Source organism: Gopherus flavomarginatus, chromosome 3 (genome assembly GCF_025201925.1).
Source record: "Gopherus flavomarginatus isolate rGopFla2 chromosome 3, rGopFla2.mat.asm, whole genome shotgun sequence".
In the NCBI taxonomy this organism is placed as follows: domain Eukaryota; kingdom Metazoa; phylum Chordata; order Testudines; family Testudinidae; genus Gopherus; species Gopherus flavomarginatus.
In genome coordinates, this window is record NC_066619.1 from 154303708 (window position 1) to 154366106 (window position 62399).

A 62399-nucleotide genomic window follows, 5' to 3' on the forward strand; every position below is an offset into this window, starting at 1 on the left:
ATCTTTGGTTTAGTGGCAAGAATCCCTCTTTAACAGGTGGTCAGTAACTCTATGTAATATATCTGTGTAGATGTATAGGTCCCTGTGATGAAGTATTTTACCATATACAAGTACACAAGCGCTTGCAAAGAGTCCTACTAGGGAACCAGGGGAGAGGCTGAGCAGTGACTTTCCCCTGCACCTGGCATGACTTATGGGCTTCTTTTCTCCTGGCTGCTAAGGAGAAGCCTGGGCATGTGGCTGATGTCCCAGAGGAGCTCCTGGCTCTCTCAGGGCTGTTCAGAAGGCAGTTGTACCCAGCAACCTCTTTACAAGCAGCTGCCTCTCCTTGCCTCTTGTCCCCACCTCTGCCTGCCTTGTACATACCCCCGGCACCTGGTGGAGTCTCAGCCCTGCCCTGGCAGCGATAGAATTTATGCTCCTCCCTACCCATTTAAGATGAATCCCTAAAAGTGGGAGATGGCTCCACTTCACTTTATTTTTCCTTTATGGTTCATCTAGCTTTAAACAGAGACCTATTGCCAGTATTTCATGCCTAATGTGCTCGAGTCAGCGTTGCACGCTCCTTGACAACTAAGTTCTAGCTGTTCCAGCCAGAGCTAGTTGCATTCCATTTGAAGTAGCTTTAGGTTATTTCAAAGCACTCTTCCCCGTCTGATGCTAATTTCCAGGGAATTGGAATGGCAACCTGCAGCTAAGGCATTAGAACTCTTGTGAGTATCAGCGATGGCTGCAGGCTGAATTTAGAATGTACCATTTTCTAAATAATACTTAATGACTTAAGAAAATGCTTTAACATTGGAGAAAGAGAAGGAGCAGGAATTTACTTGCTTCCACCTCACCGTATCCTTAACAGGCATTATGATTTAAAGAAGGAGGATAGATTAACTAATGAATCCTGACTCCTGGTCTGTATATTTTTACCAGGTATTTTCACAGTTGGCACCTTCCCTAGCCTTATTCCAAATACCTATTTTATCAAGCCCTTTATCTTATTGGATTGGTAACTGTATCATCTCGACTTTATGCCTGAATAAAAGCTTGTTAATCTAGCAGTATGCCACCATGGCTTTCCAAAGGAAAACAGAATAACTCAAAAAATGAGGAAGGGACAAGTTAATTGCTTGCTATAATGTCGATGAGCTAGCGAAAGTAGTCACAGAACTCCAAACTGAATTAAATGTATCATGCCACATTAACACAGACAATTCTTGAATTACATAGTTAACCAATTCTCTCCGCCACCTTACATTAATTGCTGGAGCATTCAGTTAAAAAACAAAAACAAAAACAAAAAAAACCCACACACACACACTGCACAGGCAAGCAAAAGGTAAAATGTTGGGAAGAACTAATTATTATAGCCAGGTTTAAAGGAAAATCCCTTAAAACTACCTGTGACAGGGCCCCTGGGATGCACCCTTGACTATGAGATTCTGAACCCACCAACCTGGGCTGTCTCTCACTTTGTGATACTGATGTCAAGCTATAGACCTCTGACAGGCACTGCACGTTCACAGAATCCACAGGCAAGGCCTCACCCAACTGTGTTACATGAATGATCTCCAACCATTCACGTACCATCAATAAGGAGGCTCCAGCCAATTCGCCCAAGCCTTGCACCACAGAACTGTGCTGTCTTGCACTGATCAGAAGCCTGGCCAGCCTAAACTCATTACCTTGTTCACCACTGAGACAAAAGGGCAGTGGATGTGCAACAGCCATTGTTAACCTGAGCTGAGATTTCCCAAGCACTTCAACCAAAACACCCTTTTAGGTAAAATATAAAAGAGATTTATTAACTACAGAAAGATAGATTGTAAGTGATTATAAGTGGTAGGCATAAAAGGTCAGAGATAGTTACCTTAAGAAAACAAAAATAAGCATGCTTTCTAAATCCTTTTAGTCTAAACAAGAGTTGAATTGAACAGCTTCGCTCACCCTGACAAATGGTACAGTATTAGAGTTCCTTTATACACAGACTGGGACTACCTTCCAGCCTGGGACCACCTTTTCCCAGGTCAAAGTCTTCATCTTCCAGACAAAGGTGTGACAGGGGAGATGCCAAGTTGCAATGTCACTTCCCCTCTGATATTTTCTTCCAGCTTCCGGTGATGTGAGGGTCAGGCAGTCCCCACTGCATACATGCTGTCTCTGAGATGGCCGTTGGGAGAGTAGATTCCCTTTTATGGGCCAACAGCACGTGTCTGGCTGGTCCTTTGTTGCAACTGAAAGGTTGGCTATGGGCACTTTCCAACCTCCGAATATATTTCAGCAGGGCCGACTTTAGGAACTGCGGGGCCCGATTCGAATACCCGGTGGTGGTCCAGATCTTCGGCGGCACTTTGGCAGCGAGGGGTCCTTCACTCACTCCGGACCCCCTGCCACCGAAATTCTGCTGAAGACCCGGAGTGAGTGAAGGACTCCCCGCCGCTGGAGTGCCGCCGAAGACCTGGACCACTGCTGGGTATGTAAAAAAAAAATTAAAAAATTAAAAAGGCACCTAAGGTGCAGGGCCCTCTTAGGCATGGGGCCCAATTCCAGGGAATCAGAGGAATATGCCTAAAGCCGGCCCTGTATTTCAGTAACAGATCTAGCAATACTTCATAACTTCAAATATAACAATAGCACTTACATTAATCTTCAACAGCTCAAGACTTTTAGGGCATGCATTGTACAAAACATATAATAATATCACAGTGGTGAATATGAAGGTTCCAGGGTACTACTTTGAGGTTCAGTGTGTCACACTACCCTATTAAGGGGGCTAGGAATGAGTCTGTGTTACCTTAAGGGAGGAGAAATGTAAGTAAGGTGATACTGAGAATTTGTCTTTCTTACAGCTCTGTAATGGCACAGCTGCACCACTGTAGTGCTTAGTGAAGATGTTACCTATGCCAACAGAAGAGCTTTTCTTGTTGGCATAGGTACTTCACCTCCCTGTACTCACCAGTAACTATGTTAATGGAAGAAGCCCTCCTGTCGACAAAGTGCTATCTACTCAGGGAATTAGTTAGGTTGGTGTAACTTCTTTACTCAGGTGTGTGGATTTTCCACATCTCTAGGCAATGCAGTTATACTTTGTAGTATAGACCAGGGCTAAGAGAGGAAGGATGATCTTGTGGTTAACGCTGACAGTCAGACTCAGGAGATCTAGGTTCAGTTTTGAGTTCTGCCACTCCACAGACTGCCTGTGAGCAAGTCACATAAATTTTCTGTGCCTGAAAACTGACTGATCCTTCCTTTGTCTATCTGGTCTATTTAAATTATAAACGCTTTGGAGTAAGGGCTCTCACTACCTATGTTTGTACAGCTCAGAGGGGCCTCGATTACAGTTGGCTACTGGAATATTATTTATGCTGAATGGTAACAATAGAACACTATATAGTCAACATTGTTGTTACAGTTCTGTTTGCTACACACTATTTTTTTCAATGGCACATAGTCATGTTATGTAGGGTGACCCATGTTTGAAATGAGTCATTTGCAAGAGATGTGGTGAAGAGGGGCATAGAGAAGAGGGGAAAGGAGGAAATTTTCCCTACGAACATTTTTTGAACACCTGCATTCAATGAAAGCAAATGTCCTCCCACTCCACACACAAACAAAACCCCACTTTCTCTAACAAATATGCTTTCACTACTTCTGCCTTCCTGCCAATGGGTGTGAGGAGGAAGGCATTTGTGATGAGGAGTTGAACTCTTCACAAGTCATGGGGTGGAGGGAGGCAGGGGAACAGAACTGGACAGACAATTGAATAGTGTGGGGGCAAAAATTACAGTTGATACAAAATTTCTCAAGATAGTTAAGTTCAAAGCTGACTGAGAAGAGTTACAAAAGGATCTTACAAAACTGGGTGACTGGGCAACAAAATGGCAAATAAAATTCAATGTCGACAAATGCAAAGCAATGAACTGTGAAAAACATAATCCCAACTAAAATGATGGGGTCCAAATTAGCTGTTACCACTCAAGAAAGATCCTGGAGCCATTGTGTTCCCTCAAAACATCTGCTCAATGTGCAGCAGCAGTAGTCAAAAAAGCAAACAGAACATTAGGAACCATTAGGAAAGGGATAGAGAAGATAGAAAATATAATACCACTATATAAATTCATGGCATGCCCGCATCTTGAATACTGCATGCAGTTCTGGTCATACCTTCTCAAAAGAGATACTAGCTTGGAAAAGGTACAGGTAAGAGTAACTAAAATGATTAGGAGGTATGGAACAGCTTTCATATGAGGAGGGATTAAAAAGACTGGAACTGTTCAGCTTAGAAAAGACACAACTAAGAGAGGATATGATAGAGGTCTACATAAATTATGAATGGTGTGGAGAAAGTGAATAAGGAACCGTTATTTACCCTTTTGCATAACAGTAGGGGTCATCCAATGAAAATAATAAGCAGGTTTAAAATGAACAAAACAAAAGTACTCCTTCACAAAACACACAGTCAACATGTGAAATTAGTTGCTAGTGGATGTTGAGAAGGCCAAAAGTATAACTGGTTTAAAAAAAATTAGGTAAATTCATGGAGGATCAGTCCATCAATGGCCATTAGTAAAGATGCTCAGGGACACAATCCCATGCTCTGGGTGTCCCTAAACTTCAAACTGCCAGAAGCTGTGACTGGACAACAGAGGATGGACTACTCTAAGTTGCCCTGTTTTGTTCATTCCTTCTGAACCATCTAGCACTGACCACTGTCAGAAGACAGGATTGTGGGTCTTGCCCACACGCTCAGGGTTTAACTGATCATGATATTTGGAGTCGGGAAGGAATTTTCTTCTAAGTCAGACTGGCACAGACCCTGGGGATTTTTTTTTTTTTTGCCTTCCTCAGAAGCATAGGGCAAGGTCACTTGCAGGTTTAAATTAGTGTAAATGGTGGATTCTCTGTAATTTGAGGTGTTTTAACCATGATTTGAGGATGTCAGTAATTCAGCCAGAGGGGTGTATTACAGGAGGGAGTGGGTGGGCAAGATTCTGTGGCCTGCAATGCACAGCAGGTCAGACTAGATGATCAAGATGGTCCCTTCAGGCCTTAAAGCCTGAGGATACTGGGCTAGATGGACCATTGGTCTGACCCAGTATTGCTGTTATGTTCTTAATTAAATGGGGGATGAGGGGAAGGCAAGTTGATTTTGAGGAAGGAAGTATTTTGAAGGGACACTGATATGTGGAAGGGGCCGATTTTGTGCTGGTGATTGATTGGGGGGCATTGATTGTGCTGTGGAGAAAGAGAATGGATTGTTGGAGAGAAGCAGTGTTGGGGAGCAGGGGGATTTGCTATGTGTGGAGAGGAACACCTGATGGCTATGGGAGAGTGGGATTGATGTACAGGGAGAGAGCTGCATAGTGGAAGTATTTAACTTGTGAGGGAGACATTCTCTTTCCTAAGAGTTACCAGTGGGTTTGCTTCAGCCTGGGAAGAAGGTACCTCATGGGAGGAGGAATGGGACAGAGGAGGAAAGAGCAACAGATTATGACTATGCAAATATTATGTAAATTAGATATTAGGCATTTGATGGGTGAGCATCAAGTCTCCCCTTGCCTTGCCTCATCTGGAGACAACTTCAAGTACGTATTGTGAAGCTGGTTATAAAGGGAAGGTTGTCCACTTAGCTGAACCCCAAATCGTTGAGGCTGTAAGGGGTGTGTTAAACTTTTACCTGCATTTCTGTGGCTTTTAGTTCCACCCTTACAATCATTTAAACAGCATTCTAAAGACAATTATAGAAAGGTAAGAACTGAGAGTCGTACAAAATTCCCCAGGCGATCTGAATCCAAATGTTACTTCTTTCCCATCTTCAAATTTCTACCCCTCCTGCCAACTAACTTCACTCTTAGATCTGTCATCATGGGTACCAGGTTAATTCTTTTTTATTTCCTGAGAAAGCATTAAAATGTATTGTGCCAAGATCTTATTAAAATGGATTATAATTAGCCCTGTAGTACTTCTTTTCACAGTTGGAGTACGAGTAATCCATAAGAGATGCCAAAACTCAGACATGAGGGTTTAAAAACCATCAACCCACCCCACCCCCAGCTAGACATTTTAGAATGGCCTTGGATGCTCTTTTTCTCAGCTGATGCACAATTCTTACATTTGTGCAATTGTTACAATGCAGATTAAACAGCAGCAGGGGGGATTTCCCATCACCTATAACTCCGTGGTTTTCTGGCAGCAGCTTGGTGACATAATGTAAATATTCCTGAAAAGAATAGACCACTTTTGAAAACTGAGCCCCACTTAAGGAAAATAAACCCAATGAAGTCCCTTCAGGCCTGCTCTGTGTTGTGAAAGGCCCATCCAAAATGAACAGTCACTGAGAATAGATTGTGTAGATGTTCATACTAGGTACTTTCTCTTCTTTCTTATGGGTGTTAATGAGGTGCAAAATTAGTTATTCTTTGGTATCTAACTCCATTGAAATGAATAGGGAAGTTCACCCCTTCCAAAGCTATTGTTTTTGGCTCTCTGAAAACTCAGGCAGACACCATTACATCATTTATGTGTTTTGAAGATACTGCCTCAGTACTTATGCACCAACCCAACAGCTGAGTTCAGCTATTTCCCTTACAGAGGGTCCCTATATCTGAACTTTGGGAGATCAGGGCCCAAGGCAATTTCTGTGGCAAGTTTGTGGTTTGCTGGAAATCCCTTTCTCTATCAGTCTGTCATATTTGTTGACCTTTAGGACACAGTGCGAAGCTTATCTATTATCCAAGCATTTTCTTGAATGTAGGAAAGAGTAAGGTGCATCTAGGAGAAAGATAAGGTTAGGCAGCAGAGCAATAGCGATTGCTACTTCAGACATTAGTTTGGCTTAAGCTTAATGTAAGGGTGCCTAGAGGCTATAAGGATGGGCACAGGATATATCAGTATAAACAAACGAGAGAGAAAATTGACTGGAGACTAGAATAGATTTAGGGAATGAAGGTGGTCGCTCTGTCACAAGGAAATACTGCATCACACAAAGAAAGATGGGACGTGTTAACGTTGTGGTCAGGTTTTTAAAGAGAGAAGTCATCTAAATAAACCAGTAAGTTAGGAGTAGATGAGAAAAGCAACTCAATACTGAAACAATTTACTGTCTTGAGTATTTCTGCTGGGAGTTCTTTCCGAGCAAGGCCTGCAGAACCTGCATGTGAGGGGGAAGGTTCTTGTTCCTTCTGCTAACTTATCATGGTGAGAGAAAAAAAGAAAAAAAATTCTGTATGTGAAGATTCTTTATGAGAGATCTTCTGCTAGCATGCTCATAACTGGGCTGCCCATCCACTCCTGCCTAAGTAGCCCCTAAGGTCACATCACCCTCCACTTGGTCCTATTTTGGAATCTACAGTGTACTTTGCCTGCCCTAGTCTTGCTTTTTGGCCTTTGGCATCTAGTCTGAGGCTTTTTTCCACACACACTACTAGTACTTCCATCCCATAGCTATACACTTCCCTTGATCTCTTTGGTGAATTATGCAATGTTTATTTGCTATTTGATCTTGGCTGATTGTGTCATAGTAACGGGGGACTGTTTGTGATGGATATCATGTGAACCCTCTTTAATAGAGTACACCCATATATCATGCTTGCTTCTTAGGTAATGCTATGCCCTCTGGAGCAATAAGCCTATTCAATAATACGCTATCTTCATTTTATACTGCGATTAGAGCAATTTAGCTCTGTTCATTGTAAGCTTGATGTTGTGCTGATTGCCAGAAAACACAAGTTTATTTCACAACTTCCACAACTACTTCCCCAAAAACATAAGCTTATCCATGATATTAAGGGCTTGTCTACATAAACATTTAGCTCCTGGTAAGCTGGGGTGTAGATCTACCCAGCACTAGGATGCCACACACTGTGTCCATGTGGACTCTGCTGCTGGGCAGTAACACTGCCCTAGTGTGCATTAACCTACTCCTCTTTTCAAGCAAGGTACATCAGAGTGCACTAGGGAACTGTTAGTGGGCAGCAGCAGGCTAGTGTGGGGTATATTTACACCCCAGCTGTGAGCCCATCGAATCTTATGAGTTAAGCAAAATTCACAGGATCAGTACTTCAGTTGTAAGCTCTTTGGGACAGGGACTGTCTTGCTGTTTGTTGTTTGTACAGAGCCTAGGACAACAAGGTCCTGGTTCAAAAATAGGTCTCTGTAATAATAATTCATAATAATAGTATTGAGAATTTGTGACATGCCAGTCCACAATCCAGACTAATGAGTAGCTGTGTCACACCTGCCTTGTGACCTGGGGTGCCCTTTACAATGCCTGGCTGCACTAGCCTTCAACCTGGCCGACTCACAAACCACCTCCAGCATGTAAGTCACTCCCAGCTACGTCTGTGAGCTGCTGCCAGACAGCCACACCTTGGCTTTTACCAGCCTTAAAGATTACCACAGGGTGACCCAAACACACTTTCAGATTTCCCCTCAGAAATATATGTCCTGTACTGCCCAGTCCTCTCCTGGACATTACAAATATATTGAGCCCGTTACTCCTCTAAAGGAATAACAGACACACAACTTGTTACCTCAAATGCACTTACCCAGACACTTCAACTTAAACACGCTGGATTAGCTAAAACAGTAAAACAGGTGTATTAACTACAAAGAGCGATTTTAAGTGAGAATAAGTAATAAGGTTTAAAAAGTCTGAAATGGTTAAAAGAAAAATAAAGATAAAATATTTACTAATGCCAAACAAACTATATTAGATAGAAGCAAAACTTCTCACTGCACATTTCCAGCAAGATTACTGACCAAACCTCCTCCCAAAGTCCAACAGCTCTGTCTTTTTGTCCTCTCAGGTGCAGAGAATGTGATGGGCAGGGATAGAGAAATGGTTGTCTGCCCCTTCTTTTTATAGTCTGTCCCCACCTTTCAGAAGCATTTCCAGTTGGGAGCAAGGTGACAGGCAGTCTAGTAAACAAAGGAAACTCTATGCAGTTTTGTTGCTAAAATGTAGATTTTTGTCCCTGACCCCTTCCTTACCAAAGAATGGACACTTAGCAGGTAATGGTCCCTCAGCCTTGTTGACACCTGACTGTGGCATCAGCTTGCCCTTTGTCTCTGAGAAACTGGTTTAGCCACTCCCCAGATTTTCCTGGGAAGCATATTTCAGTCATGATTTCAGCTTATGCTCATAACTTTATATTTAAATGTTGCTATGAGTATTTTGGCCATGATATTATATAGATCAGCAAGTTATGAGTTTTTAAATGACACCTCACAAGGCATATCTTGTACAAACATTATTACAGTAGGGTGTGAACACAAGGATATATTCTGTCCCTCTCCAACATGGTGCTGGTTGTGGCTTGGCCTTCTGTCCAGGTCACTATAGTCCTCCATTTCCAGCATATGAAAGTCCCACTGGATGATCTGTCTCAGGCAGTTTTCTGTTCCACTGCCCAGACTGTGCCACTTCCTCAGTGGCTGGTTTCAGTCCAAGGACCCTACAATCAGTGGCCAAGGTCTGCACCATCCCAAACCTTGCCACTGTTTCCCTGGCCTGCTTCCTACTTTGCCTCTATCAGACTCCTTCTCTACCCTCCTCTGGGTACATCCTTCCCTCTGGACCAGGATCCCACGGCTTCTATTCTCCCTTGGTTTCCTCCTTTCTCTCTCTAAGCCCATAGAGTGACTGCAGGCCTTCACACTGCAGCCCTTTCTTTTTCCCCTCTTTTCGTATTTTTTTTAAATGGTAAAGCAGACTTGACTGAACAGTCCAGTGGTTCTCAAACTGTGGGTCTGGACCCCCTTTTAATGGAGTTGCCAAGGCTGATGTTAGACTTACTGGGATCCAGGGCCAAAACCTGAGCCCAAGCATTGCTTAGGCTTTGGTTTCAGCCCTGGGCAGCAGGGTTCAGGTTACAGGCCCCCCCCCGGCCCGGGTCTGAAGCCCTTGGGCTTTGGCTCCTCCACCCAGGGTGGTGGTGCTCAGGCAGGCTCTTTGGTCCCCCCTCCTGGGGTCATGTATTAATTTTTGTTGTCAGAAGGGGGTCACGGCGCAATGACATTTGAGAACCCCCAGAATAGTCTATAGCCACTAACAACTATAGTTCCTCAATATTTAGCAGTTTATATCTTCTTGGTCTGCCCTGTCTCTTTCAGGTAATGTAACAGCACCTTTTTAATAATACTCCATCTCCCTGATATTTTTACTAAAAATTATATATTATATATACATATTTTTACATTAAGATGTTTGAATTCCTCAAAAAGCTTTTCTCTTTCTTCAAAGCCCTGACAGACCCATAACAGGAGATCAATTGTTTCTTCCACCTTATCTTTTAAATTTTTCTTTACTAGGGTTTTGAATTCCTGTTTACTCAAAGGTATTTCTATGTCAACCCTTCAATTTCTTACAGCATTTGGAGCTGTTTCGCCCACCATTTCATTCCATGTTATCCCAATACGGGCTGGGATTCAAGCTGATGCTGCATGTATCCCCATCTGTACTAACTCTGTTATTAGAAATATAATTTTGTTGATTAAATCACATCTATATAGTGAGACACCCTTTTTTATTGCCATAAGGCCAGAGATTGAATCTGAGAAAAAAAATGACCACTGCTGCTGGGCATACATCCCAGATCCAATTTAATGCTACCATTACTGCTACTAGTTCAGTTTTCATGACAGTCACATAGTCAGATAATTCTTTTAGATGTAGTAATTCCCAATTTCAGTATATAATATGCTGTCTCTACTCCTCCTCCTCCTATTTTTTCTTTTTTGACCCATCTGTATATCTTTGACCAAATCAACTCCACTTTTTAATCTATATACTGGTACACTTCATTTATTACCTACTATCTCTTTTTACCCTTAAGTTTATAAAACCTAAAACCACAGTACATCCGTAACTAAATTTTCCCATGACTAAAAGTTTTGACTTTGTTCAACTTTTCCTTGTCTTGCAATTCCTGCATCCACACTAACTCAAACGGTATAGAATCTTCACGTTTACCCCAACTACACAATAGATCACGATTCTCTTCAATTAATTGCCTTTTCTTCTGGTGGAAAACTTAATCTTGTTTTTCATCATTACTTACCCCTCAGAAAGTTTCTGCTTTCTCATTGTCAGAACTTCTAACTATGTTGTCAGTCCCAACAAGACCTGGGATATGGTTATCTTAGTCTGAACTGCACCTAGACAGGCTTATGTGTAGTGCTGGGGGAGGAGTCAGTGATGGGGTACATATAGGTACCAATGACATGGGGAAAGGAGTGTCCCCGGCGCCAGCGCTGGGAGGACAGGCGACGTGGTGTGGCCCCAGGGTCGCTCCACAGCCCCCAGCCTCTGGCACAAAGGGAACAGCAGGCAGAATGGGGCTGGGAGTGGAGCATGGGCTGGGGGATATCAGGCTGTTTGGGAAGACAAAGCCTTCCCATGCCTAGGATACCCGCCACCCATGATCTATCTCTTTTATACAGTTTTCACAGGAAAGCTCTCTCTCACATTTACCACATCTTGTTTGCCCTTCACAAACAGCAGCTTACATACCCATACCATTGACACTTATAACTAAAGCTAAGATTTTGTCATGGATATTTGTAGTAAGTCATGGACAGGCCATGGGCAGTAAAGAAAAAATCACAGAAGTTCGTGACCTATCCCTGACTTTTACTAAAAATATCCATGATAAAATGGGAACGGTCTGGGCAGCTGCACCCGTGGGGGCTCAGAGCTTCAGGGTCCTCTTGCCCTCCATGAGGGAGGGGAGCTGCCAGGGTTACCTTGCCCCCTCCCCGCGACGGCTGGGGAGCTTGGGGGCCTGCTGCCTCAGGCGGTGGGGGTACCTCACAGCTCCCTGCCACTGTGGAAGGCGGCGGGACCCTGCAGCTCTCAGCCGCTGGGGCTGAAATCAGAGGTAGCTGGAAGCCATGGATTCTGTGACTTCCATGACAAAATCACAGCCTTATTTATAACACCTTAAGGGAGACTATATGACCTGCTCCTGGATATCTGACACCCTACTGTTACTTTCTCAGGTGGAGCCTCTCCTTAAATGTAATCCGCACAGCTATTGATGGCCTGCTTGCTTTCTCCTCCTTCTTTACCAATTAGTTGCTCGCTTGCTCACTAACCCTTCAGATCTTTTCCTGTGCTTTTGGTTCTCTCATCACTGGTCAGCGCTAATGGCACTCCACATATTACCCTCTTTATTTCAGTCAAATACTTAAGTAGCTGGCAAGTTATTTTACCTTTCCCTAGCATTTTAGTTTTTAGCAACTTTATCAGCTTGCTCTTTGTTTCTACATTCAACTAAAAGATCTGCATCTTACAGCCTCCTAGCTCTTACCATATCCCCTATGCTTGTTTTAATCCAGTCAGCTACTTTGACAGGGTTATCTCCTAATCTTATTTCTCTGGCTAGGGATTTTACATCATCATCATTTTGGTGTATTTCCTTCCTCAGCTTTGGCTTTTTGCTGAGATCATCATCTGATCTTGCTCTTTCTCCGCCCACCTTTCTGTGTACACATTCTCCCCCTCTAATAGGCTCTTCTTCAGTTTCCACAATGACTTCATTTGGGGTCAGAAAAATCCCCTCTCACCCCTTGCCTAGACTCTCCTCCAGATGCAGCCTGTGACAGGGTTGATTAGCCCTCTCTCTCTACTCAGGCATTGTGTGCAGTAGGCACCCCATCACAGGGTGGAAGCTCTCAGAGGAGCATACAGCTACCACAAGAAATGGCACATTTCCCTTGGAGTCCACCTGAACAAAACTGGTATCAAACAACACTAAGGCCAGGTCTACGCTAAAAAGTTAGGTTGATCCAGCCATGTCACTCAGGGATGTGAAAAATCCACCCCCGAGCAACACAGTTAAGCGAATCTAACCCCCAGTGTACACAGGACTAGGTTGATGGAAGAACCCCTCTTGTCACTGTGGTATCTACACTGAAGAGCTACATCTGTCCTGCTGTAGCAGTAAAAAGCCAGGTCTACACTACAGACCTATATTGGTATAACTACATTGCTCAGGGGTGTGAAAAATCCACACCCTTGAGCAATATAGTTATACTGACTGAACCTCCTGTGTAGACAGTGCTATGTTGACAGGAAAGGGACTATAGACTCAGACTTTAAGGTCAAAAGGAACCATCATGATCATCTAGTCTGGCACCATGCACATTACAGGCTGCAGAACCTCACTCACCCACTCCTGAAATAGACCCCTAATCTCTGGCTGAGTTACTGAAGTCCTGAAATCATGATGTAATGACTTCAAGTTACAGAGAATCCACCATTTACTCTAGTTTAAATCTGCAAGTGACCCATGTCCCACACTGCAGAGGAAGGCAAAAAACCCCAGGGTCTGCCAATCTGACTTGGAGAAAAATTCCTTCCTGACCCCAAATATGGCGATCAGTTCGACCCTGAGCATGTGGGCAAGGCCACCAGCCAGACACCAGGAAAGAATTCTCTGTAATAACTCAGAGCCCTCCCCATCTAGTATCCCACCACCAGCCGTTGGAGTTATTTGCTGCTAGCAGTCACAGATCGCCTACATGCCATTGTAGGCAATCCCATCATACCATCCCCTCCATAAACTTATCAAGTTCCGTCTAGAAACCAGTTAGGTTTTTGCCCCCACTGCTCCCCTTGGAAGGCTGTTCCAGAAGCTCTCCTGTCTGGATAGTAGCATCTTCGCTAACGCTCTTCAGTGGTGCTGTGCTGCTGTAGCACTGTATGTGAAGACAAGCCCTAAGTGTAGACACAGCCTGAGATGGGCGCTATGGATCCCTTTTACCATCACTGAAATGCAGCTCCTGCGCAGCTGAAGGTGCTGTCCGGGGGAGAAGCCACAAGATTTAGTTCCTGGCCCTTGTGGGGATTAGATTCCAGAGCCTTTTACAAGGGTACTGCTGTTAACTCCAGTGCCGTGGCCACATTGTAACTCAGCTGTCTGCATTCCAGCTCTCTAAATTCTTCCCATTAAATCCCATAGAGAGCTCCTCTTCTAGCTCTACGTAGTTTTGTTAGATACTGCCAAACTGCTTAAGCATTTCACCCCACACGTAGCTGCATTTTAGTGGTGGGCAGAGCACTCCCTGCGTTACCTACAGCACTTTCAGCTTTCTGGAGGAGACGTGCTCGTATAAGGGCAGTTGATTCAGGCAGCCACAAGCCACACAGGGAATAGATAGTGTTCAGTGTCTGTTTATTTCATGATCAGACCCTAAAGAAGGTGTTAAGACAGTGCCCTCTGATCTCAGGGCTTCATTCAGAGGAGTGCTTTTGGCCTCCTCATCACAACAGAGCTCCCCAGGGACGATTTCAGAAGAAGTGCCTTGCAAAGTCCCTTTTACCAGCAGGTATTAAGTCACACACATCTCCACACCACCACAACCACCCTATTCTCAAGACCTGCGTATGAGTGTGTGCAGGCAGGTTGAAAATTAGGTCAGATAAGAGGATAGTCAAGCTATAAAGGGGTTTTGGAAAGGTGCTTCAGAGCTATAGGCTGCTTTTCTGCCTTCTGAATCAGCCTCTATGGTTGATTCCTGTTGGGAACATGGGAACAAGAGGGTCAAAGTATTTTATCTCTTCCCTGTGACCTAACCTCAAACATCCAGCTAAACAACTTCTCTATATTCCAACTAAAATTTTCTGCTTGTGTCACTTGGCACAGCTCTATTCAAGTCAGTAGTGCTATGCTAATTTACACTGGCAGAGAATTTGCACTTCTGGCTCTTGTCATAAACAGATAGTTAAGGGTTAATACCTCTTTTACCTGTAAAGGGTTAAGAAGCTCAGTAAACCTGGCTGACACCTGACCAGAGGACCAATAGGGGGACAAAATACTTTCAAATCTTGGTGGAGGGAAGTCTTTTGTTTGTGCTCTTTGTTTTGGGGGTTGTTCATTCTTGGGACTAAGAGGGACCAGACGTCAATCCAGGCTCTCCAAATCTTTCTGAATCAGTCTCTCATGTTTCAAACTTGTAAGTAATAGCCAGGTAAGGCGTGTTAGTCTTATTTTTGTCTTCTCAGCTTGTAAATGTTCCTTTTTGCTGAGAGGATTTTACCTCTGTTTGCTGTAACTTTGAACCTAAGGCTAGAGGGGGTTCCACTGGGCTATATGAATCTGATTACCCTGTAAAGTATTTTCCATCCTGATTTTACAGAGATGATTTTTTACCTTTATTTCTTTAATTAAAAGCTTTTTAAGAACCTGAGTGATTTCTCCTTATTTTAAGATCCAAGAGGATTGGATCTGGACTCACCAGGGATTGGTGGGGGGAAAGAAAGGGGAATGGTTAATTTCTCCTTGTTTTAAGATCCAAGGGGTTTGGATCTGTGTTCACCAGGGAATTAGTGAAGTCCCTCAAGGCAACCCAGGGAGGGGAAAGTTTTGGTGGGGACAGAGAGTGCCCCAGACACTGGAATTCTGGATGGTGTCAGTGTACCAGATCTAAGCTAGTAGTTAAACTTATAAGTGTCCATGCAGGTCCTCACATCTATACCCTAAAGTTCAGAGTGGGGAAGGAACCTTCACGGCTCTAATTGGTGCTTTGAAATTCTACAACATCAAACTAAGGACTGGCACAATTCCGATGTCCTAATCACTGTCTATGGCACTCCTTGCAGCCCTCAAGACCCATTGCATTCAAGCAGCCATTCAACACTGTTGTCTTTACTCTGATAGAGTTGTTTACTGTTGCTTGATTTACACTGGCCCTCCAAGCACAACAAAGAGATCCATCTACTTAAGTGATTCAATCAGCTGTGCTTCATTCTAAGCCTTCAAACAGGGATCCAGAGACTCCTTGGCAAACACAATGTAGTGGGAAGGGAGCGGGTGAACTCAAAATGCTTCTGGGAAGGCAAGCAAGTCACCAAATAGGCAGACAACTGTGCACACCCAGAACACACCTGGTGTGCTGAGTGATATCCCCTCCCAGCAATTTCTGGTGGGAGGTTAGTGTCCAACCCAGGTGCCTATGATTATTGTTTTGGGCTGGTCCAAATATTTTTCTCTTGTCATTCAGCACCATGGCCAGAGCATAAAGAAGAGAAGAAAGAGACACGTACAGGATTGCACAGACCTGAGAAGACAGAAAGGTGTCCATCTGTAACTGTACTGTAAACCCTTGGTTTTCAAATTGGGGGTATGACCAGGTTATCAGGAGGACCTGAGGAGTTAATTTTTTCTTGTTTCTTCAAAATAATGTAGATAAAGTAAGAATTCCTCTCACTAACAGAGTCGCCCATGTCAGCTCATGCTGCTGCTACCAGGCTGGAAGAACAAGAAGGATGAAGAAACACCTGCCCGGCTCATGTCCCAACCAGGGGATGCTTGCAGGCCAAGGAGTAGCGAGTTGGTCTAGCTGGGATGGGCTCTTGGACCCCAGGCATCTGCAAAATTGTTTCTTAGAACAGGGCCACCCATGGGAATAGAGTCTCTCAAGGGATGCACAGCAAAAAGAAAAAAAACATTTGGGAACCTCTACTGTAGAGTATTTGGATGGATTCCCTCGCCTCCTTCCTTGAACAGAAGACTTAGCAAATAAGGGTCCTATCCAACACCTATTAAAAAGTCAATGGAAAGATATCAATGGAAGTTGGATGGGGCTACATACTACATCAATCCAAGGTCAGAGTCAAGCTGGTTTGGGTGATGGTCATTGAGAATGTTTCTGTTTGATAGTCTGTGTGCAGGGATCAAGTGTTAAGATTAGTGCCAAAATAGTTTCTGTAACCTTAGCTTGCACTTTCCACGCTTTTATATATTTTGAGTTTTTAAGGTGTTTAATATCTCCTCTTGAATTGCACATAGCAACCACCACCATTTAATAAAGATTATTTCATTTCCTAGGATTTTTAAAAGGATACTTTATTCTGAATGCTACTAAAAGTTGTCTTCAAGTGTAAATTGGATGTAATAGGCCCTATACAATCTATAGGCTCTGTATATACAATAGCCCTGCTGCATTTTACAAACATTTGCCAACAAATCCATTTAAAAACAAGCATTGCAATGTAAATAGACAACTATTTGTCAATTCCAGTACATTGATTCTGTATTTTTAGTGCTGTAAGTTTGGTGAGAACATGCTACATTATTCATCTATAACAAAGTGATCGAATCTCTGCTTTAAAGTGCAAGTCTCACCCCAGCCTTAATGATGCACTCCTGTGATGCCTCCATAACGTAGCAAGGAAAGTTGACTGTGGGATTAATTAAACAAAAAATAATAATCAGCATTTAGGTTGAATCAGAAAAGTCATTTTGTGCTTGTGCTCATGCATGCCCATTTTAAAGCCACTGACTGCTGAAAAACGATCCTTCCCCATAGTGTGGTGTTCCCTTTCTAATCCCGCCTACTCACATTTCCTTTTAGAAATCTTTAAGCCCTTACATATTAGCTAATCCTGGTGACAACTACTATAGCCATGCTATAATTTACAGATACAAGAGATACAAATATATTACTGGATAAAATTTTCATAGCTGATACTACTGTATGACCCTCCCTAACTTTACTCCTGCACGTGCACACACACACACACCTGGGAATATGAGTCCTTGCTGTTCACACTTATCTCAAGTACCCATCAGTTTAGGAGAATGAATTTTGCAGCTGTAAACAAGGAGGCAATGTAACCTCCAGCAAGTTCTCCACCAACCACAGCATGGGAACTGCTGCTCTCATATATTGCTGGAATCATGCCATGTTCTCAACACAGCATAAGTCTGTGCATCAGCTCTTCCAAATCAAATCTCTCAATGTTAGTCAGCAATGGCTGTTGCCATCTAAGAGGCAGACTGTTTTGCATAGGATAGTCATGATGCTATCCATTTTTCCTTAACAGGAACTCACCTTTGGTATGCAGTTAAAATCAAGCACCAAAATATAGGGCTATTACTAAACATAAGGCATTACTAAACTTGATGCACTGTTATCTGAATTGTATTATTCTATAACATACATGAGGACAAGTCCAAAGTATGCAACCCATATCGCATTTACATTCTTTATACTTCCACTCGCTGCCATCTATAAATCCACACAGCTCTAGGCTAGCCAGCAACCAATGTACATGGGGGAAGATTTTTTGTATGGACCAGGCCTCCTGCTGACACAGGGAGGTATAAATTTTAGCAATAAAAATCTAATCCTGCCAAGCCTAATGTTGATTTCACTATATGCACACAAACCAATGAAAAACTATTTCCATCAACAATAATCAAAATATACAGATAAGCAGTATTTTCCTTTGCCTAAGAACTTAGAGTTTGATTTAATGATATTTGCTCGGTATTTTTTTGACACATGATGTTGACAATGTGTTTTAATTGTTATCAAGCTTTATCAGTGGAATCTCAGTGTGGTTAAATAATTATGTGACTCGCCTTATGGTCTGACCCCACCTATATTTTCCCACAACTGTGAAAAGTTAAAATCAATAAAAATTAAAAAATGCTTAAAGCCTATAATTTTGCATATCAGTGAAATTTTAAATGAGGATTTTTAAAAATGCTTAAAAACAAACATCAAGATTATAAAAAAAATTGAATTTGCCAAGCCCATATACAAATTTCATAGTACTTCACCTGCAAGATCTGCTGCACTGTTTGGGGTCAGGGGAGCAGAGGTGGGGTGGGGGAGAGAAGCAGGCAGCATTCTCAGTACCACCTTCTATGCATGGAGATCAACTTTAATTTGCTCTAGGAGCTCCACAGAAGCCCTGCCAGTTGAGGATGTGCTAAATCAATCCACATCCTAGTTAATGTTTTAATTTAGCCTCTTTAGTCAGGTGAGGGGATCTTAACCTGTCACCCCATTGTCCCACTAAACATATTATAATTAAATTCTCTTCCCATATTAATACTAAGCTATTTACACTGGAAGTTAAACATGCCCACTTCATCTACAACATTGTGGAAGACAAAGAGATGTGGGTGGGTGTAGCCAAAGCTACTCCTTTGGGGAGGAAAGGAAGGGATGTAGAGGGGAAAATGAGGAAATAAGTTAATGAGGAAATAAGAATTAGTGCTTATTCTACTAAATTGCATTTGTAAAGAAAGGAAAAAAAAATACTGCTTGTTCCAAGGATCGCCCTCAGCATGAGAGGTGGCTGGTAAATTGCTGGCAGCTTGCTTTTAAAGGCAACAAGAGCAACAACTTACCCCATTTAATAATTCAGCTTCAGAAGCACAATTTACTAACCCTCAGGCTATCAGTAGCACCTTATGGCTTTTTTAAGGCTTTGCATGGACATGAATGTGATGCTTCAACTGCTCAGAGTCAGGAATTTTTAATTAAACTGGAAATTCCACAACTATCTTAAGATGAAAGGTCCAGTTAGAACCTCTTCCAAGTGCCAAGGGAAAAATAGGTACAATAATGTTCTGGCCAGCTTTTTCAGTGCAATGCATGTGAGGCAGTGGATGTGGTATATGGCTGTGCATGCATGCAATGCAGTGAACATGGGATATGATAGTGCATGAGGTGCAATGGCTTATTTCCACATTAATGTAGCAAATGAAGTAGTGACACTTGCCTCATTCTTGTGCATGCTTGTCTTTCAGAAATGGCTTTAAAATCTGTTAAGTAAAAAGGCCAATTTTTTTTTACCAATTCATTTTGCAATTTGATTTCACATCCCTGAAATTTAAATTTTTCACAATATCGTTGGCATAATGAACATTCTTGGCAGTGACATATGCAAAAAAGCCTCTTGTATAAAAAGCCACATTCAGGGATAGTTTAAAAAAAAAAAGCTGGAGGAGGTGCCAGTCACTGCTGCTTTCCCTGTGAAGCTACATATTCTAGTTGATTCAGTATAGGGGTGGGAGATAATTCTATTCCTATCTCTAGCTGGACAGACCTTAATACTTTGTACTTATATAGCGCTTCACAAACATGTAACTATTCCTTATAACATCCCACTGTAGGTAACTACTATCAACTCCTTTTTTAACTGATGGTCAGAGATGTGATGACAACTCCAAGGTCAAAAAAGTCACTCTCACAACCAGGGTTACTGCCAAAGAACAAGATTTCCCAAGATTATTAGTGATTTAGGATGTCCAATTTGAGGCACTTGAGGAACCTGATTTTCAGAAAGTGCTGAGCACTTCCAGCCCCCTGTGAAAATCAGGTCCCTTTCAGGTGTCTCACTTGGGCACCTTAAGGCTGAGGTAACCAAAAATCACATCATTTAAAAAAAAATCTTGATCAAGACCACGACTGCTAGATCTCTACTGTTATTTGAAGAACTAGTTTTCTACAGTAATTCCTCAGTGTTGCTGTTGCAAACTGTACTGTTTTCAGCTATTACCCTAGAATATTGTAGTGCCTTTCATAAGGACTAACCGCTGGACCACAGCGCCACCCGGTGGCCTCATTCTAGGTCAAAATTTTCAAGAGTGGCTACTAATTCTGGGTACCTCCATTTTGGGTTCCTACCTTGCAACACCTGGGCCTGATGGTCAGAGCTGCAGAGCTGCTCCAGCTTCCACTGACTTCCATCAGAGCTGCAGGTACTCAGCACCTCTGACAATGATGCCCCAGGCATATCACAGTTCAACACCCCAAAATGGAGGCACCCAGGATTAGTAGCCATTTTTGAAAGTTTAGTTCATAGTCTCTCTTTTGTAGAGTCGCAAGAATTCTGTCCCTGGCACAGACGCAAGAGAGAACTACCACGGCTTTCCCATGGGCTCCATCTTTAAGCCCTCATCAAATGTAAGATTAATGTCATGTTCAGATCCTACCAACCAAAACTAGTGAAGTGTGGCTGCTCCTACAGAGGGCACCATCAGCAACCTCCACGAAACAGACCAGAAGGACAGAGAACTCTACAAGTCTCTCAACTTGACCTACTTGTTTCCCTTCTATAACTTGGAAGAAGGTGGAATTGACCTAGGAATAACAAACCAATACAAGGGATGTATTAAGGTCAATGGTAGGATTACAACTGTAATACCTGTGTGGGTGGTTTGGGGATTACTTCTCATAGTCCACCACTTACTGGTGCAGAATCCAAGCTTCCATTAAAAAGAATTAAGTTTCTTGTCTTTATACTTGTGAAGAAACCTAAGTGTGAACAGAATACAGCACGACACTAGACAGCCTGAAACAATAGCGCTGAAGAGCGTGAATTATCCCTTTTATCCTGGGGTGGCAATTGAGATGTCAGCAAGCTAGTTAACTACTTAAATGTCAGTAACATGTTTGTGTAATGGGGGATATTGTGTCAGGGAGGCTGAGGGGTGGAAAGTTGTGAGGTGGTGTCACTATGCACTCACCTCTCATGAGTGCTTTCAGCTGACTACATGCGATCCTGCACTTTCCTTTCCTGGTGCCCCCCGTGTTCTCGTCAAATGGGTCTTCACTGGCTTGGCCCTCTGGTTGAGTCTCACACAGTCAACATGCACGAACAAACCCCTCCCAGGGTAACAAAAATCCAACAGGGCTTATCACTGTGCCCATGTCGGTATCTTTAGCCCGGCCTTTGGGGCCAGTTCTCAGCCCTTACTGGGCTTGCTTTAAGTCCATGTCTGTCCTGGTACAGACCAGTACTCCCTTTCTCCCGGAGACGCTAAGTCCTGAGCAGCTTTCACTAACCCCTTTAAGCCCTGCCCTTCATGTGGGCCTCTAAACAAGCCTTAGACCCTTCTCGAGGGTTTGGCTACACACATGGGGGACTGGGACCAGCCCACTACCCCATGTCCTGACCCAGGGACCCTACAAATAGCAGCCACGTGCTGCTTCCTGCACAAATTGCTGTTATTCCCTGGGCCACTTCCCACATAGCCCCTTCCTCTTTGTTTAAACAGGGTCTCCCCCAGACCTCCTTGCCTGGAGAGTTTCACAGTCTCTGTTTTGATTTCTCAGGGTCTCCTCTCAGGCCTCTGCCCAGAGAACTTGTGACAGTCCTGTCCCTGCTTGAGCAAGGTTTCTCCCCAGTCTTGCTACCCATGGAGTTTTACCTCCTAGTCTCAGCCAGCAACTAGCCTGCTCAAGCCCTGCAGCTCCTTTTAACTGGACCTGCTGTACTCTGATTGGCTGCTTGCCTGCAGCCTTTCTAGGCAGGCCTGGAGGACCCACTTTCATTGCTCCTTTTCCTGGGGTAGGGCGTGGTAGGACCATCAGGCCTCCAACAGGGGGCCTCAAAGGGCCTGGTAGACAGGTGGGGAACATCACAGGTGGGGAACATTTATTCTGCCCCATCCCTCATGAAAAAGAACGTTGTCACCATTCCCAGGACACAAGAGGGGAAAGGAAGGAAGGAAGAGATGCATCCTTTTCTCTGGGCCACTGACAGCTTCTACAACTCAGTTATGCTGTCCGCAATTGAACATCAAAATAAATAAAAGAAGGGATATTTGCAGTAGGAGAATTAGTCCTTTTCATTTTTAATTTAATAGAAACCTCAATATTTTAAATTCTCTGAATCTGCCACGGAATTTCCAATTTTCTGGAGAATTTATCTTGCCTCAGAGCAGACAGGGCCTTAATCAATGCTGCCAGAGTTAGAAGGAGGAAAAATCAGTAATTTTCAGATGGTTGTATAACAGGACATTCTAACACACGTGAGAAACACATGATACAAACCACCCCTCCAGCCCAGGCTGTGGTATCTTCTGTGCTTAGTAGCCTTGCTGGAGACCTGGGCAGCATCTCAGCTTCTCACAAGCCAGGCCTAGAGTCAGCAGAGTTTCTGTGTCAGTGCTGGTTGCTGATCCAGTTGGTCAGCCTGCACTGACTTACACTTACAGGTAAATCTTAACTGTCAGGGCAACATGCAAAAACATTTCCGATAGCAGTGTGGATTTTAGGGTGATCTCTGCCACTGACTCACTGTGTGACCTTTGGCAAGTCGCCTAAGTTTAAGAAGTAACAGCCTGTGGTTTTGGAGCAGATGGCTCCAAGTTTTAGCCTTGAGCAGGAGCACTTCTCATTCTTTCTCAGAGAGGAAAGTTTGCTCTGAATTCAGCTGCTCCTCTCTTCAGTAAGCCCCTATACCAGGGGTGGGCAACCTTTCAGAAGTGCTGTGCCGAGTCTTCATTTATTCACTCTAATTTAAGGTTTCATGTGCTGGTAATACATTTGAACGTTTTTAGAAGTTCTCATTTCTACAAGTCTATAATAAATAACTAAACTATTGATGTATGTAAAGTAAATAAGGTTTTTGAAAATGTTTAAGAAGCTTCATTGAAAATTAAATTAAAATGCAGAGCCCCCTGGACCGGTGTCCAGGACCCAGGCAGTGTGAGTGCCATTGAAAATCAGTTCACGTGCCACCTTCACACCCATGCCATAGGTTGCCTACCCCTGCCCTATACAAACATACTGTTCTTTTGTCAGAGAGTAATTTAAGTTTGTTTATGCTTCTCTACTTGCTGTATAAATTATTCCAGGCAAAGGGTTAACCCCCTGATTCTTCCAGAGTTACTGCTGGGTGAATTCTGTGCCACTGCACAAGCCCAAAATTAATGTCCTCTCCAGATTTCCCCCTGCCCAATAATTGATTCTGACACGGAGGCAAAGGGAAACCACAAGAGGGGTCATGTTGCAGTTACACCTTTTGCCCAGTATGAGCTGATGTGGCACCAGCAGAGAGGGCAGCTGAGTCACAGACCAGAGCAGCCAGCCACAGAGAGAGAGAGAGTGAGAGGGCAGAGGCTGCCTTCCTCATAGCACCTTGCCCACAGAGCCAGGTGAGGAGGCACACGGGTTATGGTGGGGATGGACAGAGTGGGGCACACAAGGCTGCTGGAGGGGTCACACAGACTGGCGTTCAGAAGAGCTGGGATGGGGAGTAGACAGGCTGGGGCAGGGGCATAGGAGCTATTGAGGTGACAACATTGAGCCAGGGGCTGAATGAGAGTGGTGGTGCAGGGCCACCTGGGGATGGGTTTGTGTGTGCTGGGACACAGGGGCAGATATGCCTGGCTGAATGCAGAGTGAGGGTGCAGGGGCACACGGGGATGGGGCAGATGTGCCTGGCTGAATGCAGAGTGAGGGTGCAGGGGCACACAGGGATGGGGCAGATGTGCCTGGCTGAATGCAGAGTGAGGGTGCAGGGGCACACGGGTATGGGGCAGATGTGCCTGAATGAATGGGAGAAGCTAGTGGTCGGCCAAGGCTCTGCATGGGGGAGGCTTCCCAACAATTTCCCCCACACTGACAAAAAAAAACAACTGTTCCACATTTCTCCTACCCACACCCAACAACCCTCAGCTTCACTCCCAGGCTCCCTCTCAGCAATTACTTCCCTGTCTTTCAGCTCCTTCATTAACCTTGACTCCCACAAGCCATTGCACTGCTTCTGAGGGGTGCAGGAAATGCATTTCTATAGAGTAGTTTAAATGAATGATTACTTGAAGTTCTGTATTAGTATGCCTAGTAAGGAATCTATTTATCAAAAAAACATTTCCTGAATCTTTTTTGTTGCCTGTATTGTTACAGACACAGTTACTGACAGGTATTTTGAAATAAATTACCAAAGTAATTTAAACTGGCATGATTATATTGTTAAATAAAATATACTGAATTTTTGTTTGGTGCAGAATTCCCCCAGCAGTACAGAATTGATGTAAGATGTTATTGAAGGTGGATCACTGTCAGGCTATATTCCTCAAAGGTTTCTTATAAGTAAAAAATGTAATAGCCACAGACCTGTGGGAATTAAAGAGAGGTTTATTATTAGCTCTAAGACTTAAAACTAAAGAGTGATTAAAGAAGTCACAGTAGCTGTATGAAAATCAGGAGTGAGACCTATATAAACTAATTACAGAAAGGTGCCTCGTACAATGAGGCCCCAATGCCTGACGGGCCCTTTGCTCCTCCCCAACCCTACTGCTGGTTCTAGCATAGCAAACTCCTCCTCCGCCGCAGCCTGTGACGATGGAACAGGATCCGAAGGAGGAACAAACTGTAGAACTGTGTGACTTTAAAACAGAACTGCAGGCTGTCAGACCGAAGGAAGGGAAGCTGAGGCTGTAACAGTTTGTATTGTTGGTTATCATTTGAATTGAAGCAGCAGATTAGCCAGCCTGTTTCCTGTCAGCCTGTGTACTGTGTCAGCGAGGGGAATAAAATAAACACACAAGCCACAGTACTAACATAGGAGCACTCTGCAAACCCCTTCACCATAGCCAAACACCACAGAAACGTAGCAATGGGGGAAGTGCTAAAGGTTGGGAAAGAGAATGTCCTTCGGAAGCTACAGAAACCATGACCCTCTGCCCCCATATAGTCTCCCTCCACCCAGCATGCCCTGCAAAAGCACTTTTCTCAGCAACCCCCACCCACTACTTGGTGCTGTATTATTGCAAGGAGAAACAATGACCTGCTACCTGCCTTTAGCGTCTTTGGTGGACATGCAGACTTTGAGGAGCATACACTCCCGTCCCCTGCCCAGGGGAAAAATACAGAGAAGCCTTCCCACTTAGACCTTCTGATGCACCCTCTGTTTCTCCTGTGATCAAAACAACCTCCTTCCCACGTGCGCCCACTGCTGCTTCTTCCTGCCTGGTAAGCTCCAGCTGCCCTGACATCCCAAATCCTGTGAGGTGCCAGGATCCTGACGAGAAGTATAGGAAAGAAAGAGCGGACCCCAATGCCCAAAGTCCTCTTGATACCCAAATGAATAGCATACTCTATCAGGGCCGGCTTTAGAAGCTGCAGGGCCCGATTCGAATACCCAGTGGTGGTCCGGGTCTTCGGTGGCACTTCTGCGGCAGGGGGGGAGTCCTTCACTCGCTCTGGGTCTTCCATGGCACTGAAGGACCCCCCCACTGCCGAAATGCTGCCAAAGACGAAGTGAGTGAACGACTCCCCGCCGCAGAAGTGCCGGTGAAGACCCAGACCGCCGCCGGGTGAGTAAAAAAAATTTAAAAGGTGCCTAAGCGTGGGGCCCGATTCCAGGGAATCGGCCTAAGGCCGGCCCTGTACCCTATTACAACTCTCAAACTGAAATAAGTATGGGATGAGTGTGATAGGACTGCCAAGAAAATAGTCTTTGCTTTTGAGGAATAATCAGGTTATGGCTGGAGTAGAAAGAAGCCCAGATGCGAACAGCAGATCCAATCTCCCCCTTCAGGGAAGTTCAGACCGAGAGCCAAGACTTAGGACAGCCTCTAATTTTGTTAAAAGAATCTATTCATACAGTCAGTGTCTTGCATAATCCTCATCCAAATTCTGCTCTGAGGTACACTGATATCCAGAGCCATAACAAGGGCCGACTCCAGGCTCTTCAGCGTCAGGTACTTCAGTCCCTCTCGGAGGGAAGGACCCACCACCGAATTGTCACCGAAGAATGAATGAAGCGGCGGCAGCAATTCAGCTGCAGGTCCTTCGCTCCAAGAGGGTCTGAGGTACCCGACGCCGAATTGCCGCCAATCGCAGCTTGTTTTTTTCTCCTCTCCTCCCCGCTTGGGAGGTGGAGCTGCGCCCCTGCGTTTTGCGCCCCCGAGGCAAGTGCCTCACTCGCCTCACCCTTGTTACGGCACTGCTGATATCACTCTCACTGAAGTCAATGGGAAATGCATCATTACAAGGCCCCCTCTGTGTCCCACTATGTTTTTTTAACCATGCTGTGGGTATGTCTACACTGGCAAGTTTCTGTGCCACAAGTTATACCACTTTTATTAAACAGCTGGAATTAAACCACAGTTGCGTGTCCACACTATGCTCCTTGTGACACTGAAATGCATCCACATTAGCAGCTCTTGCAACGGCAAAGACAGCAGTGCATTGTGGCAGCTATCCCACTGTGCAACTGGCCACAGTATCATATCACATCGTAGCTACGATACGACCTCAGCAGGGGATACTGCCCTGGTGATGATAAGCACGAAGATAAACGTAGGGCAGTATGTGATGGGACGTCCTCCTCTGTAGGGAACTGGGAAGGAGGAGAGCTGATCAGACTGATTACATAGGCAGAGTTCTATCTACATAGCAGAATCATAGAATATCAGGGTTGGAAGGGACCTCAGGAGGTCATCTAGTCCAGCCCCCTTCTCAAAACAGGACCAATCCCCAATTAAATCATCCCAGCCAGGGCTTTGTCAAGCCTGACCTTAAAAATCTCTATGGGAGGAGATTCCACCACCTCCCTAGGTAACCCATTCCAGTGCTTCAGCACCATCCTAGTGAAAAGGTTTTTCCTAATATCCAACCTAAACCTCCCCTACTGCAACTTGAGACCATTACTCCTTGTTCTGTCATCAGGTACTACTGAGAACAATCTAGATCTATCCTCTTTGGAACCTCCTTTCAGGTAGTTGAAAGCACCTATCAAATCCCCCCTCATTCTTCTCTTCTGCAGACTAAATAATCCCAGTCCCCTCAGCATCTCCTCATAAGTCACATGCTCCAGCCCCCTAATCATTTTTGCTGCCCTCCACTGGACTCTCCAATTTTTCCACATCCTTCTTGTAGCGTGGGGCCCAAAACTGGACACAGTACTCCAGATGAGGCCTCACCAATGCCGAATAGAGAGGAATAATCACGTCTGCTGCTGGCAGTGCTCCTACTTATACAGCCCACAAAATGCCGTTAGCCTTCTTGGCAACAAGGACACACTGTTGACTCATATCCAGCTTCTCATCCACTGTAACCCTTAGGTCCTTTTCTGTAGAAGTGCTGCCTAGCCACTCGGTTCCTAGTCTGTAACAGTGCATGGGATTCTTCCGTCCTAAGTGCAGGACTTTGCACTTGTCCTTGTTGAACCTCAGATTTCTTTTGGCTCAACCCTCTAATTTGTGTAGGTCCCTCTGTATCCTATCCCTACCCTCCAGCATATCTCAGTTTAGTGTCATCTGCAAAGTTGCTGAGAGTGCAGTCCACACCATCCTCCAGACCATTAATGAAGATATTGAACAAAACCAGCCCCAGGACTGACCCTTGGGGCACTCCCACTTGAAACCGGCTGCCAACTAGACATGGAGCCATTGATCACTACCCATTGAGCCTGACGATCTAGCCAGCTTTCTATCCACCTTATAGTCCAATTGTCCAGCCCTTACTTCTTTAACTTGCTGGCAAGAATGCTGTGGGAGACCGCCTCAAAAGCTTTGCTTAAGTCAAGGAATAACACATCCACTGCTTTCCCCTCATCCATAGACCCAGTTATCTCCTCATAGAAGGAAAGTAGGTTAGTCAGGCATTACTTGCCCTTGGTGAATCCATGCTGACTGTTCCTGATCACTTTCTTCTCCTCTAAGTGCTTCAGAATTGATTCCTTGAGGACCTGCTCCATGATTTTTCCAGGGACTGAGGTGAGGCTGACTGGCCTGTAGGTCCCTGGATCCTCGTTTCCTTTTTTAAAGATGGGCACTACATTAGCCTTTTTCCAGTCACCCTGGATCTCCCCAGATCAGCATGCATTTTCAAACATAAAGGCAACTATAAGACAGCTGAACTCAAAGCCATGGTTGGCTGCTATGCTTACTGAATAGTATCTAAGTTTTGTGTGGACACAATCCATGTTGAGAGTCAACCATGTCAGAAACTGGTTACAAACTTGGTTAGAAGTTGCGGGACCACATTTTCAAAAGAACTCAGCACTCAACAGTTCTCAGTTAGGAATCCAAATGAAGTGGTCCAATACTAAAGCAGCCCAACTGGAGCTGCTGGATGCTTGAGCATCTTTGAAAATCTAGCCTCAACAATCGGTGTTGAGCACTTGAAAAATCTGGCCCAGCATGCAGAGACGGCCAAGTGAATAGAATTTAGCCCATGTCTCTTTGTAGGCAGGGGAAATAAATCAAAGCACACAATGGCTGGAGAAGCAGGAAGATCTGGATCCAGGCTAGAAGACAGCTCTGTATTAGGCAGAGTCAAGGACTAAAGAGTCGTGAAACAGTATGTCAATGCAGGCTGCATTTGTCTTCTAAGAGAAAAGGAGAGTGCTGGAAGGCTTTTTCAGTAGAAGAAAAAAGTCTGTGTCCAACGATTGTGAAATCCAAACCCCATCCACGCCAGCTTCTGTAAATGATGGGAAGTGATGAGTAATTTTTCCTGGATTGGGAGGAGAAAATAACCAGCTTCTTCAGGGTGATTTAGATAAATTCATATGAAAACATGAACTTCCCAAACTAACCTCATCTAGAAATGACATGAAATTTGATGAGAGGCTTACACAAAAGGGAGCCACTAGTCATATCCTGCAACCCCTACCCAGGCAATCTTCTAGTGGAGTCAATGGGAAGTTGTCCAAGTAAGGATTACAGGATTTGACCCTAAGGAAGTGAAGGGTAGAAATTAACAGTTTGGGACGCAGGGCTTGGAAAGACTGTCACAACAGAAAGCACCACCAGAAATCATCAAGTGGTTTAAAGTGATCACTTGAGGTTCATGCCAGAAAAGTGTCAACAAACGGAAAGAAGTTCATAGAAAAGCAAAAAAATGTGGAAGGAGTTTCAGAGGGGGAGTTATGATGAAAGATTAAAAAGGGCACAGGCAGAAGTTATGAAAATGCAATCAGGAAGCTGGACAATAGGTAAAATTTTATATGATCAAGGTCTGGTAATCCATGGAAGTGGTGGAAGCTTCAGCTCTTGAGTCACTTAAAACCAATTTTACCAGCATATTGCTGTGGGCCAGGGACCATGCCTTCCTCTATGTAACATTACATACAGCACCGAGCACATTGATGGTGGTCAATAATTATAACAGTTCTACATTGGGAAGCGTGATCAGACATTCAAAAAGGAAATCATTGAACTAGTCTTTTTAAAGAAATAACTTTTACATGAATTATAAAGTAATCCATTAATTATTAAAAATATAGCCCCCTTTCCTTTATTAATAGCACTGAATTAGATCAAACCTCCCAAAGCCAGAGAAGCAAAGCAGTTTTAGACTGACAAATCCCTAGATACTATGGTGATGGATGCTTTAGAAATTAAGACATTTGTTTCCAAAATACTTTTAATTTATATAGCAACTTAGGATCTCCTAGATTTCAAAGTACTTGTCTTACATTTCTAAGGTGGGATTTTTCAAAAACACTTCATGTTGACCTAACTCTGATCCCATTGAATTTAGGAAACAGAGTTAGGCCAAAACCAAGCACTTTTGAAAATCGCAACCTGGAAATTTAAGTAAAAAAGTAGCAGCTAGATGCATAACTCTCTTCAAAGTGCTAAAGAATGTCAGAAATTCATTGGATTTCCCACTGTCCCCTGACTCGCCACGTTATATAAGGTCAAGTCACTTGCTCTCACTCCCACAATCTCAGCTACATTCTAAAACCAGCAGAATCCAAACACATTAAACTGTATGAATGTCAGAACAAAACAAAGTTACATGGCCTTCATTAAACATTTACAGAGTTCTACTATACAGCATGGTCACAAACAAATCCCAGTTTACAGCCAGTCTTGTTTGTTAGTGTTGTCAGGGGGAGGAGGGGAAGTAATTTTATTCTGAAAGGAAAGTGAAACTGAGGTCAGCGTTTTTAAAGAAGGCCCAACTCCATTATCTTGTTTGCTATCCAAGCTTCCACTGAGCAGTTGTTTTCCTTCGCCTTAAGTACTCAGAAACAAAAGTGATAGGTGCTATACAAATCCCTTGCAATGGTGTATGTGCTAAAAAAGCCTTCATCCTCTTACAACAGGGACAAGTGCTCAGAGTTCAAACAAGAGTCATATCCAGCCCTTCAGTCTGTCTTTTTCATTCTCTGACTTGCATCCATTCTACAGAGAAATCTTCAGTGAGCTTAAACACAGAAAGGAAGCTTACAAGTGGAAATTTGGACAGATGACTAGGGAGTATAGGAAGGCCAAAGCACAATTGGAGTTGCAGCTAGCAAGGGATGTGAAGGGTAACAAGAGGGGTTTCTATAGGTATGTTAGCAACAAGAAGGTGGTCAGGGAAAGTGTGAGACCCTTATTGATGAGGGAGGCAACCTAGTGACAGATGATGTGGAAAAAGCCAAAGTACTCAATGCTTTTTTTTGCCTCGGTCTTCATAGACAAGGTCAACTCCCAGACTGCTGCTCTGGGCAGCACATTATGGGGAGGAGGTGAGCAGCCCTCAGTGGTGAAAGGACAGGTTTAGGACTATTTAGAAGAGCTTGACATGCACAAGTCCATGGGGTTGAGGGAGCTGAGGGAGCTGGCTGATGTGATTGCAGAGCCATTGGCCATTATCTTTGAAAACTCATGGTGAATGGAGGAGGTCCTGGACAATTGAAAAAAGGCAAATATAGCACCTATCTTTTAAAAAGGGAAGAAGGAGAATCCAGGAAACTACAGACCAGTCAGCCTCACCTCAGTCTCCGGAAATATCAGGGAGCAGGTCCTCAAGGAATCCATTTTGAAGCACTTGAAGGAGATGAAGGTGATCAGGAACAGTCAACATGGATTCACTAAGGACAGGTTGTGCCTGACCAACCTGACTGCCTTCTATGGATGAGATAACTGGTTCTGTGAATATGGGGAAAGCGGTGGACGTGATATACCTTGACTTTAGCAAAGCTTTTGATACAGTCTCCCACAGTATTCTTGCCAGCAAGTTAAAATAGTATGGTTTGGATGAATGAAATATAAGGTGGATAGAAAGTTGGCTAGATCATCGGGCTCAGCAGGTAGTGATCAACAGCTCCATGTCTAGGTGGCAGCTGGTATCAAGCAGAGTGCCCCAGGGGTTGGTTCTGGGGCCGGTTTTGTTCAACATCTTCATTAATGATCTGAATGATGGGATTGATTGCACTCTCAGCAAGTTCACGGATGACACTAAACTAGGGGGAGATGTTGATATGCTGGAGGGTAGGGACAGGATCCAGAGTGACCTTGACAAATTGGAGGCTTGGGCCAAAAGAAATCTGATGAGGTTCAACAAGGACAAGTGCAGAATCCTGCACTTTGGATGGAAGAATCCCATGCACCAGGAAGCAGGGGCCGACTGGCTAAGCGGCAGTTCTACAGAAAAGGACCTGGGGATTACAGTGGATGAGAAGCTGGATATGAGTCAACAGCATGCCCTTTGTTGCCAAGAATTAGGCTGCATTATCAGGCACATTGCCAGCAGATTGAGGGAAGTGATTGTTCCCCTCTATTCAGCACTGGTGAGCCCACATCTGGAATACTGCATCTAGTTTTGGGTCCCCCGCTACAGAAAGGATGGGACAAACTGGAGACAGTCCAGCAGAGGGCAACAAAAATGATTAGGAGGCTGGGGCACATGAGCACAGGTTGAGGGAACTGGACTTATTTAGTCTGCAAAAGAGAAGAGTGAGAAGGGATTTGATAGCAGCCTTCAACTACCCGAAGGGGGGTTTAAAAGAGGATGGAGCTAGGCTATTCTCAATGATGGCAGATGACAGAACAAGGAGTAATAGTCTCAAGTTGCAGTGGGGGAGGTTTAGGTTGGATATTAGGAAAAACTATTTCCCTAGGAGGGTGGTGAAGCACTGGAATGGGTTACCTAAGGAGGTGGTGGAATCTCCATCCTTAGGGGTTTTTAAGGCCCAGCTTGACAAACCCTGGCTGGGGTGATTTAGTTGGGGTTGGTCCTGCTTGGAGCAGATGACCTCCTGAGGTTTCTTCCAACTCTAATCTTCTATGATTCTGTGCAGATGGGGAGATACACAGCATTTCCCTAAACAGTTACTATTCACTGTCTACCTCAGGTATTTGTATGCTCTCTCTCTCTCTCTCTCCTCGCCCCATTACTGTAGTATCTGAATGTCTCAATCTTTAATGTATTATTCTCAAAACATCCCCCACGAGATGGGGTAATGCCATTAACTCTTTGTACAGATGGAGAACTGAGACTAGGTGATTGTCACACAGGAAGTCTGTGGTGAATCTGGACCTCCCAAGTTCCGGCCTAGTGCCCTAACCATTGATCCATCTTTCCTTTCCTGGGGGGCAAATACATAACACATGTGGTGCCTGCCCTCTACAGGAGGCTGCGTGCATGAACATTTTTTGCCATTCACAGCCTGAGAGCAAGCCTATCAAGAATACTCAGGAACCCAGATCCCCTGTAGTGGTTTCTCTCGTTGTTTGCTCAATGAACTGAGACATTTGGGTCCCAAAACAGAAGTCTAAACTGCATCATTAGCCAGACAAGAACTCAAAACCACCTGCTTCCTGAAACACAGGCTGCTACCTCTGAAGCTTAGGTGATTTGCCCTAGGGGCACATAGTGAGTTAGCACACTGGCTCTATCCCTCATACACAGTCACTCAACATTTTGTCACCTTGTCTGTTCCCTCCACTCCACCCCAAGCAATCTCCCAATCTTCCTCTTTTTGGAGTCACTTTGTAAAGGACATAATACGGTCCAGTGCACAGGGCTGGGAGTCAGGTCAAGGTTCTGTTCCCATTACCAGTGTCCCCTGGGCCAAGACACTCAGTGTTTCGGCTCCTCAGCCTCTCCATCTGTAAAAAGGGAAATACTAATATTTAGAACATCTTTGTACTGTCATGTGCTTTGAAATTTACAAAATGTAAATATTAGCTATTTACACCTGAGTGTCTTGGTATCTGAAATCTGCATGCATTTTCCTTGTTCAGTTGGGTGTGATTCCAGCAATATCTCATGTTTGCAAAGAGAAGTATGCATTAACTCCAGTCCAGTAAATTGGACATTTAGTTGTATACATGTGTAGAAAACTCATAGCCTTTACACTTCGCCCTTTTTTGCTGAACCGTCTTGCAGCCCTTTAGAACGTTAACTGGGAGAATACCTTATCTTGACATTTAAATAAGTCTCCTCTAAATTAATTATTTTCCACATGTCTGGTTCAAAAGGAAGAGTCAAGTAATTTTCCATATCCACAGCAAGCCCATCTGGCCCCACGCAGTCATGTTCCAGTCTCTCTTACATCACTCTACCTTTCCTCTAAAATGGTGACAATTGGTTAAAAGGTTTTGAATTTTTAGACATCACTAAGAGAACTACCTGCGGACCCTTAATCTATGAACTCTTCACTTCTACCAGTCATATGCAAGAAAATACAATTGTGTGGGCCTGATTCTCCTCTTGCTCGTTCCAATGTAGATTGGGATCAAGTCAATTAAGTTATGCCAATGAGAGTGCGAACACATTAGGCTCTGCATTTTTTCTTAGTTAATGGAAAGATAGGGCCAAATCCCCAGTGAGTGTAAATCAGCATAACTCCATGGAATTCAGTAGAGTAACAATGATTCAGCTGGAAATCTAGTCCAGTTTCTGATCTCTCACACAGGTACAAATCAGGAGTAACTCCTCTGAAACAGATGCAGTTACAATGCTGTAAAACTAGCGCAAGTGAGATCACAATTAGGTTTAGAATATCTCAATCTCCCTTTTCAATATCAGTTTGTGTCTCTAGATCACGTGCACAACTTCAGCAAGCTCATCTCCAATTCTCTTGACTAATTCATCAGCCTTCTCTGTAACATCTGCAACCTTTTGTCTCCAGTAGGCTAGTCAATCTTTTATAATTTTTTAGATAGATACCTATGCACAAAACATCAGGCCTGATTCTGATCATGTGTATAATAGTTTAATATCAATGTAACAAGTGATTTCAATGGAGCTACTCCAGATTTACACCAGCATAGAAGTGAAAGAGTCAGGCTCACTACTGGAGCTTTTAAAACCAACATATCTTTTCATATTACTTTGTTTAGCGCCACAGATTGTCTGCATTCCCATTCTCTGAATTATCCTCAGTGACATCCAATGCCACAGACCTACCTGTGACCTACCATTATTCCATTCAACTCTTCATTACACTGTCTCCTTCTTACTCCCTTCTCCATACCCTCACCCAGTCATTGACCTCTTATCTTGTTTCTCCCATGCTGGGCCTTTCTGCTCCTGTGGCCAGGTGTAAAACCTGGCCTTTTCTATTAATGATGATCTCATTTTCACTGTCTCTAAGGTGCCACAAGAACTCCTCCTTGTTTTTCCTGAGAGCAGAGTTAGAGACTAGTTGTTGTTAACTGATCCCTTATTACTACAGCCAACTGATAGCACTCAGAAGTGTCCTCTTAGCTCTGACGAGCAATCAGAATGTTATCCTTAACACAAGCACTGCACACTCAGTACAAGAGTGTGAATATGACGGATAATGATGGGTCATCCAATGGATTAAGAGAAGTGTCTCTATCCCACTACATTGGGGATGGTTAAATTATTGAATCTTGAAATGGTTTGGCTCCTGTCATTGAATTATCAAATACCACCACCAAATAAATTCTTCTTATTGGGTCAAATGCATCCCTGGTGTAAAACCGTTAATTGTAATGCAGTTGCACTCAGGGTGAATTCAGCCCAATATATATGGTCAGGTAAAGACATCATGAACTTGCAGTAATAACTGAAACAAAACATTAGTGTGTTTAGTCAGCCCTCAGTCATTCTGTAAAGGAGCTATCCAACTGATTCTAGTCCATGTAATATAGATAAGCCCACTGATGGAAATTTCTGGCAAATAGCTGTTACTACAGGTCCATTGCCATTTGGCAACATTTTAAGCACCTGAGGCCACTATGCACAAGTGAGCAAGTCTAGGTCCAACTATCAAATATCCACACAGAGCAATGCAAAAGGCAACCGTCCAAGGCCAAGCTGTAGTGTGATATATGCCATATGCGGAAACTAGACTCCGGATAGCAGCAAAGATGAAACCAAAGATAACTGTGGAGCAGAAGCTTGTCCCAAGATAAGGGCAAGGCCAGGCCCAAAAGGACATAGAATGACCCCTAGCCATCACCTGGCTTGATCTAGAGTTGGAAAAAACAAGGTATATGAGCAACAGAGGGCCAACAGGATGTTATCTAGTATAAATATATATTATTATATATCTCCGCAATATATGTTCCATTTTATGCATCCGAAGAAGTGGGCTGTACCCCACGAAAGCTTAGGCTCAAATAAATTTGTTAGTCTCTAAGGTGCCACAAGTACTCCTCTTCTTTTTGCAGATACAGATTAACATGGCTGCTACTCTGAAAACTAGTATAAAGAAGGTAGCAATAGGGTGAAAGCAAGACAGCCACCATTAGTGATAACAAACAGGAGACTGGTTATAAGACAAGTGCACTTGAAGGAAAGCGAGGCCTAAAAGATCACAATGGGCTGGCAGTAAAGTCCCTGTCCTATGGTGGGCCACAAACTAGTAACCTCTGGCACCAGCAAGTCAGCAAACACTTGCACAAAAGACAACAAAAATTGTTAAGTGGAAAGATGTAGCAACCTAAATGAAACTTGTAGGGAGGAGCACAGACTGCTGCTGGGAAGAGTACAGAGTAGGGACCAAGAACTCTGTGTGCACACAGCAAGAATGCATACAGATGCAACATTTCTGTAAAATAGTTCTCTTAGTAAAGTCAATGTAGTTTTACAAGAATGGAGTCTATTCCCAGTACATGGTACACTAAATAGTTAAACAGCATACCTGCACTGATTTGATATTCCATGGTCATACAGAAGAGCATAGCTTACCCTCGGGATGGAACTGCAGGAGACGCAACCATCAGAAAGGTGCATGAAAGGTATAGTTGGTGGCCACTTCTACCTTTCACTGTCCTGCTAGTTCCTTTCTTGTGATGTTCCTTACACTCCCATTGCTGACAACAGGGCCAGGATTTCATCTTCAGTTAGCTAGTTACACTCATTTTATGCACTCTCTGAATGTCAACCTAATGCAAATTAAAATTTTACCACTTCCACCCAACATGAAACTTACATTTTGTCACTGTTGACTTTGGCCATCCTTCCAGGGGAGCCTTACTTACTTAATGCAGGCCTGTATTTGGCCCACAAAGTGTAGCTTCAATTAATAGCATTCCTAATTGCTTAATTTTTGCCAGTATACTGCCAGCATTAGTACTGCTTGTTGCCTGAATACAGGCCTGAAGATACAGCACTAGAAGATTGTTATCAGACACACCAGGATTAGTATTATCCATGCATTAACATCCAGTCACACAGCAGAACCAGCTGGGGGCTACATAGACCTTCTGGTGTCAAAACAGCTCCCACTAGCTCAGCCTTTGATAGCCTCACATTTAATCTAATAGGGCTTCTTTTCTTTTTTGTTAGTTCACATAAACACCTCCCTCATTCAGTGAAGTATTTACTAATCAGTTAATGCCTTTTCTCTGGCACAGCAAGAAACTGACCTTTTCCATTACCACCTTTTCCAAAGCCAAAGCCAGTCTCTGCTGAAATGCTAATACTCTGCTTGCAGCCAGCTCAGCAAATAAAAACTGAGAGTACGACGACCTCCTGTGGCAATGTCTACACATAACTGAACAATAAGCTTCACATTATCACTAACAAGAGACTCTAGTGCAATTTTTCCCATAGGTTTTTATTCCAGTATTGGAACTCCTAGTAGCCATTATTTTCTGAAAAGAGGTGTTTAGGGAAATGACTGTTCCAAAGGAACTATTCTTCATTGAATGAACCTGGATATAAATGGGGTTTTAATGATTGATTTTAATCTGATTTAAAACAAATAAGTAATCTCTGCTAGCCATGACATTGGGACATTTGCCATTTCTATGCAAGCACCAAAATGCTGCACTGAAGACACTAAAAACATTGCTTTATTTTGGCCCCTTAAAATATTTAGCAAAGCACTTTAGATATACAAATCAGTGCGTAAATATTAACTAATCCTCACAGCCTTCCTATGAGGTAGAGAGATATCAATATTTTTGAGATGCTAAGAATTAGGCTCAGAGTGACTTACACAAGATCACACAGTGGTTAAGGAGCAGAGTTGGAAAAAAAACCCAGGAGTCCTGATTCCCAGCTGTGCTTTAACCACTTGACCATGTTGTTTCTATAAGATTCCTTTTCATAGGATAGGCATTGATTATGAAAAGGTATATAGAGTAAGTCTGCATTTAACAATTGTGGTGTGTAGTTTTCCTTTGTCATTTTTATTTAATAAACAGGTTTTTCAAAAGGCCTTAATTTTGTATGCAAGAAAAGAACAAAACCAATTCAATACTAATCACATTTTACATACAATTTAATTATTATGAAACCTGCTTAAATAAATGTAGAATATAGAAAAGTTATTCCATATGCAATTCAAAAAAATCAGTAACTCTATCACCAAACTGAATGTGCTGCACACAGGAAGCTGCAATATACAAAAGCTAGGTATTATTAATAGAAGTTAGATCCCACATCATTAAAAATCTAAACACAGGGACCACTGTTAAAGTGAGGTAACGTGCATTTCTGAAATAAATACCTAATAAATGATTTTGCACAATGATTAAAATATTACCTGCTATTAATATTTGTAACTGCATCCTAACTGAAAAAGACTACAATTAATTCTACATGCCAATTTTATATTCAGGCCTTGTTGAAATGTTCAGTATTAAATGAATCAACAAATCCACCCTGGGTCACTATCTCAAGCGAAGGAAGGCAACGGGATAAAACACTTAAGACCTAAAAAGCACCATTTCAACAGCAGGTTGTTTCAGAAACGTTTAATGATTTTAAGCATGGCAAGGAAGACAATGTGGTGAACTATCAAACGACATGTCACGTCCATGCCAGGAACAGGTCAATAATGCAAAAAAGATTAATTTTAAAATCAAAACCACTGGTCACTCTTGAGAATAACTGACAAGGAGATCTTGATTTAATTCTTAATTAAAATGTTTTTAGCTCTGACCACATCATTCCTAATGCCCATTTTTGTCCTCCTCTACTATTTCATTGTGAAGTGTGGTATAACTGTTAGTCCCTGCCTGAGGATTGCATTTTGGAAGGGACAGGATGCCATGAAAGAGGAGCAATAAGAAAAAGCAACACTCAAAGCTAATCAGGCTCATATCCTCTGCTATCACGTTCAAGTTTAAAATTTCCCCCCAGTTTATGAGGAAAAAATAGAACACTATTTGGTAAAGCCAAGATTTTTAGAAACAGGACACTAAAGTTAGGCTCCTGTGTGTCACCTAATTTTCACCCAATAGCTGCCCATGAAATCAAGGTAGTTTCTGATAGTCAAATGTTTTGACTATCAGTTCACTTAGGTATGTAAAAATGTTTTGAAAATCTTGGTGTAAGACTCTAGGGGACAGCCTGATGGAAATCCTTGAAAACATTGAAGGAAAACACACTGCAGTTTCTGAAAACCAATATTTAATACAAAGTAGTTGATCCATTTTTCCACAATATCCTTAAAAAGTAAATCCTTTTTCCACCCAATTCCACTAACATGAGGCCAACTGTGTAAATGTAAGAATGCATGTTGTGACATACCAGATTGTTTTTTCCAGCATAAAAGGGTATATTCATTCCATTGTTTAATAAGTGTACAACAACAGACTCCATAGCCTCAATCAGGATCTACACCCTGTCATACTAGGTGTACGCTCACTTGAATACATACCTCTGCCATGAAGAGCTCTCAGTAAGGTAAGTGAAACAAAAAGGGGTCAGTTATATACACAATTTTTAATCATAAAATCCAGCAGGGCTCTAATTGTCAACCTCAGCTGAGACCAAGGATTGATTGGACACAGACTGAATCATCCTTGCATTGTTAGAGATGGCCCCTCTAAGGTCAGAGTTGAGGCACAGACAGTACAGTGTAGGCAAATATGATCTGCTGTTGTTTGCGCTGCATCTATTTTATGCACTAATAACCTCCCTTCCAGTGCTGTCAGTGCAGCTACTACCAAAGCCCTGAAACAGTCTTATATTCACAGCAATTAAAACTGTTCTTATAAGTTGCAGAGACTTTCTCCTCTGAATTCACTTGGGTTTCAGTGATTTTGTATTGCATTCTGGAACTGGTTATATACAATCTCCCCCAGAATACTGATGTAATCTGCAATGTGTTTGAAAAATATTAATTATAACCTGGACCTGCTGATAACATAAAGAGCTTAATCATCCTAAGATTTTGAACAATACTCCTCACATGATCACGCCAAAGTATTAAATCCTGGCAGCTGAAACCTAACAGATAATTGCAACTTGGTTAAAAATAGGTTGCTAGTGTCTGGTGTAGATTTGGCAAGAATACTTTCAAGGTTTCTGCTGCATGTTTAGTTAAATCTAAACTGAATCTTCATCGATCTCTGACACTGGCTTTAAATGAAGTTTCTGGAGCTACGATATTAGAATGTCTCCTTTTGCCTCTGCAGTCCTGGACAAGTCTGGAAAAGATATGGAATTAGTAATTCATTTTCCATATTTTCCATGTGTGGGAAATCTGGACTCAGTAACACAATATAAAAAAATATTAGTGAATTTATATCCTCCGAGAACTTGACATATATTGACATCAGATCAGCTCCTATATGAATATCAGATATTGCCAATCTATGCACAACTGTTACACGATACTGAAAGCCAACAATTTAGTAAGTGCAAAACAGTTTCTATCCATTTTTATTTTTCCAACATGATTCTAGTCACACAGGAGATTCTATCTCAAAATTGACAGGGAACATGAGCACCATTATAATAAAATCCTGTGAAATTAGAATATTTGCATTCAAAAGCCAAGTGTATAATTACATATTAAGAAAAAGTATTGAATGCAAAACAATACAGCACAAAATACAGTACATATTTCAAGATGTGTGTCTAAATGGTTGATGGCGTTTTCAGAATTTGAAAGAAAAATCACTATTACAAAGATCAGTGCATTAAACAGTGGCTGCTCCACAAAGTTCTCTCCTTTTCATTGCAGGAAGTCCAACAGTTAGTTAGAGAAGAAATTAAAACAGCAGGAGACTGCTAAGTAAGAACAATGCAACTCCCACCATGATAACATTTAAAAAAGTCTATTCACATCACATTTAAAATACACAATTTAAAACCCAAAGACAGCTTACATAGTTTTACTTTCTATTTCAGCATTCAACAAGCAGATGCTGGCCTCTGCAGGAAATAAAAGGATTTACTGGCTACCAAAGAGATTCCTAAATTTCAGATAGAAATTATTTTTCTTATGGGATAATTTCTACAGATCTTATAACTTTGTACAGGAAATGTTATAAAAAAACCAAGTGCTAATAGAGGGAAAGTCTTAAATACCTTTACAAAATGACACAAAAATGGCAGACAAGTTGGTTGAAGGAGCATTATACTTTAGGTTTGGTTTTTGACCCAACTAATTCTGGGCAAAGTCCCACCAATATACCGGAATTATCAAAACACGTTTTTGTACTTTGATGTTTGGAACTTTATGTAAATTAATTCCCTCACTAGCAGAAATCCCTTCCTCTCAATATCCTCTCTTCCCCTAATTGGGACGAAGCTGCTTCAGAATGTACAACTTCCCTTGCAGACTCTCAAATTCCACTGAAAAATACAAGAGACCAGTTCTGATAAAACCCCTAACTACATGGGAATTAAAAACAAATTAGGGACAAAACAGGAAGAGTGTTCTATGGGAATTTATTTCTCTAATCAGAAACAGGAGTAGTAATTAAGGGCTCCTGGGACTCTTTGTAACCTTGGGTAACTTGTAAACTGTTCTGTACAACACTGAATAGGCCCACTGGTTTATGAAAATAATCTACACATTTTGTAAAACAAATATTACAAAAAGTGTGTTTGTTATTCACAATTTGTTAAAGCAACAACACTGAACCCCTCCTTGTCAGACACCTTATAAGCCGAATTTGAACCCACGCTCTGATCTCACAGATGTTTGGAACAGTTTGATTCTGTTTGCTCTTCAAAAGGATTATAAAGTGCTCAAAAATTCCTTGACCTGCAAAAGAAGCAAAATATTTTGAATCAAATTAAGTGTATTTATGAAACAGATCTATGAGAACTGTCTTTTCACCTCTCCACTACCTTATACTGTACAAGGTGTAATTATTGGGTGAAGTAAAATCTCATGGCAAAGTATGTGATTTTGTGGCCAGAGTTGCAGAAAGCCAAGATTCCTGAAGTTCAGTAGGTGCAGAACCCCAGGAAGCCACATATTATACTGATGTGGAATTCTTCAGTGTTTCTAAGACATGTGAAAACTGTCGTAAACTGCAACAAGATTCTTTAAAATCACATCTAAAGTTGTTACAGAAGAATGGATTCAACATGTATATAAGTTCAGAAAATAAACATTCCAAATATATGAACACTAATGAGCTCCCATGCAGCTGCAGTAACTCCTCACTTAACATTGTAGTTATGTTCCTAAAAAATGCGACTTTAAGCGAAATGATGTTAAGTGAATCCAATTTCCCCATAAGAATTAATGCAAATGGGGGAGTTAGGTGTCCCCACCCTGCTCTATATGGAGAAAAAGGGATAAGCAGGGTGTAGGAGCAGGGGGGAGGGGGACACTCTGACATTAGCCCACCTCCTCCCCCCCCTGCCCCCACAACTTGCACAGCAAGCAGAAGGCTTGGGGACCAGCTACAAGGCAGAGGGCAGGAGCAGCCCATGGCAGTGTGGGGAGGGACAGCTACAATTGCTAGCCTGCTGGGTGGCCGCTGCACAGGGAACTTAGAGGAGCAGGGAGCTAATAGGGAGGCTGTCGGTCCACCCTGGTTCCAAGCACCCACCAGCTAGCTGTAACAGGCTGCTCTTCCTGCAAGCAGTGGACAAAGCAGGCGGCTGCCAAATGACGAGCACTGCACAACTTTAAATGAGCATGTTCCCTAATTGATCAGCAACGTTATAACAAAACAACATTAACCGGGACGACTAAGTGAAGAGCTACTGTATTTGAGAATTTGCTCTTCAGGATCAGAGTCACAGTAGAATCTCAAATTTATGTACACCAGAGTTACAAAATGACCAATCAACCACACACCTCATTTGTAACTGGAAGCACACAATCAGGCGGCAGCAGCAGAGACCAAAAAAAATAATATGAAGAAAACCCCAAATACAGGACAGTACTGTGTTAAACATGAAATAAAGGGAAAGCAGCATTTTTCTTCTGTATAGAAAAGTTTTGTACATCACCTGCACTACATCGGTCACCTCTGTATGCCTTCTGATCTCTTCATTAGCTAAGAAATAGATCAGATTGATGCAACAAAACCCTTACCTTAGTTTCTCCCAAACTACTCAAAGAAATATATTTGATCCAAAAATGCAACAGCTCCATTTTATATTCCGCATTATTTCCCAAACAAATTGAGAAACTAAATTTGAAAAGTAGCCTACTACACTGCTTTTCAGTGGCATTTTTGTCTGCTTCTTTAAATAAACACTTTTGTAGTTGTGTATGACTGTAGAAAATGGCAGCAACATAACAGTTTCTCTCCGTTAAGAGCACACAAGATTATTTAACCAGTGTAACATCAAGCTGGAACATCATTTATAAACGAAGAAAACTTGATTGTTTAATGTTTAAGAACCATGCTTAATATGTAAACAGTGAAGTATGTTTTATAATTTTATGTATCTCCTCCCTGCATTAGTAGTTTTATTTTTTTAATTACAGTCTTTCAATGGCTTATATACTGCCAGTGTCACAAATAAGATTTATATATTTACTCAATATTTTCCTTTTGCTGCTTTGGGTCAGAACTGAGACATGTAGTTACTGACTCAAAGTGGTGATAGTAGTGGGCTGAATGGGGGAGTGATTCGTATTGCTCAGAGACCCTAAGTGCATATATTTGCGAATGTACATGCATTCTCTCACACACACACACACACACACACACACACACACACACACACACACACACGGTGAGAGACTGTTTTGAAGTTACAGACTACTGTCCCAAAATATATAGTTTTCTTTCAACATAAATGTGATCTTGTATTGAATGTATATCAACATGTTTAAATAGCAAAAAGTTGCTATTTCTTATTAAATTTTACCTTTTCAATCATATTTTCACACTGGTCTTTGTTGCCTTTGAAATCTTCATTAACATCCAGTGTTAAGATGGGTACTTCTTCCAGGTATTCAAAATCCGTCCTATATAGAAATAAGGGTGTAGGAATAGGAAAAAGGAGAGAAATTATATTAATTGCAAGGTAAAAATAAATCAAGTCTTCATCAAAGCAATCTTAACAATGAAAACCTTTCAGACTGGGAGAACTGCAGAGCTTAAAATTATATTCATAATTTTTAAATCTAAAGCTAGATTCCTTGGTTAGACTCCTAAATAAATAACCTTGTATTTACAGTGTGCTGAGTGACCAGCACCTCCAAGTGACTTCAGTAATGTCCAGGCTACGTATCCCAGTGAACTCAGTTCTGCAAACTGCTGAATGCTCTAAGCTCCAGCTGAGGTGAACGTGAATTGAAGGGCATCCTGGACCCACAAATGATGTTCAACACCCTGTGAGACTGAGCCCAATAAGACATTTACAGATATAGTATAAGAAAACCAAATGCATAAGATAGTTGGTTTTTAAAAGCCATCATGGTTTGACATTTTCAAGGACAACTGAAGTCTTATTTGAAACCTTGTGGAAAGACACTGGCAAACACCTTCACTATCAAACGTTTCCAGGCATGCATTTGTCAAAATGAAAAAAGCCTACCGCAATGTTCTATGCTGAAGCCAGCTTTCATGTTTGTAGTGAAGTTTCTCCAGATATTCAATAGGAATTTCTTGTTCTTCATCTCTTCCACGCAAGTAAATCCTATTTAAGCATTTCTAGAAGCAGAAAGAAAAGAAGTGGACCAATTTACAAGAGAAGAATTAAAGTCCAATTTATTTTCAACCCCCTGAAGCTTTTTTTTAAATCCCAATACCCTACACTCCTACCAAAGATTACCACCCTTATATTAGTGAATGAGCTTTGGGAGTACAGAAAGACTCTTCCATGTTTAGCTGATGGAGGCCAATGAGGTGGTGTTGGTTAACTGGCAGAAAAATGGTAAAAAAAACAATATAAAGAGAAACTTTGCATTAGTTCTTCATCATTGGAACTTACAGGTTCACTTGATTATATCCTTTTAATTGGGGAATGTGAACAACTATTCTTGAGAATTATTGTTGCCATTGTGGATTCAAAAATTCAAAAGGTAAATCTTTCACTTAAAGGCAAAATATAAAACAAAAGTTCAAGTTCATCCTGCAACCCCAGGATGCTAATAAAAAAAGGTGTTTTTTTCAGTACTCCATACAATAAGGAAGTGATGTGTAAAGGGGCAGGTTCAGTTAAAAGTTCCAACAACATTTTTTGATTTTTCAGACCTTGTGATACGCAGAAAAGTTTTATTGCTGACTTTTATTTACAAAAGGTATTTACTCATATTACCTTGCACTTATAGCACCTTTTATCAGAAGATATCAAAGAGTATTGCCATGAGATTATTTTTTATAATCTTTTATAGGTTATATGCAAAAGAGATGGGTTTGTGCCCTTTATTATGGTGTATGAAGAGAGCCAAAACAGTTAAAACAAAAGGCAGAAGAAAACAGTCTCCATAGCATCAGAAATTCATGTCTTATCTAGTTTTTGGAGAACTATGATTATGACATCAGAAGAGTGAAGAGTTGAAGAAAAGGAATTTTTAGTCAGCCTGTTTAAAACCTGTTTGTTTTGCTGACATCTACTTAATTCCAAAGGCTCATGAGCCCTTGGGAGAAATGGTGTCTCAGCAACCCCAAACACTCCAATGAAGGTGAGAGTTCAGAAAATATCTTTGGAGCCCACCAAGAGGTCCTTTGGCAAAACAAGGGAAGGCCAAACTTGAAATTCCTGATTATTGTAAAATGAAAAATAAGAGTATTTTTCAACACACATCTTTTAGCTCTCTCTATAAATAATAAAACAGCAAAAAGGGGCAAAAATTCAATTAAAAAAACCTTTATGAATTGAGAACCAGGCACAGAGAAATCAAATTAGCTCAATATCACAGATCAACTCTGTGGGAGAGCCAACAATAGAACCAAGAATTCTTGACTCTTGGTCCAGTGCGTAAATAGTAGTTTGCCAATCACTCTTACTATGAAGCGTGTCTATAGCTTATCCAAGTATCTACAGGTTTAAAGTAGCATGTTCAAATAATTCAGGCCAAAACCTGAGATTTTCTTAAAATGCTAAGATTGCAAAACTCAGTAAGAATAGAATGTGTCAGTGGCTTGATATTTGGTGGTGGTAATGGGGCAATTCAAACTTTTTGTTTAGCTATTCCCCTGTAGTGATATAACTCAAACACCACAGCATTATGCTAGTACGTTCAGTGAAAGAAGTGCACTTGACTGGTCTAGATACAATGTCCTAGCTGAAAGAAATGGAAAAAGTCAACAGCATAAATGGTGTTAAAAGTATACTGGATTTTTAAAGTTCTTTTGATTTTATTAATCTAAAGTATTATTTGAAAGGATTTTAACGTATGTCTGTCTTTAGTTTACACTGTTTCTTTCATGTTCTTATATTTTTCACCTGGTTGTGTACTCACTGCAAACCCTGATCATAATTACGGAGTTATCTTTTCACAAGATGTAAATACACAAATTAGTCATACTTTAAAGGAACAAATAAAATTCAAGGCCAAATATGAAAACATAACATGGTGTGTGGGATTCAGAAGAATGAACACACAGGGCTCTGCGATGTTGTAATACTAGATGCCAAAAGCTAAGTGCCTTTGAGACAATGTGCACAAAGGGAAGGGCACTTATATATTTTTTTACAATTACACAGGGTACTATATTTGCAAGAAAGATGCTTACTGTAAACTTAAGAGTCTGTTTTGTACATGATACTATAATATTCTTTATTCATATAGGTATTATACTAATTATGGGGATATTCTAATTTAAATTGAACTTTGAACACTGGAATTTTCATGATCCTCAATGCTAGTGTTGCCTTACACCCTTCCCCGTCCCCAATCTAGCATTACCTGAGCTTAGGAAGAGAGTAAATGCAAGGTTTGTTTGCCTTGTCACAAAATAGGAGTCAAGAAAATTGAAGTATCCCTTGACATATCAGCACTACCCAGAGCAATCTTTAAACACACAGATGCAGGAAGACTTGAAAAGATGTGAAGAGCAGTCCCTAAAATTTCCAGGAATATATTAGACATGTTAAATCCTGCCTGTACAGATGACCAGTTAAGTCACACAATAGCTCCAAGTTGTTCTATTGGCTTTGCTAAGGCCCACAGAGAGCGATCAAGCCAAATCTACATCATCCCTTATATGCTGTAGATTACTCTATAAAGTGAGAGTATCCCTCCATTCATAAATACTTTGACATTGCTCTTATCTACTCTTATCAAGAAATGTGTCCCGGACTGGCAAAGGATTCCGAAAAAGAGCATTCTTCCCCCTAAGGAATAGTTACAGCAGTAGTGGAAAAGTGCAATATGGAAAGAGCAGCCCAACAGTCTTAACTGTGGTTAAATGTTTATAGCAAAGGACTGGAAATTAAGACATCTGGGTACTATTCCTGGCTTTGCCTCTGATTGTGACCTTAGACAAGTTGCTTACGGCCATACTTTCCCCTTGTCACAGAACAGATGGGCCTATAATCACAGTCAAAAAAGTAAACACTCACATGGCATTATATGGGAGCAAGCAGCCTCAACAATTCTCTCCTTGCCAGTGTCAATCACTAAATACAGTATGCATCCAGACATAAGGAGTCAGGAACAGGCCACCTTGCACAGCAAATGCCCCTTCTCAATGCAGCAGTAAAGATATTTGCATAGGAAATGAATACTGACAAGGGCTGGTAATAAAAAGTGTCAAAACTATATTGACAGACAACAGGAAAATTTGAAACCCATCTCTCCTCCAGCCCAGGTTTTCCAAACAGCTTTTAACATTGACTAGATCAGCAACAGCTACACCTACATATCACACAAACCACATCAGAAAGGACAAGAACCTGAATACTAGAGAACTTATGGACAAACAAGGCAAATGAGGCAGCAAGGCCTACATCGGGATGGGCTTCAGAATGATTGAGAGCCAGAAAGAAGCACTTCTGATAACCATCTGTGACCCAAAAGCCAAGGAATTTCCACTGTAATCTCCATCCAGTGTGTGGTTTTTAGTACATTGCTCCCTGCCCTAGTCCTGTGTTCTTTTGGCAAAGTGGCTGAGCTCTGAACCCAAGTCATCTTACCTTCTCAGGCAGAACAGCCATAGTACCCTTAATCTCTCTATGCGTCAAGTTTTCTTTATCTGTAAAGAGTATCATCTCACAGGAGCATTGTGAGGCTTTACTAATATATGTAAAGCACTTTAAGATCCTTGATGATATAAATAGGAAAAATATTATTTCTAGGCATTTTCCTGGACAGAAGTCCACTTTCTCTGCCCTAACTTTATTTCCCAGACAGCTGTGTTGCCACTAGGTAACATGCCTGGCATTGGTGTTTCAACATGAGAAGTCAGAAGTTTAAAGATTCTGATACAGACAGCTTGGGCTGAAGATTTGCTTGAAAGTAACAGATTTCTCAAAAAAAACAGTGGTTTTGTGGATACCTTAAAAATACACCACTTTCTATGGAGTATTGAGGATTGCAACCTGGCAAAATAGTTCTACGCTCATGTAGGCAAAGATTTATAGGCAAGGCTCAGAGTTTAAGATTGGTCAATCTGATCGCACTCTCATTCTTGCTAAATTCATAAAGTTTTATTTCTCACCTCAGGAGTGGCTCTGAGATAAATGATTCCATCTAGTTGAAGGCTTTGACCAAACTGCTTATTCATCCATTCATGCCAATCTTGGTAAATTGTCCATTCGGTCTCATTCATGCAATCAGATTCATATAAATTAGATGCAAAAATATACCTAAAACCCAAAAGATTTATCGAACAAGGAGGAAATGTAAGTCATGTTATTTAAGTATCCAGTTCAATATGCTCTGCAATATTAGAAAAAAAATGGATGAGTTAATTTTGTAGCCTGATGTTTAGATTGCAAAAAACTCAATTGTCCATGAATAGTTTTGCTAAAACTTAACAGTTTTGTTCCACTGGCTCACCTGAAGGAGTCAGGTGATCTTATTACTAGATTATATTTAACCCTTTGCTCTCTTTCTAGACGGCTGCAGTCTTGCCACCCACCTGGTCCCCTTCCCCATGCTATTTCAGTTGCAGTTTCCCATAGAGTCATGCATAGCTGCCATGTTCAGACATATGCTCTATTACCTCTCTGCTAGATTCACCACTTTTTGGAGACTGCAACAAGAGCATTTAGGCCTGTATACACAGTTCCTCCACTGAAATCTGTCACACCATGGAAACTGGCTAAGACTATCCTCATGCACTATTAACTCAAAAACTGCTGACATGGGACTCAATAGTGAAGTTCTAACCCCGGCAACGAGAGACTGAAAGGTACAACACTTAGGAGCAAAGATACAGCAGCTCATAGAACATGGGAATAACAAGTTCGTGAGAGATGTAGAATTTGCTCTTCTTTCTCCCCTCAACCCTGCCCTTGCCTTTAAGAGGACAGAAAATAACATATATTTAATATAATTCAGTTAACAGAACAAAGTTATTGTCTGAGCTGGTAAAATGACCTCATTGTACAATAATACAGAAAGAAAGTGAACCATGGATTCACTGATATCGTAACCTCAAATCACTGGTTCTGAAGTGCTTATGAAAGCTCGTCTTCTTTCTAGACATTACAAGGATTCTCCTACTCAGCCAAGTGTCCGCAAATTAAACATACCTGTCGCTATACACAGATCGCTCAAAGAAGACCACAGGGTTCTCCATTTCTCTGATTTTCCCATTGAGGGATTTGAGCTGAGCCCGGATCCTGCTCAGGCAAGCATACGTCTGGAAGGTGAAAGACCACCGGTCCGGTTTCTCGTACATCATCTGGAGCACATTCCCCCCACTTTTCTGTGACATCGTCAGCTCCTATTTTTAACAAAAGTAAGTCATCCAATCATTATGGGGTCCAACTTACCAAAGTTACTTCTAAAATGCCCAAAATTGCTTACCATGACAAAATGGCCTAGTCTCTTTTTTCAGGGCTAGAATTGTCGCCATCTACTCTTAATCTCCATTTATAAGTGCATGTGTCATTTGCACACATCTTAACTCCCTTTGTTGTGTTGGGGTGTTGAAACACACTACAAATTGCATCCCGCACTTTTCTGAGACCCCCTGTAACATTGGGGCATAGTGGGAGAGAGCACAACACAACCGGTTTTTATTTGGGAAAACAATTATAAACTGTGCAGCATTTTAACTTTATTCACCTATGGGGAAGATTTTACGCAAGAGTTTGCAAATCATATTCACCTCAGGCATACTGCAAGGCATGAGACACCTGTCATGAACAAATAGTTAAGGGTTCATGTCTCTTTTACCTGTAAAGGGTTAACAAACAGTGAACCGGACACCTGACCAGAGGACCAATCAGGAAACAAGATACTTTCAAATCTCGGTGGAGGGAAGCCTTTGTTTGTGTTTTTTTGGGTTTTGCTTTGTTCTCTCTGGGTCCTGGAAGGGACTAGACGTGCAACCAGGTTTCTTGCCAATCTCCCTGCTACAGTCTCTTATATATTCAGAATAGTGAGTATTTAGTAAGAAAGGTGGTTATAGTCTTTTGATTGTTTTCTGTATTTGCAAATGTGTAGTTTGCTGGAAGTATTTTAAATTGTATTTTTGCTGGGGGGAGGCTTCTTTCTTGTGTCTATAAGCTGGAAGACCCTGTAACTTTTACCATCTAAATTACAGAGATAACTTTTACTTTTTTTCCTCTCTTTTTATTAAAAGTTTTGCTTTTAAGACCTGTTTGATTTTTTCCCCTTGTTGAGGCTCAAGGGAATTGAGTGTGTTCTTAACAGGGAAGCGGAAGGGAGAAGGGGGAATCCCTTAGTCAGATTCAAGCTCCGTGAATCGAAACAATCTCTCCAGGATAACCCAAGGGGGGGGACCAACCTGATTTCTCTGTGTTGTGATTCAAGGAGTTTGAATCACAGTGATCTCCTAGTGTACCCAGGGCGGGAAAGATCTGGGAGGAAGAAAGGAGAAGGGGAGGGAAATGGTTTATTCCCCTGTGTTGTAAGACTCAAGGAATTTGGGTCTTGGGGTCCCCAGGGAAGGTTTTTGGGGGGGCCAGAGTGCCCCAAAACACTACATATTTTTGGGTGGTGGCAGTGTATCAGATCTAAGCTGGTAATTGAGCTTAGAGAAATTCATGCTGGTACCCCAACTTTTGGACTCTAAGGTTCAGATTGGGGAAAGATACCATGACAACACCAAAGGTCAAATGCCTCAACACTTGACTTAAATTCAGCAAACAATTGTGCGTTTTGGATAAATAGTGTTCTGTTCCTATTGTTGTTTTCAGGGTTGTTGTAGCTAGAGTGACCAGATGAGAGGAAGAAAATATTGTGTGTGTGCGCGCGCGTGCGCAAGCGCGTGTCAGCGTTATTCACAGGATATGAGAAAGACAAGCTGGGTGAGGTAATATCTTTTATTCAACCAACAGAAGTGGGTCCAATAAAAGCTATTACATCAGCCACATTGTCTTTCTGTTACTATAACATTTTAGAAACATCTTACTCATTTGACAGTATATTTCATGTTTTGGAAGCATGGCAAATTGTTTCTTTTGAACAAATATTCCCAAGGCATGTCAGCTTCTCTTTGAGGAACAGCTTCAACCCATGTCAATTTCAAGAACTACTGTGTCTACATTAGCCTTTTTTCTTTGTTGCTATTCCTGGTGGAGCTCCACAGGTTAGTCTCCACTATCTCTTGGCTATCTTTGGTGAAGCCATTGTTGGCAACAGCGTTTTTTAGGGGGAAAAAAAAAAAGCCTATGGATATGAGTGAAATGGGATACTTTCAGCCTCCAGCGTTTAAAATGCTTGGCAGTCTCAGGAGTTTTTAGTCACTATTTACAAACAATGTTTTAAACAAAATGAAGAGCTGGCAGTACAAAAAGCCAATCCCACACTTGCAAGAACTCCTTTTGCTCTAACACAGCAGTGTTAAATTTAATATTCAGCTGGCTTAGCACGTGTCATCTGTTATAGTTCACTTGATAACAGATGTCATGTCTGCAGCTAAGCAGATAGCTATATATACTCTAAACATGTCATATGAGGACAAGAACATATTCCCCTATGCACAGAATTAGATATCTTCCTCTCTTAGCAGAATGAGTTACCTTTAGATGATGTTATTTAATTTTATTGTCCTGTATCAACAGCAGCTGAAATGCCACTGCATGCAAATTCAGCAAACAAAACTTAACTGTGGGACATGAGCACTGTGTGCTTTACGGCTTTTCTAGTAAAGATGACCTGACATTCAAACACAAAGCCCTTAGTTTGTACAAATGGACGTGGCAGCAAAATGATTTACTCCATAATTTCTTGACAAAATTTCAGTGTTTGGACTCTAAGGAAAAAAGCATGGCTCAGGAGCTAATAGCACAGCACTTGAAATGCAGAATACTGGGCTTTAATCTAGAATCTGCCACTGCCTAAATATGTGACCTTTGGCAAGTCACTTAACCTTTCTATGCCTCAATTTCCCTACATGAAAAATAGAGAATACTTCCCCACCTCATGTGGATGTTTGTAAAGTGCTTTGATATCCTTGGAAGGCAGTCATTATATAAACACAAAGTATTGTAGTAACTGCTTTTAGTGCCTGCTATAGTTAAGGTCACAGCATAGCCTCCATTAAAACCTTGTGTTTTTATAAACTTAAAAACCAAACAGCTTTCCAAAACACACACATATTTCAGCCCAATATGCTTTATGCTTAGTCTGTTCCCAAAGGCTCTATTTATGTGGAAATTTTAAATAAAATGCCTTTATCTGTTTGAGTAATAAGACTGTGGAAGGGTGGGAGGAATATACATTTTGTGACATAGGGCTATATAAAGAAAATTACAAATTTCATCTGGTCATAATCCTTCTACTGTGTGTGGGGAGCGGGGGTAGAGTGGAAAGGAGTGCCTTTGTTTTGTTTAAGTGGCTTTGATTTCACAAAGGTACAATTGAAAATGGACTACGTAATGTGGACATCAGAAAGCTTACTAAAGATAATTACTATTTTGCACTTCTGTGATGGCTTGCCTCTAAGGACTTTTATAAAATGAGTACACAGGCAATTTTTTATAAACAGAGAAACTGAGGAGCAGAAACTTCCCAACTCTGCCACCAACCTGTTGTGTGGCCTTGGGTAACAGAATCCAGGTCTGACTCCCATGCCTGTATTCTAACCACTAGAACACACTGCTCTCATCTGTCTTAAGGTGAGCATATAAATATGTTTAATACGCATATATGCTCACTAGTTACCTAGACTATCCCGGACAAACACTTGTCAGGGATAGTCTAGGCATACTTAATTCTGCCTCAGCACAGGGGAGGTGAACTACTGACTTCTTGAGATTCCTTCCAGGGCTACATTTCTATTATAAAAGCAAACATATCTGCTTAAGTTACACAATTAAGCAATATTCACTTTTTCTTTTAAACTTTCCTTATTAATTAGCTGTAAAACTATAGTTAGATTGTTAGCATTTCAGTTTTAAATTTCTCAGTCAAAAATGCTATATGTCAAAGCTAAACTCCACAGCATAATTTTATTATAGGCAGCTGTTTTTTGGCTACAAGTAATGTTACCACATCAATGGCCATAGATACCAGCCCTTGACTTGAAACAGGCAGTTCGAGAATCTCAACCATTATGAGCATTCATCTCCAAAAACTTCTTCATTGCAATCCAAAAGGGCTGTGAAAAGTTGCTTAGTTTGGATGATCTAGTACAACAACAAGCACATACTTTTCCCCATAAATGGTAGATGAGGCAAATGCCTTCACTGTTTAAAACTTTTGTTTAGTGCGTCAAAATGCACTGTACTATTTTTTACACTTGAAAAAGTTCCTTTATGTCTCAGTGATAGCACTACTGTGCACAGATATTATGACTTGTGCCATTAGGTGGCAGCCATGAAGCAAGCTGAAATAGTGATAGATCCAGGTTTAGAATGCAAAAATCAAAATCAAAACCAGATTATATAAACAATTTAGTCAACAGTTCACATTCTTTTGCCAAAGGTTTCAGAAGATATCTCCTGGAACATCTGAAGTATTCTAAATTTTTTTCACCAAATCTGAGCTGTGTCTTTTGAATACTTCCTTGTCGTGTTCTAGGCTATGGCTACACTACACAACTTTTAGTGACATGGCTGTGCCGCTACAGCCGTGATGCTAAAAGGCACACAGTGTAGCTGCTGTTTGTCGGCAGGAGAGAGCTCTCCTGCCGACAAAAAATTTCCACCCCACATGAGCGACAGCAGTTCTCCTGCTGACAAAGCGCTGTTCACACCGGCACTTTGTCAGTAAAACTTTTGTCGTTCTGGTATGTGCGGTTTTTTAACACCCCTGAGCGACAAACATTTTGCCAGTGAAGTGCCAGTATAGAGAAAGCCAGCGGTGCCCAAGTGGGAGAGGCTGCGCAAGCAAGGACTGGCATTTTTCCATTATTTGTGCTGATTAGGTATAAATAATGTTTACTCTGTGATACACTTCTAAGTCTATACAGCCGAAAGGATTATTACACTCCCCATACCTACTCTTAAACATGCATGAGTGTAAACACACATTCCATTTGAGCATCACAGGCTTGCTTAATAAGGGTCAAAACCTACAAAGGTGAAAGGAAGTCAAATGAATATGATGAGAGTTGATGAAACTGTTACTATTACAGGTGTGTGTGTGTGTATATATGTATATGTATATGTATATATATATACACACACATACACACACAGGTCATATTTTTATTACTGTTTTATTAATTAGTGTAGAAGAGGCCTTGATCCCAAAGAAGTTTCTCCTTGCTCAATAATGGACAAATAATATGAAATACTAATCTCAGTAAAAATCAAAGGCTATCATCATACCTCATCATCCTCTTGGCAGCTTTGAACATTGCACCATCTTTCTACAGGCTCAGGAACAACTTCCCATTCCTGGCTAGATTGTTTGAGAATATTCACAAATGTCGATTTTCCTGCCGCTGTTGGAAAAGAGCACAATAAATACGACAGTCAGAAAGTAATGGAGGTGGTTGTTAGCCACTAGACACTATTTTCCAGGTTCCATCAAATGCAACGTCCGCTTCCAATGCATCACTGGTTTCATGGAAAGACCTCCCCAATACATTCTCCTCCTACAATATTACAGCATCCATATGTAGATTAGGTCTTGGAACAACGCCAATGAGATCAAACAAATCTCTTTTTCCCCTTGTCTGTAACAACCATCAGCTGTATAATATTTTCTGTAAATATTACATTTTCTGTAAAATCTCTGAAAATATAACCTGACCCTGACCTTGTGTGCAGACTATATTCTATAGCAGAGTAGCAGAAGCATGCGAGAACATGTTAAAGAGAGAAGCTAATGTTCATTGTGGAGCTAAAATGAGGGGGAAAAGTTTACATTAAATACATCACTATATTAGTCACCTGGAATGAAATGCTATACTTAATGTCACAGAACAATTTTCACTAATTACTTCTTAATTATTCATAACTTTCTGGAAAAATTCATGACTGCTAAGCAAAGATAATAGTTTCAGAAAAAAACCAGAAAAATAATTTTTGCCATTTTTCTGTAATAGTGAAAAAACAACTACTCGCTATTGTCAAACTTCAAATGTTAAATGTTAATGGATGAACATTAAACTTAGTACATGAATTATACTCACTAAGCAAGTCTGAAAAACTAGACATTAAGTTATTAATTAATGGAAACTGGCAACTGTGCATGCACTGCAGAAAATTTTATGTCTGAATGCTTGAATCTAGGAATGAACTGCTCATTCACTTCTTTTATAAGTGCCCATGTAATGTAAGTTATTAGCACCTTAAGTTCATATCCTATACAATACTATGTATTGGCAACATAGACAAACTATTGTCCCTGTAGACTTCAAACTTCTGCATTTTCTGATTTATATTTTAATGTGTGCATTTGTCACTGTGACAATGTTTTCTATCAATACACCCAGGTGCCTCAAGATGCTTGGACCTTGTCTTCCGTAGAGAAAAAATGTAAACCAAAGGCTTCCCCTAGAGTTTACTTTGAGTAACTAATATGGGTTAAAAAAAACAACAACTGCCTTGTTTTCATTATTTTAACATGGGTTAGTTTAACATCGGTTAAAAATACACCTAGTAAAGACAATCTTCCTCTATGTTAGTATTCTAGGTGAAGTGACATTTAGGTACTACCGACACATCTTACTTCATCTTTTTGTTTAGTTAATTTTTAAAAGTAAATTTAATTTTTCCAGAGTGCACCACCTAATTTTTCTTCTAACTTATTTTCAGGCAAGTAAGAAAGCTTTTAATTAAGAAATTTAAGGGCAACTGGTAGTCTCCCTGGTAAAGTTACCAAGGCATGGTGTCATTTGTCCACAAGGAGCATCAGTTACAAAGCCAGGAGATTAGTCTGCCACAAAGCAAAAAAACGGAGTGTTTCAAAACAAAAAAAGGACATTAAAATGAGAATAAGGCTACCAAGAGCTGGCAGAGCAATAGATAGGTGAGGTAGTAGGAACCATAGGAAATTATGATCTCAATCCTACATGTCTGAGGCCAAAAAGGTTTAGCTCATCCTGTCACAGAACAGCCAGAGGCACACCCTGGCCTTCAGAGCAGGTTAAACTTCCTCTTCACTAGCATAAAATTCAGTCCATGGAAAATCCTGAGAAACAGAAACGGCCAGGAGACTAGCTTGGAGTAGGAGACAGCGATCAGTATGTATCAGGAAGGATCTGAGCTGATCCTGTCTGCTTGCACAAACATTCCTGATGCCCCCACTCACAGAAGTCTGGCAAGAATAGCACAGTAGGAAACACATTTGGCTCCAGCAGAACGTGGCCGTAGCAAAAGATAACACCCCCCCCCCCCAGTCTTGCAGCGTTACAGGGGGAACCAGAACATCCCGAGGGCTTGTTTGAAACAAAGGATTTTAGCCGCTGAATCGATAAAAACCCGAGCGGCCCATAGCCCGGCCCCCGCTTCGCGCCATGACCCGCTCGCTGGCTACCGGGCGGGCTCGGGAGGAGGCTGCCTGGGCAGGTGGCCCCAGGACGGCAGCGGCTGGCGCAGTACTCAGGGCAGGTCCCGGCGCTTCCCGCCAAGGACCGAGGGACGGCGGTGGGTCACCTCAGGGGAGGGCGGCGCAGGCCCGTCGCGGGACAGGTGAGGAACGGCGGCTCCTCAGCGCTGGTCCCGGACGGGCCAGGCGGGCGCGGCGGGATCTCACCGATGTTGCCCTCTATGGCGATCTTCTTGACGCCGCGCTGGGCCCGGCAGCGCTTGGGGGGGGTGGCCATGGAGACGCTGCTACGGACGGACGGGTGCTGCCGATGTTCAGCCTTTGCTCTAGCTCTCGCGCGCTCGCCGGTTACCGCGTTCGAATTTGGCGCGCGGGGCTCGGGGAGTAGTTATAGAGCGCGATGACGTCACTGGCGCGTGTCACATCGCTTCCTCCGCGGGATGTCTGGGTGCCCGCCAGGGCCAACGGCTGTCAGCGAGCGGAACGGCCCTGCCTCCGCATTGGCTGTTTGTGGGGGGGAGGGCGGGGCAGGCTAAGCGGCTCTCTCCTTCCTCCAGCCCCGCACGGCGTGCGAGCCAAAAATCAATCGATTACAGAGCGACCGAGGAGGGGAAGGTGCTGAGCGCCGAGCGTGTCGCTCGCTGAATGGGCGCTTCAAGGGGCATCGAGCACCCCCCCACCCCCTTGTTTTTCAACTCAGTCCAGCTCTGCAGCCCGTATGGCACGCACCAGGGCCAGTGCCTGGGGTGCAAACAGTCACCACTTTGAGTTTGGGGCAAAAATTGAGCAAAATTGCCTTCAAAAAGTGTCTGTTTTCACTAGGGTGACCAGATGTCCCGATTTTCTAGGGACAGTCCTGATATTTGGGGCTTTTTTAATATGGGCTCCTATTACCCCCCACCCCCATCCCGCTTTTTCACATTTGGTATCTGGTCACCCTAGTTTTCACCCTCCATTGATCAGCTTTCCTTCATTCTTTCCTTTGCGCTGACAGCCACTGTGGAGAAGTTTAGTCCTGAAAGAGAATTTTTCAGACTGGAAACAGAGGGTTACAATGGAAGTTTAATTGACAGCTGCAACTGTCGCATTCTGCATGGCAAATCTGACAACACCAGGTCAAATGCATCATAACATATATTCAAGTTCTTGATTGCCAACTCGTCATGCCCCTGTGTGTGATATGTTTGGTCTTAAAGTGAGGGTTTTTTTAAATGTTGTTTAAGAATGTCCCTCGAGGAAGGAAGGAAACAGTCACTTGAGTCTTTCCATGAAGCATTTACAAATTTCCATTTCAGAACAATGTGACTTTCACTCATTAATTACAAAACAGCAGCAACCAGAGAAAGAAGATAGGGAAATAAAGAATACTTATAGCAAATAGAAAAGACAGTGAAGAAAAAGGTATCTGGGTGCATAAGGTGAAGACCACTTTTAACTTCTTAACCTCTGATGGTGAAAAATCTTGAATTATCAAAAACAGAGTGAGAGAATTGGCTAAAGCATCTTGAAATTATAGCAATGTTTTGATCTTTACTTGAGACGAAGTTACATGATACTTTGTGGGTTCTAATACTGTGCCTAGGAAGAGCCTGCCCTGGGTGTTTGGATGACTTATATGAGGTACATACTTTGGGTCCAGTCCTATCTAGAGTATCCTGACAGGTGTTTGTCCAACCAGCTCTTAAAAACCTCCAATGACAGACATTCCAGTCTCCTTACATACTTTGTTCCAGTGCTTTTACTATACAGTTTCTACTTTGAATATCTAACATTTATAAATATCAAGTGTAATGGCCTCAAAAATAAATATAAATCAAATTTAAATGGACTTTTTTCCATGCAGTCAGTTCTTTCTTACTGTGCTGCTTCCCATTGTGCCCAAGCATATTTCTCTGGGAAGTGTATCTTTCTCAGAGTGGTTGATTGCTTATCAACTAGCCATGAAAGTCTTTACCAGATGTGTGCCTGCAGTTGTGCTGTACAAGTAGGATCCCTTTCAGCGACTCAACAATCAATACCATGTCATCTTTACTTCTGCACTGCTGCTGGCGATGGCACTGCCTTCAAAGCTGGGCAGTCAGCCAGCAGTCACCACTCTTCGTCTGCCCAGCTCTGAAAGCAGTGCTGCCACCACCAGCAGCAGCACAGAAGTAAGGGTAGCAAACCAGTAAACGTGCATGCTGTTATTAGGGCATGCCAGAAATTGCAGTTCTACCAGATTTCAGAGTAGCAGCCGTGTTAGTCTGTATCCGCAAAAAGAACACCTTAGAGACTAACAAATTTATTTCAGCATGAGCTTTCGTGAGCTACAGCTCAGGACGAGCAAGGAAAAATCACGGACATTTGTTCATATTTAAAAAATCTGCCCAGATAGAGATTGGAGGACCCTGAAAGAGGTCACGTCCAGGACAACCTGGACGTATGGTAACCCTACTCCAACCTCAAACCTTCCAAATGAAACTGCTGCAATAACTGAACAGGTCACAACAAAATTAAATTCCTGATGTCAGGACAGACATGAGGTAAGGCATGAAATAAGAGCAACAGTTCTGTACTACCGGCTAAATTTAAGGCCTATACAAAGATTAATTCTGTAGTACGTACTGGGATACCATAATCTCTTCTGAAGAGCTTTAGCTAAAACAACCAAGTAGGGGAATTAAATTCCATATAGAAACCATTTTGAAAAGCTAAAATTCTCTCTCTAAATTTGACAAAAATTTCCTGTAGCTTACTACTTTAAATTCACAGAGATTTTAAAACTTCGAAAAATATGCAGAACACTAATTATCTATACAGGGACAGCTCTAGGGATTTTGCCGCCCCAAGCACCGCAGGCAGGCTGCCTCTGGCGGTTTGCCTGTGGAGGGTCCGCTGGTCCCGCAGCTTCGAAGCCGCGGGACCAGCAGACCCTCCGCAGGCAAGCCTCAGAAGGCAGCCTGCCTGCTCCCCTCGTGGCACCGGCAGAGAACCCCCTGCGGCTTGCCGCCCCAAGCATGCGCTTGGCGTGCTGGGGCCTGGAGCCGCCCCTGTATCTATATTAAATCACCAAATGCAGCAGTTCTGATTCTGTGGTTCCTTCCTATTACTGCCCATAAGCCTCAGTTCTAAAGTTTTGAATTTTAGGAATTCCTTAAGACCTTTGAATACCTCCTAAGTATACCTATACCGATATAATTAAATAGGTATAACGTGCATATAGACATGGCTTAAGAGAGCTATTCAAATAGCAAAGGCTAACTCATAGTAAATTCTGTTGAATCTTACAGATGCACTAACGGGATTGGGTTTACTAGTTAGCTCAGATACTAATGGATACACTTCACATCCCACAAGATTTCAGTTAGTCAAACCTTAGCAAATGCAACTGGAAGAAAGGCAGGAAAAACAAAATGTTACTATGGCAAACCTAATAAGTCACTGTCCTGCCAGGCAGCCAGTCTCTATGGGGACTGACAATAACAACTGGCAGTCCTCGAGAGTATAATCCTTGGAAGAGAGTCACCCTTGGAAACACACTATCAGAGGCAATGGGGAAATAATCAAGATTTACTTGAAATACACCTCTACCCCGTTATAACGCCACGTGATATAACACGCATTCGAACATAACGTGGTAAAGCAGCGCTCCGGGGGCGGGGGGGGCGGAGCTGCGCACTCTGGCAGATCAAATCAAGTTCAATATAACGCGGTTTCACCTATAATGCGGTAAGATTTTTTGGCTCCCGAGGACAGCGTTATAGCAAGGTAGAGGTGTACTGTAGACATAGCAAATATCAATTGATTAAACAGAAAAAAAAAGTAAAAACTAAATTCTTCTAAGGATTCTGTATTAGTGATTACAGAACCTTCATGTGTACCAGAACCATCAAAGCTGTACCTGGCTGTAATCAGTCACAATATAGTTCGCCTAGAACAACTCAGGTTAACAACTGTGTCTTCAAAAACCCAGCAATGCATACATTGTCAATAAGGGCATCGTTTTTTCAAAAATACCTAGTGATTTAGAAGCCTAGACCACATTTTCAAAAGTGACACAAGTACTTTTGAAAGTCAATGGCACTTCCACTCTTAAATTGTTTTTTAAAATGGTATTAAAGTCACTTTTGAAAATTTTACCCTAAGTGATAAACTATTTAATATTTCAAAGTTAGTGTTGCCTTAAATAACAGAATTTAGAGTAGCTCCAAAAAAGAGGGGAACGTCACTTAAGGACTGCAATATTGAACCTAGAACAACAGTCTCCTGGTCCATGATTTGGACTCCTTGGTGCTATGGTAATACAAATAATAACAGCCACTACACTAGGCCAGAAGTGACTTTGCTAATGTTAAATCTCCAAACTTGTCCATTGTGAACTAAATGCTTCCAGAAGCCTGATCAAACTGAGATTTGACCAAGTGCTCAAGTGGTTAAATAGAAATGACTCCTGCTTGCTTATGAAACCATTAAAGACACTGGTCACTTTTTTTTTTCAAATTTGTTCAAGTGTGAAAGTTCTGTTTACAAATCTAGCAGCTGGACTTAAATCATGTTGTCTGTGTCAAGAACTTTATCTCCAATTTCTATGTGTGTGTTACTGTTTCAGACAATTTTTTTTAATATTATAAATCTGGCTTTATGGTTAAGGTATCACCCTTGAGCATTTGGAATACAGTAAATCTTTAGTGCTTCGATTCATTCAGGACACAGATTACTTTACCTCATTTGATCTTCTTAGTGTCCCAAAATGCTCCTAGATAGGCCACTTAAAATACAAGTGTGACCTGTTTTGAAATCAATGTCAAAAGTTGAGATGTTATCAGTGAGTCTTTTAATTCTTAGCAAAGAAATGTTGCAGATTTTATCTCAAAATTTGGTAACATTATTCTCTCTGTTAACTTGGATACATCACCATGAAGATATAGCATCTGAAAATGGAATAAAATACTTGGCCTCCTGTTCATGCAGTTTTTCAGGAAGGTATTTATTTTTGCAGTTTTTTTGCTGACCCCAATAGTTGGATTTGTTGGGAGATGTATCCAGATGCTGAAGTCTGTAAATTAAATGCTAAAAGCTTATGTGCAATTGGTTCCTACAGAAGGAAGTTTTATGGAAGGGATTACAAAAACACAGATGGCTTAAAATAACATTATGGTTTTAAGTAGCTCTCTTGTATACTTCCTATGAAAGCTGTTTAAATGGTTGCATATTGGCTCCTTTTGAAAAAAATCTCCATGTAGCCTTTAGTTTAAAGCTTACAGGTTAGGGTTCTTAAGCGTATACAATTTAAATTGAGTATCTGCCACAATTTGGATTCAAACAAAATGAGATAAATTAAACTTGTACAGAATGTCATTGCAGAAAACATTAAAATCCCTAACTTTGCCCTAGAAATTTTTTGTTTCCTAATGAATAACTGTGATGCTGATGTCCACTCTGATCAAAACAGTTTGCTCAGCTGAAAACTGAAACTCTCAGCTGGAAGTCAGGCCAATCC

At 41.9% G+C, this 62399-nt stretch overlaps 1 protein-coding gene across 1 annotated transcript; it reads right to left on the reverse strand.

The window, feature by feature from the left end:
- Positions 1-39076: 39076 nt before the first annotated feature.
- On the reverse strand, positions 39077-57260 carry DCK (deoxycytidine kinase). The gene is made up of 7 exons (XM_050945062.1): positions 57128-57260; positions 54754-54869; positions 49540-49733; positions 48501-48648; positions 44431-44546; positions 43759-43858; positions 39077-41683 (listed from the first exon to the last, which is right to left on the reverse strand). Exons 1-7 carry the CDS (start codon positions 57195-57197, stop codon positions 41657-41659), a joined length of 771 nt encoding a protein of 256 aa, XP_050801019.1. The 5' UTR covers positions 57198-57260; the 3' UTR covers positions 39077-41656.
- Between the last annotated feature and the right edge of the window lie 5139 nt (positions 57261-62399).

Excerpts from the sequence above, each read along its gene's own strand:
- DCK (XM_050945062.1), bottom strand. The coding sequence starts at position 57,197 with ATGGCCACCCCCCCCAAGCGCTGCCGGGCCCAGCGCGGCGTCAAGAAG. Across the intron at positions 43,859-44,430 it reads CTTCAGCATAGAACATTGCG|GACGGATTTTGAATACCTGG; the intron begins GTAGGCTTTTTT and ends ATTTCTATATAG. Across the intron at positions 41,684-43,758 it reads GTGAAAATATGATTGAAAAG|GTCAAGGAATTTTTGAGCAC; the intron begins GTAAAATTTAAT and ends CTTCTTTTGCAG.